The sequence below is a fragment of the Pinus tabuliformis genome, chromosome J (assembly GCF_031772625.1).
Source record: "Pinus tabuliformis cultivar Carrire ecotype Pingquan chromosome J, CPIR1, whole genome shotgun sequence".
Taxonomy (NCBI): domain Eukaryota; kingdom Viridiplantae; phylum Streptophyta; class Pinopsida; order Pinales; family Pinaceae; genus Pinus; species Pinus tabuliformis.
Window position 1 is genome coordinate 796978701 of NC_142295.1, and position 72089 is coordinate 797050789.

Below are 72089 nucleotides of genomic sequence, written 5' to 3' on the forward strand. Positions count from 1 at the left end.
TCACATAGTAGCTTCAATTTTCAACCAATTTGATCTCTCAGCCTCTGCGCAGCTCCAATTTCAAACTTGGCACTTAGGTTTGTACCAATTGGCACACAACATATCCATTACTCCTTCACATAATTGCTTTCTTCTTTTCTTGATTCAAATAGTTGTGCCTCGATATGTGCCTTAAGCTCCTACTCGTCAATTTGCATTTATAGTTTACTACATTAATTACCATGGCTATTAATCCATGGTTTTCACCCATGGTATCATGAGTTGATTTAAACATTACCTTAGTTGTTCTACTTGTCCACAATAGTTTCACCGTGAATTTGCATGTGAACAACTAAATATCATGTCGTTTTGTTTCCATTTATAGACATAACTCGACTTCTCCTTTAACAAAATTGGCGTCCGAGACCACGAAATATGGCCTTAGCACTTGAGCTCTATATCTCACCAACACACATGAACTAGGCACTAAAACCACAAGATTATCCTTTGTTGGCGTTGGCAGAATGGTAGATTGGCTAGGTTCGATGCTTGAGCACTAGGGTCTGAAGTTCAGGTTCCGATGGTCGATAGGCAACTATGAATTTATCTCCTAGCAACTACAACTGGGGGTTGTGACATTAGGCTGGTCTATTGTCGGATCACCACCCATTAGACAAGTTGTTGGTTGTCCATCGTTAACATCTTTAAGCTAGGCGGTCCCATTGACAATTGGGTCACTTGATGTTACCCTCTTTGTTTGTTGCAACTGATAGTGATTTCTCTATTTGTCGGCCACCACCCATCGACCAAGTTTGTCATTGTGTGCAATGCTCTCCAACTAGGTGGTCTGATAGACAGACGCATCATTTGATGATGATCTTCCCATTTGTTGTGTTGAAGAGTGTAACTAGTGTTGGTCTTCATAATTATATTTGATTTATGATGTAATGTATTTATCAAAATAAAGAAAAAGAAATTTTATTATTAAATAATTTGACTTATTAAAGCATGGGTTTCATGCTTGGGTCAATTGTTTTTAGGTCAAAGTCTCCATTAAAGACTTCTAGGGTTTATGTCAAGTGTCCTTGTCTATGTCATAATGTAAAAGACCCTTCTTGGGCTTTATTTGTCAAGAAAGAAATTTATTTTATTGTAAAATAAGTCAATTAGGCCTCCTCCACCAAGTCGGCCTCAAGAAAGGACAAGTCAGCCTCAATAGGGGACAAGTCGACCTCTCAAACTCACTATATATTGGAACTACTCAACTCATTTGGTAGCACATCTCACACAAGTTCGAATTGCAGTCGCTGGGAGCAGAAAAAGCACAAAGCTCAAGAAGGAAGCTGGAATCAAAGTTTTTGGGTCTCTCTCTCTCTCATGTGCAACGAAATTCTGACGCTGCATTGAAGCTGGGAAACTGCATCGGAGTTGTGACGTTGCATCAAAGTTATGAAGTTGCATCGAAGCTGTGAAGTTGCATCAAGGTCAAAGTTGTGAAGTTGCATCAAAGTCGAAGCTGTGAAGTTGCTAGGCTAAAGCTCCTGAAGTTGCTAGATCGAAACACAATCCTAAAGCTGGGTCAAAGTTCTGAAGCTGGGGGCTGAAATTCTGGGTTGAAGCTACATTTGAGAAGCTGACACTTGGTAACTTTGGAAGAGATCATCTATCAAAAGGAAGAGCTGACTTGGTGGAGGAGGAAGGTCTTTTGGTCTAAGGTCTTGGTATATGTCAATTTGAATCTACTGAAAGAAGAGTTCTGACTAGGTTTTCCCCTATAAAGGGATTTTAGCCCTGGTTGAGTGCCTAAATCTGGTGTCCATGATCTTCATGTTTCTGCTTTGATGATTGCTTGATGAAAAGAAGATAAAGGAAGAACATAAATAAGCTAATATCCAAACAAGATTTAATCACTAGTATTTGTGGATTTATGGCTGATATCCAAACCAAATTTAATCACTCTTATTTTCCCACTGTGTATTAACACTTCAAGTTGAGAAAAGTCTGTTGAAGTTGGCACTATCTTTGTATTGTCATTAGTAGTATATTAATTTCTAGGCTTGATATAAAGTTTGTTTTGAGCACACTACTTAGTCAATTATTATCACTGTCAGAGTCAGGCGTAAGTCAGCTTGATGTACTTTTCATTCTTCAGCGAAAACATGGATGAAACCTTCAAAAATACCCTTAATAAATTTGCATCAGAAATCCACAGATCCCTTTCCAAAGAGATACTCACTTTGCTACAACAAGAGCAGCCACAAAAAGAGCACGAGTTGGGACACAAAATCTTTAAACTTAGGACAGATTTGAAACAAATGAAGGTCACATGGGAAGTCCTTTTCAAACTGGATGAACAGGATGCACTCCTTTCTGAAGTGAACTAGTTAGAAGGGAAAAAACTAATCTGGAGCTAAAACCAACTATGCTTGCTCTCATACAACACAAGTTCTTGGAGAAACCTTGTGAAGGGGTTAGACTTCCACCCCTATTGCTCCTTACAATGATAATTTTATGAGGAGAGTTTTCAGACTAATAGTAGAGACTTTCTAAGACTTGGACAACAGTGCAAGCTCTACCTTTGGGAAGAAGTTTGAGATTTTAGAAATCACGGGCATAATCAGAACATACGAAATCATGTTTGATCTGGAGTGTGATGGCTTGATTCATCAGATGTTCCAATGTTTTTTTAGCATTAGGAAACATCATCCTGAGACGGTCATAACACATATGCCATAACACATATGCAGAGTCCATTTTGTCTTCATGTATGGGAGGTCGTGATGCCATTTGCAGGGAGTTATGGACTATATTGTTGACCAATTGGAGGAGAGAACAATTGGTCTCATCTACTGCTTATGAACTAGCCGAAAGGTTGGTTGAGCAGAACATTGAGTTGTTCAGAAGACAATTGACCAGGGAGCTTCTCAAGTTTGGTGGATCATGCAGCAAGAATGAACTGAGGAGGAAGGGACTTTGCTTCATCTGCAAGGGACCTTGGGGACCTGATCACTCATGCTTGAGTGACACTAAGGAGATGATAGAGGTAGAGCAAGAGGAGATTCCTTTTGACTTTCAAGGTGAGGATTCTTCTTTAGACGAGTCCATGGGTTCATACGAGGATGCCTCTGAGGAGCATGAGTCATGTGGAGTTGTTGACAACAGGCCAGATTTATATTCGAGTGTGTATGGTGAGCAGTTAGTGGACCCTATGGGAGACATTCAGGATGATGAGTCACTAGTGATGATTCAGCATGAGCAACATATGGTGGAGCATGAGTCAGCTAAGGAGGATGATGTGCACAGTATGCATGATGAGCCTTCTAGGGAGAGCTAGTTGGAGGTTCATATTGAGCCCGTGATGGAGGAGGATGAGCAACCACCCTTGGGGTCAGCCATTGATGAGGAGCAGACAGATGTACAGATAGCTAGCAGGGTGGCAGTATTTGCAGACACTTGTCCTCAGGAGGTGTTGGAGGCTGACAGGGTAGTTTTGCAGGAGGCTAGTAGACGACAAGAGCGCAAAGTTCTCGATCAGAAGAGGGAGGAGCTGTTGGAGATGGTGGTGCATCCATCTTTGGGCCTACCCATTGATGCGATGCAGATAGGTGCAGTGGAAACTGGTAGAGCTGTAGTATTTCTAGGTCGCAGCCCTCTCTAGGAGTACATAGACAGGGCTTGCAGCACATCTTGCCCACTTTTGCCTATTATAGAGAGAGGGGCAGGTTTCCTTAGACAGATCTTGTTGATTGACCAGATAGAGCATCCTGAGTTGAGCAAGGACCCATATCAACCCAGTAGACTTGTTTCTTACACAAGTGTCCATGAATTGGATTAGTGAGAGATCATGAGTTGGTACCCTATTGATGGAGTAAAATTTTTAGTCAAGAGCATTGAACTCCAGGAGCCCTTAGATGTGAGAGATACTACATGCTCTAATTGGAAGCAAGATGTAGGTTTCCCACTCATCAGTATTTCAACACAACATCAGCATGGTGAGATTGACCTTGGTCTATGCCAAGGGTTGGATTGGAGAGAAGTGATGAGTTGGTACGTGGTGGATGGAGCAACACTCATGGTTGGAGTTATAGCACAGTGGGAGCCATGGAGCATTGATACTTGTTCTTGGTGGCATTCGGGTCCAGGAGCATTGGTTGATGACAGGTTCATTCAGGGGATGATCTAGGATGACGGGTTCATGGTGGGTTGACACAGAGGCAGAGCATTACCCAATGGTTCGTATGGGATCTGGGCATTAGGTCTCAGTTGCGTTGGGCCACCAGATTGGTCCACAAGTTTGGATTGCTTGAGGGCAAGCAATCTTGGGGTGGGAGGATTTGTAATGTTCCTTTTTTCTGGTGTTCCTCATGGCATGGTTAGGATGGACTTTCAGGGTTGGAGGCAGACAGGTCACAGGTGCAGGTTTACTTCATCAGCGGGCCCAGGGGCTTTTGGAGATGTTTCATGGGGTTTTGAGGAGTTTCTATGGGATCCGATGGCATTCGCTTGGCATATTCCATCATCTGCACAACTTGTCTTTTGTTCCATCGCATTCTGACAACTTTTGAAAAATGGGGTTATTATTGGGCCTAACTCAGTTAATTACACTTAAGGTGGCATTTCGAGAGGAATACTTGACAGAACACCTTAATGTAATAGCTCGTTGGAACTAGAATGAGAAGATCTATAGGATGGAATGGTTAGAAATGATTTTCAGTGACCTGAAGAGGTGTGGTGGCCAATTTACTCTTTTCCCACATTAAAAAGAATATTTTAATTGAAATAAAAAAGAGAAAAGTGCTCAATGATTAAAATAATCATAAAATGGGAGGTTCTAGAGGGGTCCATCAAATCTATAAAAAGAGGAGGATGCCATTAGAGGACATCTTGGATTTGATATTTCTTCTTGTATGAGAAGTTGGGAACCCAGTTCTCTACTTCCTTGGTAGCCCCAAGACGGAAACCCTTAGGTGATTTAGTGATATTAAGCGAGTACCCATCTCCCCTTGGTGCATTCATCTAGAATTCACAGGAGAGCTTAGCAGTGGCAGTTCACTTCAATTTTGGTGAATTTTGGTGGAGGGCCTATGCAACATTGGGGCAGATCCTTGAGGCTAGTTCTATCTCAGCTATTTTGTTATTTCAACATGTAAAACACCAATTTATATATTATAATAAAAGTTGAGATTATTTATGTTCATTGTAAGATTGAATTGCATGCATTATCTTGTTCTATTTTACATAGCAATCTTCTGTAAATTGAATGGTAATTTTATGGAGAAATTTTGGTTGAATTAGTTTTCTGAAAATTTACAAAATATCCCATTTGGGATATTACAACAATCAAGAAAATCCTTAAAGTAAAATTCCCTTCCCTAATCTAAATCTAAGAACCTTAATGCTCTTCCCATATTGCTTTTATAATAAATCCTTGAACTTCTTGAACTTATTTAACACATATGGTTTCAACTTCAAATTGTACACCCACTTCCTAGAAAAGTCATCTACAAATAATAGAAAATACCTGGCCCTAGAGAATTATGTCATTCTTATTGGCCTACAAACGACTAATTAGTCTAAGGTCACTGTTAATTACTCCATTCAAACTAGTTTTCTTCTAGTTAAATGGGTGTCCCTCCTATTTACTCACCATCAACACTTAGAAAAGCTATGCCATTAGTACGAGTGATAGGCACACAAAATAGTTGTTAATGATATGCATGCAAGCAACCAAGAACACAAGAAAACTTTGAAATTAAATAATAAGAGAGATTTCACTTCACAACAATGAAACTAAGGAAGATGAAAGAAAATGGACATGCACTATGAAAAAATCAATGTAAAGCCACTTAGGCCACACACATAATTGCAACAAGACAATGTTAAAATTCCAAACTGGAACCCTATTGCAGCAACTGATATTATTTCTCCTAATTGTTAATTAATTAACAATTTATCTGTTACGACAAATATTGAAATAAATACACTGCAACCTTCACAAATAAAAATTATGCGGAAAAATAAAACACTAGACGCTGACAAATGCTAGCACACACACATAAAATTAACACAATTATTTTTGGACAAAAAATCCCCGGAAAAAGCCAATGCGGGAAAACCAGTGCAACAACTAAGGGTTTTTATTATTATGCGACAGCGAGAAATTCTGAATACAACTAGATGCCGAAATATGGCAATCCTATAGAGAAAAATACTGGCAAAAAAATCTAGTGAGGAATTTCCTCACCCCACATGCAAACCCCGACACAACTTGCCTTCAGAAACTCAGCCCTCTGACCCTCTGCGTCAGCGTCTACGCTGCTTTGTGCATTCTGCTTGACGTCAAGCCTTTGACTGGCTTCTAATGAAGTCGATTGGCCCTCTGCTAGCTGGAAACATGCTTCTTTGACACTCTGGGACTCCTCCCCGGCCTCTGGAATTGAAGACGTCTTTCCCTCTCAGCAAATCGAACTACCCTCTCTAAAGCTATTGTGCAGTGCTTTGCACTGCCCCACTAGGATAACTCGGCCCTCTTGTTGCTACCTCTCCAGATCTGGAAATCTTCCTCTGGATCACTGTCCCTGCCCCTCACTCACTGCTTCGATCACTGGCTCTCTCCAACAACTAACTGTTGCTACTCTAGAAATCGATCTGCCCAGAAATCGAATTGCTCAAGTGTATTATCCATCACCACATCGGCCTCCTCTTATAATCCTCTGTTGGAGCACCAACGGTCAAGATTTAAACATAATCGATGGCTAGGATCATATCTGAATTGATCCATGTGAGTTTCTCGATGATTCCCACCTTGACTTAATTAATATTGATTAATTAACCATATTCCCTAAGTTTAAACTTAGAAAATATTTAAAAATTGGTTAATAATCTAATTAAGTCATTTCTAGGCAGAATTTCCAAAAATGATTTATGGGTTTTGGAGATCTCATGTATTCTAGCTTCTCCACCAAATTTTGTGGCTAGAACACATCTGGTGCTAGAAAAACTAACACTCCCTCTTAGTGAGGAATGTGTTCTAGTGTTGCACATCCTGCCACAACACTCTGTCTTTGTATCATCATCTCCTATCACGTTGTTGATGTTTGGTTGCTGATGTATGGTTGTTGCTACCCACCAACTATTGCGGAACTTTGATGTTGCATCTGTGTTGCTGCTGACACTGCCATATTGTTGCCAACTATAGATCTGCATTGCAACTCACTCTCATCTACTGCTATTGCAATTGCAACATCTGCGACTGAAAAACATCCAAAATATTGAATCAACTGTGATTAGTATGATGCATCTATATCCCGAGTCTCTGGCTGCTACTAGCATCTACATTATCACTGAAGAATATGTGTTGTTGTTGACTTTGCACTGCGCTCCCCAACATCTAACTGCCACTAGTCTACCACTGTCACTCTGGTACTAACTGCATCAACTGCCACTGATGTATCTTGCTACTGAATATTGTGGGCCCCCGTAGCCAAGTAATGATCCATGAGGTGGACTCCTCAAGGATCCTACCCAACTGTAGCGCTCTGGGGCTACAACACCAAATCTCCCCACCTCACTCCTATAGGTATATCTATGAACATCACAAAGTCCTCCTCCAACCTGGTAGACAACCTATCGATCTCCGCAGAAGCTGCCTGTTGGTCCTGCTTCTCCTCCTCGTCCTTCTTCCTGAGACAACACTAGGTAATGTAGTGACCAAGCTCACCACACCTAAATAACTTGACCTTTGACGGGTCCTTCTTATTTCTTTGCTCCCCTTGTCCCTGACTGGGACCCTTTGATGTGAGGGCCACATTCTCCTCCTCCTTCACCGTCTTCGATCCGCTGTTGTTGCAATTAATGGAGCTCTTTAACAGAGCTCATCTCAACTCCTCCTGCTGCAAATCGGCCCACATTCTATCCCAGTCTGGTAGCCTATCTCTGCCCAATATGCTCTGGACAAAGACTTGCCAACCCTCTAAGACGCTATTGAGTTCCAATCACACTAGCTCCATGGATTGAGGCGCTACCCCAACAACTGACAGTTGGTCTCGAACCTCCTATATTCTGATAAGGTAGGGGTCAATGCCTTCCCCTTTCTGCATATGGATGAGTCTCAACTTCTCCTCTAAGTAAATCTTCCACTACTCAGAAGTACCCTGGTATAATGTGGAGAGAGAATCCCACATATGTTTGACAGTATCTTTACCAACTATATGTGAGACAATATGATCTCGAACTCCATCTAGGATCAACCGCTTCACCTGCGCCATTTCCTTCTTATATTCCTTCTATTGATTTGCATCTTGAGGAGCCGCCATTACAACATCAATATAGGCTCTCAGGTCGTATTCATATAGAAGGAAGGGCATCCTTGCCTTCCAGATGACGTAGTTGGAAGCTCCATCCAACCTATCCTGGTCACGAAGCCCAACAATGGCCATCTCAACGAACTGTCGAAAACTTCCTCTTTCCTTCTACTCGGTTGCTGCTCTGCCACTCACACTCCCTTCTAGAGTGACAAAATCTGCTCACAACTATTGTCGATCTACAAGGAAAATCGAACTTCTTGAGACTAGAAGTTCCTGAGGAAAATTTTCCCTCTGTGTGCTCTTCTCTCTTCCACCCTGATGCTTGTTCTGCTCCAGCATACTGCTACAAAACCTTCTGCGTCCAGCTAAAGATCTGCCCCACGAAAGCACTGAAATGCTCCCTCTGCCTCGAGAGTCACTAGATCTGGAAGGATTGAATTTTTCTGACCCTTAGAAAAAATGAACTTCCTCAAGCAATTCGGCCTTCTGGCAAAAACACTGCATTGCTCTTGGGAATTTCGGTCTATTGCCCTTGTTGAGCCGCGAAATTCCTTTCCTTCACTTCTGAGCTCTCCAGCTGATCAACTGCGCTCTAGAGTCACTCGATCTGGAAGGATTGAATTTTTTTGCCCCTTTCTGATAAAAAATGAACTTCCTCAAGTAATTCGGCCTCCAGGCAAAAATATTGTGCTGCCCTTGGGAATTTCGCCCTGCTGCACTTGCTGAACAGCGAAATTCCTTTCCTTCATTTCTAAGCTCTCCAGCTGATCAACTACGCTCTGATACCATGTGAAAATTCCTACACTAGAATCCTATTACAACAACTGGTATCATTTCTCCTAATTGTTAATTAATTTAACAATTTATCTGCTACGACAAATATCAAAATAAACACACTACAACCTTCACAAATAAAATATTGCGGAAAAATAATGCGTTTGAACTGAGAAATGCTAGCACACACACATATGCGACAATTATTTTTGGACAAATGTCCCTGGAAAAACCCAACTTGGGAAAACCGATGCAACAATGACGGTTTTTATTATTATACATGTTAAAATTGGCAACAAGGGCCAAACTCCATTTGGGTTTTCTTATTTATGGAAGCTGATATTTTTCTTGGATTCTTCTCATCGAGAGGTGTAGGATTGATCAAAAGATCATCCGATTCCGACATGTATTCATGGAGATATGAATTTATTTGTGTTACTTGACAATTTGTCAAGGTCAGCCAGGAACCAAATTACCCCCACTTGTCCTCAACGTTTTATTGTAAATAGAAGAGGTCTTCAAGTCATTTTTCACTCATTTCACTCATGATCTCTATCCACTCGCTTTGGGTTTTTGGTGGCAAGAGAGGTCAAGATGATGAATCCCTAGACGCAGATCAAAGGAGGCCCTAATTCTCTATCCTAGAGGGAGACCTAGCCGTAGTAGAGGCCTATACACAGCTGAAGAAAAAGCTCTTATACATTGCCCTTATGAAGATCAAGCTTAAGTCATGAAGGAGTCTCCCCATGCCCTAATCCGTTGTCAAAGTAGGAATAAGGCTGCCCTAACTGCAAGCCTAAAGGAGGTGATCTTAGCCGCAGTTGAAGAGGCCCTAATCAACAGCATGTGAAGGCCTAAATCCGCAGTCTATTGAGCCCTTATACACAGCTAGTGAGTGTCTCTAACTCCGCAACAATTAGACCCTTATACACAGCTCAAAAGAGACCTTGTTGCAGCCACCTAAGCCGTTGTCATAATGCCACATTGTTGTAGGTGACAGCATGTCCATTTCAGGATTGTTTGGATATGTTCAAGTTGTTCTTAAACTCGATTTGAAGGGCAGAAGAATCCGCAATAAGGAGGAGCTAGAGGATGTTGTGCAACGATTGTTTGGATCATTGTTTGAAGGGACTAAAGCTACAGTCCACTGCTGGGCTAGGCCGCAGGCCATAGCCAGCAGTCGAAGGTTTCTAAGTGTTGCGTTCAAAAAGACAACAGCGTTATCAGGCAGCGTGTGGTTGGATGGATTGTATGAAAGCTAGCCGCAGTCAATAGGTGGGTTGTGGGGTGTGTCTAGGATGTTGTAGCACACTATGTATGTGCCCTAACCAGAAACCAAGTCTGCCACGAAATGCATCAATCCTTGTTGCATATGAAAGGTGCCAGATTAGCAGCCTTGTCATGATCAGTGAAGCAACGAAGGAAAGAGAGTCTTATTGAAGGAAAGCCTCAGTGTTTTGGGTAATTGGTTGCGCTGTTGTAGGCCTAACATCTGTTGCATATCTTCAATCCTTGTTATCAGATCTGCAACCTCATTGTGTCATCTTCATGGTGAAGATGTCTGATGTCTGATCTCCTATTTGGCAATTCAAGTATTGAATTCAAATCACTGTACTCTATCTCTCTCTCTCTGCTGAACTATTGAAGAATATAAGAAGAATTGATCAAGGGTTTCCCCACATTGGGGTTCGTCCCTGACTGGTGCCACATCTTGTGTCCCCTTGTCTTGGCTTGTCTTTTGTTGTTTATGTTTATGTTCTATCTGCACTTTACTATCACGCTGATGTGATTGTTAATCTGAATATTGTCATTGGGCTAATATGAAAAATTGAAGTAAATTGCTCTAAGCATAGAACATACCTAAAATTAACATGGTATCAGAGCTGAGGTGAAGACAAAGCCCAAGCAAGAGTGAAAGAGCAATCACCGAAGACAGTTGGACAAGGTCAAAGGCTCAATGGGTTCCTCATCCCACTTCCCGGCTGAAGACAAGCTCTGTGAAAAGTCTGACTATCACGGATGGAAGATGTCTCTGGATCTGACATTGGAAGAGCAAGAAGTGTTGGATTATGTGAAGGGTAAAATCCCCGAGCCTCCATCAAATGCACCAGCTGCTACAAAGAATAAGTACTCTAAGGGTGGAGTCAAAGCGAAGAAGATTATCAGAGATTCCAATGACAAGTGTTTGGTGGCCTACATCTCCAATCTAAACACCTCCAAGGAGATCTACGACAGATTGGTAAGTATGTTCAAGGTTAGTGATGCAAATCAAATTTTGTTCCTCAAAAATAAGTTGAAGGATATTAAGAAGGGCAAGGACGAGGATATTCAATCCTACTTCATAAGGATCATAGAGATCAATAATGATCTTCTATCGGTTGGAGAAATCATATCTGACAAGGAAGTTACTATCACTACCCTTGGAGGACTCCCACTCGAGTGGTATATATTTAGAACCACTATTCTCAATAATGATCGAATTCCAGGGTTTGAAGAATTGATGTCGAGATGCATTCAAGAAGAAACAAGGATGCTGGAGCAAGAAATGCCTTCTAATAAAGGCAACCCTACTGCTTTCAAAGGAGAAATAATGCAGGGTCTAAAGGTCATTTCAATGGAAAGCCCAGATCTAAGGCTGGAAGGAGAGGTAGATGCTTTACTTGCAATAAGTTTGGCCACTATGCGAGGGAGTGTCCAAATAGAAGGGACATATCACATGATGATGATCACAATCATTCCAGAGGCAACAACAATGATCGAAGGAATGACAGATACAATGGCAAAGGAAAAAGGAATGTGGGACATCAAGGAAATGGTCGACCCTCCAAGAAAGCAAGGAACTCCAAGTATGAAGAATCAAATGTTGTTTCTGATAAGCAAAAGGAGTATTATCTCATATCGGCCCTCTCCACTACCTCTCCTCCGGAGAGTTTGGGAAATTGGCTTATTGATACTGGTGCTTCAAGGCACTTCACCGAATACAAGGAAACTCTCTCTAATTTGATAGAGGAGGAGACAAACTTGGAGATTATTCTTGGAGACGATGCCACCTATCCCATAAAGGGCGTAGGAAATGTTACTCTTCAATTGGATCAAGGTAACTCAATTCACTTACAAGAAGTTCTATATGTACCTGATCTCAAGAAGAACCTGGTGTCCATTTCGACAATGGAAGACACAGGTTACAAGGTGGCATTCATCGATGGAAAGGTACGTGTTTGGAAAAGGAATTTTAAAGATGCTTTTACTCTTGGGTTCAGGGTTGGCACTTTGTATCAAGTTGTAGGAAGTCCATTGGGGACCATGTCGTGTGGCACATCTCTTCAATGGCACCGGAGGTCTGCCCATCTTCATTGTAAGGCCCTACCCGATGTGAGACAGATGGTGACAGGGATGCCTGAATTCAAAGAAGAGCATGAAGGTACATGTCCGAGATGTACCAAAGGAAATCTTACAAGGGGACCATTCCCCTCATGTAATAGCAAGACCACAGATGTGGAACAACCCGAGGGGTTTGAGATTCATGATCAAGAATCTCATGTATACAAGTTGAAGAAAGCTCTCTATGGCTTGAAGCAAGCACCCTGGGCTGGAAATGAGAGGATTGATAGCTATCTGATGAAGCTAAGATTCACTAGGAGTGAAGCCGATCCAAACCCTTGCCTTAAGGTTGTGGATGATATACCTCCCATACTAGTGCCTTATATGGATGACCTCTTTCTGACAGGTATAGACCCTCTCATTTGCAAAAGTAAGAGGGAGTTGGATTTCGAATTTGAAATGTTGCACTGCAAGCCCGTGACTACCCTGATGGAGCTTAACTTTAAGAAGTTATGCAGTAGTGCTGCCAGACCTAATTTGGGAAATGCCTCTGAGTTTCGTCAACTCATAATAGCATTAATGTTCTTGGTGAACTCCCATCTGGATATTTGTTTTGCAGTTAGTATGTTGAGCCAACATATGGTTGAGCCTCATCACTCTCATTGGATTGGTGCCAAGAATCTTCTGAGATATCTTCGGGGCACAATCACTCATGAACAGAGATACACTCCCGAAGCTGTGAGGCTACATTGTTATTTTGATGTTGATTGGGCAAGCAGTGAGGAGGATCGTAAAAGCACTTTTGAGTGTTGTTTTTCTTTGGGTTTTGTTTTGATATCCTTGATGAGCAGGAAGTAGAAGTCGGTTGCTTTGAGCACCGCTGAGGCCGGATACATAGCTACGAGTATGGTCTCGTGTGAAGCTGTATGGTTGAGGAAGCTCTTCAGTGAGCTGTTTGGACACGTGTTGGATACCACCATGATCCTCTGTGACAACCAGAGTGGGATTCGATTGTTGAGGAATCTCGTGTTCCATGATCGCTCTATGCATATAGACATCAAGTACCACTTTATCTGGGATATGGTACATCAAGGAGCAAGAAGGCTCCAAAACAATGGGACTGATGTGCAGGTCGCAAATATTCAAACGAAGCCCCTAGGAAAGGTCAAATTCTTGACTTTCTAGGAACGACTAGGAGTCGTGGAGAGACCCTCTCCTGAGGGTCCCATATGATATGTATATTGAGCTCTAGGAGCTCTGGGGAGCAGGGGATACTTCTTGGAGCGATGAGCAACCATAGGGCCAGTGGTTCAACCTTCCCCTATCGGTTTGCCATGTAGGCAGGATGAGTGGTTCATCCTTCTCCTACTGAGACACAATCATAGGGTGAGTGGTTCAGCCTTGCCCTAGTGATTTGTTATGTACAGTGTGACTGGTTCAGCCTTCCCCTAGGATACCTCTGGCGACATGTAGGCAGGATGAGCGGTTCATCCTTCTCTTACTGAGACATCCTACCCATGCAGTCTGGGACTAATGGGAAGTACCTCTCATCTGGCCAATGAGCAGGGAAATGAGGATAGGGACCATAGTACTACTGATGGACGCATCGTGTACTACCGTACTCCCTATGCTAGGATGATATTGATCTGGGATCAATTGGAACTGACTTAGGATCAGTAACAGTGGTATGAGACACTCCCTTATTTGGAACTGATTTCGGATCGGTAAGAGTGGTATGAGACACTCTCTTTATTTGGAACTGATTTTGGATCAGTAAGAGTGATATGAGACACTCTCTTTATTTGTAATTGATTTCGGATCAGTAAGAGTGGTATGGGACACTCTCTTTATATGGGACTAACTTCGGGTCAGTAGAGAATGGTATGATACATTCTCGATCACTTCTTCTTCTTCATAGTTCAGCAAAGCAGTGCAGGGCATTGCATTGATGGCTGTGAGTACAAACAGGCAGATGGATTAACAGATGGAGTTCTCCCTAGTTGAGAGGGAGTGTTAAAATTGGCAACTAGGCCAAACTCCATGTGGGTCTTCTTATTTATGGCAGCTAATATCTTTCTTGGATTCCTCTCATCGAGAGCTATAGGATTGATCTAAAGATCATCCAATTCCAACATGTATTCATGGAGATATGAATTTATTTGTGTTACTTGACAATTTGTCAAGGTCGCCCAGCAACCAAATTACCCCCACTTGTCTTCAATGTTTAATTATAAATAGAAGAGGTCATCAAGTCATTTTTCACTCACTTCACTCATGATCTCTCTCCACTCGCTTTGGGTTTTTGGTGGCAAGAGAGTTCAAGATGATGAAGCCCTTGACGCAGATCAAGGGAGGCCCTAATTCTATATCCAAGAGGGAGACCTAGCCGCAGTAAAGGAGGCCTATACACAGCTGAAGAAAAAGCTCTTATATGTTGCCCTTATGAAGATCAAGCTTCACTCATGAAGGAGTCAAGCCATGCCCTAATCCGTTGTCAAAGTAGGACTAAGGCTGCCTTAACCGCAGGCCAAAAGGAGGTGATCTTAGCTGCGGTTGAAGAGGCCCTACTCAGCGGCATGTGAAGGCCTAAATCCACAGTCTATTGAGCCCTTATGCATAGCTGGTGAGTGCCTCTAACTTCGCAACAATTAGACCCTTATACGCAGCGCAAAAGACACCTTGTTGCAGCCACCTAAGTCGATGCCATAATGCCACATTGTTGTAGGTGACAGTGTGGCCATTTCAAGACTGTTTGGGCATGCTCAAGCTGTTCTTAAACTCGATTTGAAGGGCAGAAGAATCCGCAATAAGGAGGAGCTAGAGGTTGTTGTGCAAGGGCTGTTTGGATCATTGTTTGAAGGGACTAAAGCTACAATCCACTGCTAGGCTAGGCCGCAGGCCATAGCCAGCAGTTGAAGGTCTCTAAGTGTTGCGTTCAAAAAGACAGCAACCTTATAAGGCAGCATGTGGTTGGATGGATTGTATGAAAGCTAAGCGCAGTCAATAGGTGGACTGTGAGGTATGTCTAGGATGTTGTAGCACACTAAGTATGTGCCCTAACCAAAAAGCAGATCTGTCACGAAATGCATCAGTCGTTGTTGCATATGAAAGGTGCCAGATTAGCAGCCTTGTCATGATCAGTGAAGCAATGGAGGAAGGAGTCTTATTGAAGGAAAACCTCAGTATTTTGGGTAATTGGTTGAGCTGTTCAGGCTTAACATCTGTTGCATATCTTCAATCCTTGTTATTAGATCTGCAACCTCATTGTGTCATCTTCATGGTGAATATCTCTGATGTCTGATCTCCTATTTGGCAAGTCAGGTATTGACTTCAAATCATTGTACTCTATCTCTCTCTGTGTTGAACTATTGAAGAATATAAGAAGAATTGATCGAGGGTTTCCCCACATTGGGGTTTGTCCCTGACTGGTGCCACATCTTGTGTGCTTTTGTCTTGGCTTGTCTTCTGTTATTTATGTTTATGTTCTCTCTACACTTTACTACCATACTAATGTGATTGCTAATCTAAATATTGTCACTGGGCTAATGTGAAAAATTGAAGTAAATTGCTCTAAGCGTAGAACATACCTAAAATTAACAATACAGCAGTGAAAATATGAGTACCATCTGGATGCCTAAAACAAGCAATCCACAACAAGGAATTTTGGGCAAAATTATTGAATGGAATTTACCCTTCCTCCACCAGCAAATCTGGCACAACCTGCCTTCAGAAACTCGACCCTTTGACCCTCTGCGTCAACCTCTGTGTTGCTCTGTGAAATTTGCTTGACGTCAAGCCTCCAACCAGTCTCTGATGAAGTTGTTCTTCCTCTAGCTGTGGAGGAAATCGTCTCTCTGGCCTTCTGGAACCTCTGCCCTGCCTTTGGAACTAACAACAATTTTCTCTCCAACAAATCGAACTGCCCTCTTTGAAGCTACTACGTTGTCTCACTGGGATAACTCGACCCTCTTGCTGTTGCCTCCCATGGCTCTGATACCATATTACAAAAGAAACCTTACACAAAGAAACCAAGAACACAAAAGAACTTGGAAGAGAGAAATATTTCTTAGATTATGGAAAGAAGAGAGCATGTATCCTTCTAGAATGAAGGAATGTGTAATGTCCCCAAATTAGTTAATTTTGTTAAGAAGAATTTCCGTTTTTGTAATTTCAGCAATTGGGGGGATATTTTGGTCCACAACTTAGGAGAAGGGAGAAATCAAAGAAATATTTGACTTTTGGGTGAAAAGAAGGCCCCACTTTAGGAAAAAGGGAAAAATTTGTGGAGTTGGTGGAATGTGTGGGACCACCCCTCAAGGAAAATGCACCCTTGGAGGAAAAATCGATTTTGTGAAGGGAGACTGAAATATTTGGAGGGACCCACAAGGAAAGGTAACGCAGAAATTATGAATAGAAGGGTGAGGGCAACAATTGGCATCTTTTGCTAATTTGATATCTGAACCATTGTTTGCTCACGTTGTTTAGCTAGGCCAACAGAGTGTTGTTCAGCACATGAGATTTTTGAGGGGAAGTCTCAACTCCTACTTCGGTGGACTTCGAGTGCCACCCTAGGGGAGACATTTCCACACTTGTGAGCTGGTCCAGGAGTATTATACAGGTGGAATCAAATTGTTCTGGGGGCAGACTGGACGCAGAAGGGAAATACACACTTCCTGAGAGTGGGAGCTTCAGAACAGCATTGGTTTTGGGCTTTTGGGGACATAATTACCTTGCCTTTTGCTACCCTTTGGTGGAGTTTACCGGTCTAAATCAGTGGCTAGTCATCAGGCCGAAAATCTTTCTCCAGTGCACATGCAGAGGCAGTCTTACTGGGCCTGCACAGTTCCTTGGGGAGCCACTCAGTTGTTGGTGGGTTATCCGGTGGTTTGGGCTAAGATTTTCTTGGAAGTATAAGGGTGAATTTAGGGGATAATTCTCAGATTTTGGGGAGCTCATTTTGGCAGCAAGGATATAGGTGGCGCGAAACCTAGCTAGAGGAGGAGCTCTCATTATTTGGGGTCAATTTTGGAAGGTTGGAACTAGGCCCAACCCTTTCTAGGTTTTTCTGGGTTTATTGAGGAGAGGCCAAAATTAATTTGGCTGAATTTTCTGAGCACTCTAGCAGGCTCAAACAGGTGTGTCTTTCTAGCCAGCAGCTACTGATAATTTGCTCCATTTTGTGGGTTTTCCAGTGTCAAGAACTGGAACCAATTCCTTTATGGGTCCTATGCGAAAAATTAAGAGGAAGCTACAGCAGCAATTTCAGGCCAATCCAGGCATTCCAACAAGGGATTTGAACCATTCTCAAATAGCAACAGTGGCACAATTTCTGGGCAACGCAGAGGCAGTTTGGGGGTCGAAGTTTCTACTCATTGGGGCATCTTTCTCACCTTGGGTTTGCTTCAACTTGCTTATGCAAGCCCAAGTGCACTTGCTCCTTGTTATTGTACTCCCATTTATTCCAAATTTTTAATAAAATGGCTCATTTGTTCTCCTGAAATTGTGTTGGGTGTTTGTGCCTTGTGTTGTTTTATAGTTTCTCTGCTATTGTCTAGTGCATGCCTCTGTTACACTTAATATTTCCATTTAGGAATATTACAGTGGTATCAAAGCCTTGATCTTGGCCCAGCTCTAGGTAGCAACAAGAACATGGGAAATTTGGGTATGAGTGCACAACGATGGGTGAAACCATAGACAAACCCATGGCTCAAGGGAAATTCAGTATGCAGAAATTTTGGGGTGGAATCCATTGGGACGATGAGAGGTTGGCCCAGTTGAGGAGGGTGACAGACAAGACCTATCGTCACCCTTACAAAAGAGACACTAGAGGTGTGCAGGTCGTGGGGGTGCAGCCATCTACATCATGTTGGGAAAGTCAACAGAATCAGGGCACCAGATCTCCTGAAAAAGGAGCAGGCAGGACAAGGACAATTAGAGGGTGAGACCAGAGGACGCTTTTGCTGGTGGAGACCTGGCTTTAGATATCAGGAGCCTGGGGAGGAGGTTGAGCATGATGTTGAGCGCCCACAAGATGGTGAGGAGCACATAGATATACCCGGTAGGGCGCATGAGTCACTATTGTTAGGGACCTCTTTGATAGCCCCAGTTGACACCTTGGTGGAGAGGACAGAGCCTAAACCCATAGAGTCGTCTATTGAGGAGGTGCCACCCATGGATGAGACGCCGACAGTTGTTGAGGCATCCGAAGCTGTGACAGAGTTTACAAGTGATAGATGCCCAAGGCATTTTCATCAGTTTCGAGCCAACCATCTAGCATTGAGAGAGAAGGCCACGACAGTACGAGAGGCCATTCCTCCAGCAAAACGGGTAGCCGGAGGGCATGAGAGCGGTTTGTGTTGAGTCAGCGGCCAAACTGACTCGCATTGGCGAATGGTTGGATTCCCTAATGGTACAACTAGAGTGCACATTAGAGCATTAGAGCAGCCCTCTTCATACATACATAGATGGGGCTGATAGCACTAGTAGGTTGCCTCTGCACATTGGTGAGGGAGGGGCAGGGTCACCTCCACATATTTTATGTGTTGACCAAGACGATGAGATGAGGTGACATGAGTTGCACAGGGTGCAACACCCACAGGATGGGGAGCTTGTTCTGTGTACGGGAGTTCATACATTTGATCCCTCTTGGGGTTGGATGGCAAGAGATTCTGAGTTGGTACCTAGTGGAGTGGGCTAGGGAGATGGTAGTGGACTTGGGTGAAGCTCAGTGGGAGCTTCCAAGCACTGGGTATACCAAAAGCCTAGACTAGCATTGGGATCCAGGTGGGACTACCTATCATTTCCCAAATATGTCTGTTGACTACAACCTTGGCGGTATAGTCGATCTAGCAGTTGAGCGCACGCATTTGCTAGGATAGTTTCAGTCAGTACCAGTGGCCAACCAGTTTATGAACAGACTCCTTGGGTTGTCTTGGTACAATGGTTGTACATTGGATCATGGGGTGATTAGCATACTCTGGCAAGAGTTTGTCAGAGGAGGTGGCATTGGTAGGCCACCAGACAGTGCCTTGTATGGAGCTAAGGGTTCTCCCCAGTTATGTGGGGGATGGTGGTCACAAAGGAGCAGCACAACGGTGGCATCACCATTGGAACATATAGGGATTCACCCCTTGTGTCTCTCGGGGAGGATTCAGAGGTGAGGTCCCCGCATTAGAGGGAATGGTGATGCGACAATGGAGGTGGTGATACCGGTAGGTTGTGGGTTGGCGCATATGGCCTAAGCTTTAGATCATGGCATCCATTAGTGTGTAGGGGCATACAACATTGGGCGGTGGCTCGCAGGTGACCCCAGATGTGCGTGGTGGTGTGCAGCGGTGCATGGGTTCACACCATGGAGTAGGGAAAGTGGCTCACACCACACTGGATTTGTTAGCGAGGCAAAAAATGCGTTGGTGCATATGGGACACCCAATAGTACAAGGTGATACAACAGTAGGCAGGGTGATCCATGGCGTACAAGAACAGGTTGCGGCATACAATGGCATGTCAAGGAGTGCAGTGATACTTGGTGGTATGCACTGGCACATGATGCAGTACAACAGGCTCTTGGAGCGTTGCCTCCAAGGAGACTTATGGATGGGGGCATTAAGTGTACCATTGGACGAGCGCACCTAGGATTGGTGAGGACATTGTTGAGCATCTAGGGACACCATGTTTAGTTGAGACCGGTCTTTGAGGGGGTTATCAGCAGGTCTGAGGCAGAGAAAGGGTCGTCTGTAGGATTACTCTTCAGTACCCCTGCAGACTCTCGATCATACCCTTGGGGACCTACCCAACCATCATCCTCTAATGTTTCTTACAGTCGCAGAGCATTTGGTTGTTGCTCCTTGATGCTCTCCACACAAGCAGCAAGACATGGGAGGCTCACCCTAGGCAGTTGGATGAGACACCGCGTGTCATGGGCAGGGAGGAGACTCTCCAGTTGAGACATTTGGTGGGTGCACGAGTTGACGAACACAGGCTTAGGGATGGCATGGTTTATTGTCGAGGTAGCATATGTTCCACCCTTGGGCTCACACTTAGGGAGGTGACCGAGAGGGAGTTGCATGGTGCTCTTTCCGTTGGACAGCTCAAGGCATTATGTGAGCGTGAGGTACGGGGAATGGTAGTCCTTGTTGGTAGGATGATGCCTAGGCTTTCAGCAATACCCGGGAACATCATCAAGAGCTGGTGTAGCAGATCTTGTTGTGTGATTTGACAGGTGCAAAACAGTTGGTCATTCGTGGCACAGGTTCTTAACGCTCAGTGCCTATCTGTTGGATACATGCACGAGTTAGAGACGAGGCACAGAGGGGTCCCAACAGCTAACAACATATCACCGCGATAAGCAGTGAGGATTGGGAGTTGTGGAACTCTAGTATGGCTATGGGATCCAGCGATCCAGTGGGGTGGTGGGATACCCCACTTCTCAACGAGCAGGGTCAAGATAACAGGCAATCTGATTCGAGTGGTGGGATACCCCACTTCTCAGTGAGAAGGGTCAAGATAACAGGCAATCTGATTCATTCTCAGGCGAACACATGGGGAATCACCGAAGTCCTCACCATATGGCAAAGCAGATTGTTTCTCTGGAGTGTTAGGTGTTGGTATTATTGAGTTACTTTAGAAGGTTGAGCCTAGCCTTGATCATCACATATCTTATGGCCAAGAGTTATTGGGGAGGAGGCTCTAGTATGAGCATGCTAGACAGTAAGTGATGACCAAAGAGTCACGGGGTCAACAGGACAGTTTCTTGATGGCGTGGGGGACTTCCACAGTGTGGCAGGTCGATCAACCTAAGGACATCAGGGGAGGCTCATGCGAGTGAGGACTTAACCCCACAAAGGTTGGATTGCAACTTCAGGAGTCTAATCCTAGAGTGCATGAGAGAGACTATTCAGTAGAGCAGTGTCACGAGGAGATGACCAAGATTTTATACTACCGTGATACTCTACTTAGTGGCGGTCTGTAGAGAGCGTCTGGTGCTTGTTACAACTCAAACCAACAGGGGACCTAAAATGGGTTCCTAAGAGGGCAACTGCTAGGTTAAGGGCAATAGTGGAGGCTTAGCCCACTATCACCACAGCTAAGTCTCCCAGCTCTTTACGAACTTTCACCGATGGGAGGAGTCCCAATAGTATAGGGATCACTTGTAAAGTATATGTCAATGGATAGGTGGAAAGTGACCCTGAAAACCCTTCCCCAATGATGGATTGAAGAATGGAACTTGCTTGCTCTTTAAGAAAGGGACTTGGTCCTTGAGGGGTAAGGGGTGAGGATTGGAGGGTTGAGGGAGAAGGAATAGGCTTATAGACGAGGTTTTCAATCCCTATAATCCTTGGGAAACTTGGATTCCCAAATGGTCCTTGAAAAATAATCTTTATTGAGAAGTGGGACCACACGGGGCCAAGTGGACCCAACCCAGGTTCGGGGATGGAATGCAGCAACCAATGATGTTCCTATCCTAGACAAGGTGAAGGGAAAGGACCAAACAAGAATATTTACTTCAAAAGGTTGAATTGATCCTGTTGAGGTCTAGCCTTGGGGATGCCTAGGCAAAATTCAATCCTAGATCTAGGGCTTGGGATACCCAGAGATTCCAATGTTAGAATTGCTTCAAATTTGGAGGAGAGGGGGAGACCCACCAGCGCAGTAGCCTATAGGAGATCAAAGTTTTTACTCTGGTCAATTCCCGGGAAATTGATGCCCTCGGTGACCTTTGAGGGCTAGACCTAGGAAAAAGTGGTAAGAGGTGAAAAAGGTGAACGCGATGACCACCCTTTTTAGGGACCAGTGCCTAATTCACTTGGGGATATGGAGACAAGGATGATGATGAGTAAGAACTTGGTTTCTTAATCAAGGATGCCCGGAAAGTCAGCTTCATCCAATGTTGAGAGAAAGAAAAGAAAAGTGACCTTCAAGCATTTATACTTCAAAGTAAATGATGCAAGCTTATCGAGACAAATAATCTATAGGACATTTCATTCATATAACGTTGGCCCATGCATTAAATTATTAGCTAAAACATGCTTAATTCCACATTTCAATTACGCAGCAACTAGCCCTAATTTTAGCAGTATGCAGCAATAAGAATAACAACATTAAAATTTACTTACAATGTTATAAAGTATATCTAACCACCAATTCGTTTGCAAGACAAAGCTCCAAAACAAGAAAAATAGCCCAAATCCATAAATCAAAATTCATCCATCTCCAAAAATATCCTCCAAGAAAAAAAAATGTGAAGTTCTCTATGATTAGAGAGATCCCAAGTAAAGTGATGATACAAATGAATCCAACTAACTCCTATTTATACACCAATTAGGAGTTCGATTTAGCTAATGAACTGTATTGAGAGAAAGAAAAGAAAAGTGACCTTCAAGCATTTATACTTCAAAGTAAATGATGCAAGCTTATCGAGACAAATAATCTATAGGACATTTCATTCATATAACGTTGGCCCATGCATTAAAGTATTAGCTAAAACATGCTTAATTCCACATTTCAATTACGCAGCAACTAGCCCTAATTTTAGCAGTATGCAACAATAAGAATAACAACATTAAAATTTACTTACAATGTTATAAAGTATATCTAACCACCAATTCGTTTGCAAGACAAAGCTCCAAAACAAGAAAAATAGCCCAAATCCATAAATCAAAATTCATCCATCTCCAAAAATATCCTCCAAGAAAAAAAAATGTGAAGTTCTCTATGATTAGAGAGATCCCAAGTAAAGTGATGATACAAATGAATCCAACTAACTCCTATTTATACACCAATTAGGAGTTCGATTTAGCTAATGAACCTACATTAGGCCCTAAAAAAATGTACAAAATGACCTAACTTTGGTGACAAGCCTATTGATTTTTGGTAGCATCGGATGTGCTCTAGCCTTGAAAGTTGGAGGAGAGGCTAAGGCACATGAGATCTCCAAGACCCAAAAATCGTTTTGAGAAATTCCACCTGGATGAGGAGTTATTAAAATAATTAATATTTTTAATGGGTTCCTAAGTCTAAACTTCGGAAAATAAAAATATTAATGGGTATTAATAAAGATAAGGGTGAGAAACTTCTAAGAGACGAGGATCAAGTCTATCTTAATATTAGCCGTTGATTAGAGACTTAATCTCGGCAATTGATTCATCAATAGGAAAAGTATAAGAGAAGACTTGAGGATCATTTGGAGACACACTGGCAGATACTCAATATCTCAAGGAAAATCGATTCTCAAGAGAAGGAGATCGATTTCAGAGGGAGAGTTGCAGGGTGGAGGAAGAGGAGGGCATCAGCGACAGTCTGTGACTGAGAAGAAGGTGATGCAGGGACAGTGAGAGTCAGCACAGAGAGAGACACAATCCAAAGGAGAGACATAGCCCTCATAAAGGCTAACGCAGAGTCACTCAGAGCCACGTTGAGCCACACAGAGTGACGCAGGAGTGAGAGAAGGGTCTCCAAAGTGTCAGAAAGTCAGAAAGGGAAAGTCTCAGGTGTTTTCTTTCAATTTCTCTGTAAAATCATTCCTTGTAAAAGCGATTGTTGCTAAAGATTAATAAAACCCTCATCTGCTGCACCGGTTTTCCCACATTGGGTTTTTCGGGGGACAATTGTCCAAAAACAACTATGTTGATGTGATTGGTTCTTGTGCATGTATTTTCTCTGTGGAATTATGTGATAACTACAGTAGAATTTATTTTAATATTTGCTGAAGGGATTTTGTAAATAACTTATTGTGAAGAATAAATAGGTGAAATAAATCAGTTGCTGCAATAGAATTTTAGTTTAGAAATTTTCACATGGTATCGAAGCAAAGATCCGGCAACAGAAGAGAAAAATTGACTATGGGTCAAGAGCATGATGCAGAGGCATCAACTCAAAGGGACTCATACAGATTTCCAGAAGAATGCACAAGGGACATGGATCACGATTATTCTATGTTAGCTTCCAGATTGGAAGAAGAAGCCGCTTGCCTAGCAAGCTTTGCCTCCTCTGAGGTTTGGTATATAGACAGTGGAGCTTCCTAACATATGACAGGAATTCGAGAATGTTTTTCAGATTATCAGGAAGAGAGAATGAACTTTCAAATCACCATGAGAAATGAGGCAAAGTGTACCCCAGTAGGAAGAGGTATTGTAGTCTTTCAAACCGAAGCAGGAGAGCGACTTCGAGCAACCAATGTGATGCATGTGTCTGGATTGTTCATGAACTTACTCTCTGTATCTCAACTTCAAAACAAGGGCTATGACGTTTTCTTCATTAGGAGAAAGTATATGTCAAACGCCCGAGTTGGAAAAAGAAGGCCCAGATTGGAATCAGAAGTAACAGGCTGTACAAGTTACAGCTAGAATCACCAATGGCACTGATAGGCAGCAATGGAGACAAAGATTTGAATGAACTATGGCACAGAAGAATGGGACACTTACACCATGGGGCTCTGAGAATTCTCAGGAAAAGAGTATCAGAAGTTCCAGAACTAAGTACCGAATGAGATGATGTATGCAGAGGATGCGCTCTGGGCAAGTATGCCAAAGCAGCGTTTACCAGAACTAACAAGAGAGATAAGAGTGTGCTAGGGTTGATACACTCAAACATCTGCAAACCGATGTCCACAAAATCTCTTAGTGGTGTCGAATACTTCATCACCTTCATCAATGACCATTCCAAGAAGACTTGTATCTACTTTCTGAAAACGAAGGATGAGGTTTTTGGTCGATTCAAAGAATTCAAGACTCTAGTGGAGAATTTGACAGGAAAGAAGATAAAAGTGTTGCACTCAGACAATGGTGGAGAGTATGTTGACAAGGACTTCACCGATTTTTGCGCCAAGGAAGGCATCAGAAGGGAGTGGACAACTCCCTACAATACGGAGCAAAATGGGGTAACAGAAAGGAAAAACAGGACTATTGTGGAAGCCGTTGGGGCAATGCTGTATGATCAGGATATGCCCAAATTTTTGTGGGCAAAAGCATGCAGCGCGACAGTTTATGTCCAGAACAGGACTCCTCACAAGGCATTGGGCAAAATCACCCTGAAAAGGGTCTTCACCGAGAAGACACCTAAAGTCAATCATTTCAGGATATTTGGGAGTTCACCGTATTGTTGTATACCCGAAGAAAAGATAAAGAAATTAGATGAAACTGCTGAGAAAGGATATCTTGTGGGATATAGCGAGAATGCTAAGGCATATAGAGTCTATCTTCCAGGGAGTAGGAAGGTAGTGGTTTGGCGAGATGTAAAGTTCATGGAGGACAGAGCTTTCAGGAAATCCCGAGAAATGCCTTTCAAGGAGCAGTCAAAAGACGAACCGTTGGTCCAACCACTTCAACCAGCAGAAACTAGTACCAGAAATTCTCCTGAAGACAGCTTCAGAACAGGAGGAATCTCAAGAAGAGGAAGAGCTGATGAATGTGCCCACTACAAGTGGAAGAACAAGCCGGGAACTCTGACAGATTCTAGGGGATGCAAAAGACTTAATTGGTGCACCCATGAATAATAAAAGGGAGCGAAGACAGCCAGACAGATACCAAGCCCTAGTAGCTCAGGTTGGGGAACCTTCTAGTTTCCAGGAGGCTGTTTAACACCAAGTATGGGTAAGATGCTATGGTGGAGGAATACAGTTCTATTGTGAAAATTCTATCACTGCAACAACTGATTTATTTTTCCTACTTATTCCACAATAAGTTATTTATGAAATTACTTCAATAAACGTTAAAATAAATATTGCTGCAGATATCACACTGTAATACAGAAACAAACATATGCACAAGCATTAACACATTGACACAGATATTTTGGACAACAGTCCCTGGAAAAACCCAATGTGGGAAAATCGATGCAACAAGGGAGGATTTTATTATTCAGCAATTTTTCTGTACAATAGGGTGCCAAACTAGCTTACCCACAGAGAGAAATAATTCTCCAGCACTTCTCCCAATCCCAGCGTCAGCCCAACTGACCTCTGCGTGGCTCTCAAACCCTTTGCGTTAGCCCCTGCTTGATTGCGTCAGCACTGCGCCTCTCTGCGTCACTCACGTAGGCCTAGCAAGTGACTACGCAATCTTCTGTTGCCTCTGCGTCTGCCTGAAAAGCCCTGTGTCTGCCTCTCTTGCCTCAGCGCTGATCTCCAGTGGCTGATCCCACCTCTCTGCTCCGTACTTGCTGCCTCCTGACTACTCACTAGACCACTGGTTCAATTTCTCAGCTAACCCCACTCCAGAAATTGAACTGACTGGTCTCCCTCGGTGTGTTCTCCAAGTGACCCTCAAGCCTCCTCTTATACTTTTCTCGTTGACAAATCAATGACCGAGATTAAGTCCCTAATCAACAACTAGGATTAGATCTGGCTTGATCCATGACTTTTGGACCATTCTAACACAGTTTTATATTAATACACATTAATATGTTATTTTCTCCATTAAAAATATTAATTATTTAAGTATCTCTCAAACTGTTTAGAATCTGCCCAAATCCTTTCTGGGTATTGCAGATCTCATGTGCCTTAGCCTCTCCACCAATTTTCGTGGCTAAAGCACATCCGATGCTACCCCAAATCAACATCTATAATGGTCAATGATATCTAAGAAGCGGTGCCTAGGCCTCAGGACAAGTCAGTGGTAAGTTTGAGATGGATCTACAAGGTCAAATATGCTGCAGACGGAAGTGTGGAGAAATAAAAAGCCAGGTTTGTGGCTAAGGGGTATGCTCAAAAGGAAGGGATAGACTATGAAGAAACATTCGCCCCAATAGCCATGTATACTTCTATTAGAACCGTGATATCTCTTGCAGCACAGATGGGGTGGGAGATTCACCAGATGGATGTCAAGACAACATTCTTGAACGGGTTAATAGAAGAGGAAGTATACAATGAACAACTAGAGGGTTTTGAGACACATGAGAAGAAATCTCATGTATGTAGATTAAAGAAAGCCTTGTATGGGCTTAAACAGGGACCTAGAGCATGGTACAGTTGAATTGATGGCTACTTTGCAAAAGATGGGGTTCGTCAAGAGTGACGCAGACCCTAATCTCCACTATCTTGTCGTAGAGAATGAGCTTCTAATCCTAGTGTTATATGTGGATGATCTTTTCCTGACAGGATCATCCAGGCTCATCAAAAACTACAAGAAGAACCTAGCCAAAAAATTCGACATGAAGTATTTGGGACAAATGCATTATTTCTTGGGGTTGGAAGTTTGGCAGCAGAAGGATGAGATCTTCCTTGGACAAGGGAGATATGCTGCAGAGATCTTGAAGAAATCCAAGATGCAGGACTGTAGAACTATGGCTACTCCAATGATCACCAACTGGAAGAAGATTGATGCATCAAAAAATAAAGACATTGATCCCACCTTGAACAAGCAGCTTATAGGGTCCCTGATGTATCTGGTCAATACCAGGCCAGACATTTGTTACGCTGTCAACACCCTCAGTCAGTTCACGGTGGAGCCCAAGAGGGCGCAATGGGCAACAACCAAACATGTTCTCAAGTATATTCAAGGAACAGTCGAGCATGTACTATTGTACACCCAAGGCAATGATATCAGGCTGAGAGGGTTCACTGACGCAGATTGGGCAGGAAGTTTAGTAGATCAGAAAAGTACAACTGGGAACTGTTTCAACATTGGATCATGAATGACCTCCTGGTGTAGTAGGAAACAAAAATCTGTGGCACTGAGCTAAGCTCAAGAAAAATATATGGCAGCTAGCACAGCTTCGTGCGAAGCCATGTGGCTTAGGAAATTGCTTGTGAATCTAATCAGGAGAAGGATGGAAGTGACTAGGATTTTGTGTGATAATCAGAGTTGCAGCAAGCTCTTTGAGAATCTGGTGTTTCATGATCGATCGAAGCACATTGATATCAAGTGTCACTTTGTCAGAGACTGTGTCCAATGAGGAGCAGTACAGTTGAGGTACACTCCTATAGGAGAACAGGTGGCAGACATCCTCACCAAGGCTCTAGGAAGAACAAAGTTTGTTTATTTCAAGGAGAAGGTGGGGATGGTGAAGAATCCATTTCAGTAGCAGAAATGGATAAATGTCGGAGTTGCAGTGCAGCAATTAGCAGTGGCAGTGCTATGGGCAACATGATGTAGCATATTGAGAGGGAGTTGCAGTACAGATGTAGCAATGGCAGTGGCAGTGTCATGGGAAACAGTATAGGAAGCAACAGTGCAGGGGATGTGAGGCAGCAGGCCAAGCATCAACACAGGTACTGATGCGGAAGATCAGTGTGATGTTTTTATGGTGAAGCATTACTAGAGCACATTCCTCGCTAAGAGGGAGTGTTGATTTTTGGTAGCATCAGATGTGCTCTAGCCTTGAAATTTGGAGGAGAGGCTAAGGCACATGAGATCTCCAAGACCCAGAAATCGTTTTGAGAAATTCCACCCGGATGAGGAGTTATTAAAATAATTAATATTTTTAATGGGTTCCTAAGTCTAAACTTAGGAAAATAAAAATATTAATGGGTATTAATAAAGATAAGGGTGAGAAACTTCTAAGAGACGAGGATCAAGTCTATCTTAATCTTAGCCGTTGATTAGAGACTTAATCTCAGCCGTTGATTCATCAACAAGAAAAGTATAAGAGAAGACTTGAGGATCATTTGGAGACACACCAGCAAATACTCAGTATCTCAAGGAAAATTGATTCTCAGGAGGAGGAGATAGATTTTAGAGGGAGAGTTGCAGGGTGAAGGAAGGGGAGGGCATCAGCAGTAGTCCGTGACTTAGGAGGAGGTGACGCAGGGACAGTGAGGGACAGCGCAGAGATAGACGCAGTCTAGAGGAGAGACGTAGCCCTTATGCAGGTTGACGCAAAGGGGCACATAGTAACACTGACCCACGCAGAGTGACACAGAGGTGACGTGGGAGTGAGAGAAGGGTCTCCAAAGTGTCAGAAAGTCAGAAATGGAAAGTTTCAGGTGTTTTCTTTCAGTTTCTCTGTAAAATAATTCCTTGTAAAAGCAATTGTGGCTAAAGATTAATAAAACCCTCATCTACTACACCGGTTTTCCCGCATTGGGTTTTTCCAGGGACAATTGTCCAAAAACAACTGTGTTGATGTGATTGGTACTTGTGCATGTATTTTCTCTATGTAATTATGTGATAACTGCAATATAATTTATTTTAATATTTGCTTAAGGGATTTCGTAAATAACCTATTGTGAAGAATAAGTAGGTGAAATAAATCAGTTGCTGCATTAGAATTTCAATTTAGAAATTTTCACAAAACCCGCCAACTATCTCACAAATGAAAAGTAAGCCTCTCAAGAGGACAAATAATAATCTATGCATGTCGTAGGGCCCTCTAAGAGGCCTAATGAGGTCCATGGATGCCACAATGAAGAATAAGGCCCTCAAAAGCAGTGGACAAGGGGTTCGCCCCTTGTAATAACTTGTGGTGCTCCAAATGACTGTGGGGGTACACAATTGTCCTCATGGGTTTCCAAACAAATCGAAGATGCATGTAGGCTTCCTTCAAGGGCTAGGATGATAATGTAGGAGATGCCCCATCATCGTAGAAGTCTTGGTTCATCTGCCAAGTGTATGGTGTAGATCTAGGGCCAACTAGGAAAAATGGATCAGGTGCATCCTCCTCGTCTAATGAGTGAACTACGAACAATCTCTAAATGGTTGTGGGGATCCAGGAAGTGCAATCCGCTGCTGTCGAGGCCCATGGTTCTCAATGCTCACCATATATGCGCCAATGTAGCCCTATGGAGGATTAGGAACCCATATAGGGAGACCAACCCCAAAATGGAAATCATCTACAATCCCGCATAACATCCAATGCATCCCCTAGGCTTCCAGTACAACTGATCCAGGGGGATCCTCAAATTGCTCCAAGTTCAAAGGTCTCAGATGTTCCCGAAAACAGTGCCAAGTTGTAGAACTCGTCGCGTTGAATACGACAGTATCTTCGGTTTCGCATTTACCCTCTAGATGAAGAAGAAACTTCCCATTGAAATTTATGGCGGACAGGTGAAAATGGGGCCTTGCTAGCCATGTGGCATTCACACAGCTCAACACGTGGCAGTGATCAAATTAATGTAGTCAAAGTTCATTTTAGGTGCATATCTTCAGGTAACATGGTGGACATTTTGTCATTTACCTAGCGCAAGGGTTAATTTGTTATATGGTGTAACAAAAATAAAGATGCAAAGGTTTTGGTGCAAATATAGCACAAGTACAAATTGAAAACCATAAATTAAACTCTATGTATGGCACAATTCTACAAACTATATGTCAAAACCTATGTACAAGTTACAAGGAGGGCGCAGAAAGGTATGGTTTAAAAACATATGATATCGTATAAAACCTATAGTTTAAAAAACATATGATATGGTATAAAACCTATGTTTTAAAAACCATATATACATATATCACAAAGATTAAAAGGTGGAGCGTAGTTTTAACTATAAGGCAATGTAATAATATTACAAAGTCTGATGGTTGAGAGTTGGTAAACCACAGGCCGAGATCACCGATCACATGCCACGGGATGCCATAACACTCCACCGCCACGGGTAGCACGTCACCACCAACTTCATTGCCACGGGAGCAAGTTACCGCTAACCACCAGATATGTATGCAGTCACGTCGGAGTTTTATAATGGTCCAGTCGCCTAATAGCATAGGTTTGCCACGGAGAGATTGCCATGAAGTCCATACACGTCACCACGTCAACACAATAGCGCAGGGGTTAGGTGCCACGGGTCAGAATCTTTGTTGACCGTCAGGTTCACTCTATCCGCCAAAGGACTTAAATTAAACCATATGACATGTATTGAATTGCAATTGCACCAAGGGATTTGGCATTAAAAAAGACAATGGCATTGTTACAACAAACATTTATATGGGTGCGATATTAATATAGTTCTAAACTACATATATATGTTGTTAATATGATTTTTCGCCGAGTCATATAATAAAACCTTGGGTTATCAATGTTGACAAAGGTCGTCAGACCTATCATCGAATACCATGCGTATTATATGGTTAGACCCCATTAAAAACAAAAATGTGCCATACCATATGATGTGCTTGGTGTATGATTTTAATTGCACCGTGTAAACGTTGTTCATCTAACAAAAAACCACTTGCCATGTATAGCCCGGGAGGTCTAAGGGTTTGACCCTGGAACCTTCCTGAGGCTTTATAAAAGGTTTACCATTGCACCAGTTGGAACTTGGAAGGGAGTTGAACAATGAAATTCTAAACAGTGTTTTGTTTGTGCCTGCAAATACTCTTTTGAGGGTATCTTGGCCATCCTTGGGCCTTTTTAGGAATGGAGAGTGGCGTTGGAGAGCTGAGATAGAGGTCTTCTTTTTTACAGTAACCAACAGTGCCTGCATGCACAGTTCAGTTGGTGAAATTCTATGTAAATAACCTTTTTGGAGCATTCCTAATATAATGGACGCCCATTGGAAGAAGACAACAATGTTTGTTGTGTTTAAATCTTTTATTGATGTTGTTCATTCTTAAATTCAGTTCTCAAAGTTTATGTTTAAGGCATATTAACAGCTTAATTTCCCTCATTCTTTCACATAAATGCAACCTTAGTTAATGTTGGTGAAATTGCGCAAATAATCAATCCTGTAGATTTTAGATCATATTTTGGGATTGAAGCAGGTTGATCATGTTTAAGCAGGATATTTGCCAATGTGAAGATTGACTAGATCCAGGTCGTGATGTGGAGAAGGGAAACTTGAAGAGACAAATCTAAATATGGGAAAGAGGAAAGTCATTCGAAAGATGGCAGATGAAAACGAAGGAGAAGCTCCTGAGACAAAAAGCGAGGAGCAGTTTCAGTAGATGTTCCTTAATATGCAACGGATAATGGTAGAGCTTTATGAAGACAATAAGACTAGACATGCAGCTTTGTCTTCTAAAGGAAAGAAGGAGAAAAAGGGCAAGGAGAAAGTTGATAGTAACGAATCTCCTTCTTCTCCATCTTCGTCTTCTAAAGGCACGAAAGAGAAAAAGGACAAGAAGAAAACTGATGGTAATGAACCTCCTTCTCATCCATCTTCATCTTCTTCTTCTTCATCTTCTAATGATTCAAGTTCAGATTCAGACTCACAAAATAAACAAAAGAAATCTCCTTTTTTGAAGCTTGATGTTAAGTTTGAATTGTCGAAATATGATGGTGAATTAAATCCTGAAAAGTTAGATAATTGGATTAAACAACTTGAAGTATATTGTAGAATTCAGAATATTGTTGATGATTCTACAAAAATTCAGTTAGCTACACTTAGAATGGGGGGACAACTTTGATTTGGTGGGAAAGTAAAACTCAATCAGATTTGAAGCATAAAGGTAAAATTATCTCTTCATGGTCTAAGTTTGTTAAAGCTCTTAGAAAGCAGTTCTATCCTTTAGGATATATGCAACAGGCTGTAATAGATTGGCAGCATTTGAGGCAAGGTAAAGGACAGAGTGTGCAAGAGTTTACACAAGAATTCAGGAAAAAGGCATTAGCACTTGATGTTCCATTAAACACACGGGAAACTTTGTTAAAGTATATTGGAAGTTTGCATTCTTATTTGCAACATACATTGCTTATGTTTAATCCAACTGACTTTGATGAAGTATGTGTGCAAGCCATTCATATTGAATCAGGTGGCAGACCTTTTCAGTGGAAACCATTCAAGCAGTCAAAACACAAAGACTCCAAAGAAGGCAAAGGAAAGGGTAAGTTGAAAGGAAAGAAATCGGTGACAACTAAGAAAGAAGGAGAAAGGCCTACTTGTACTCATTGTCAGAGGGTTGGACATGATGAGTCCAAGTGTTGGAAGCTTCATCCAGAACTTAAGCCAAAGAAGTTCCTTAAAGAGAAGGGTGAAATGAAGGTTAATGCAACAGTCCAACAAGATTTGGGATCTGACTCTGGTGACGAACAGAAGATTACTGCAATGAGTCTAACAGGTATACTTTCTGAAGCTAGTTCTAGTTCTACTTACTCTGCATCATCTTCAAAGACTAATAATGTGATTGATGAAAAGAAGAGGGTTGAACTTTTTCACATAAGGATTATTTCCAAGCACACTAAGATAGACACATTATTTGACAGCAGATCACAAGCAAACTTAATATCAGAGGAACTAGTAAGGAAATTGGAATTAGAAACTAAAAATCATCCAAAACCTTATCCTTTAGGTCACGAAACAGTGTCGATTAAAGTTTGAATTACAGCTAATTTTGTTGATGAAGTTGAGCTAGATGTGATTCCTTTGGATATATGTGGAGTTGTGTTGGGTAGTCCGTATCTTTATGATAGACATGCCATTTTTCATAGAAGGGAGAATAAGTATCATCTCTTTAAAGATGGAATTGAATACATTGTCAGGGCACACAGAAGTAAGACAAACTTGGATTTAATCAATGCCAATCATTTGAAAAGGTTAATAAATTCAAGTAAAAGGTATATTCTCATGATTGTTAAAAAACAACCTAAAGACAAGTATGATGCTTTTCAAGGGTGTGATTCTCAGTTTAAGGACAAATTGGTTGAAATAGTAGATTCTTATGAAGAATTGTTTAAAGAACCAAAAAGTCTCCTTCCAAAACGAGAAATACAACATGAGATTCAATTACTATCTGATGCACCTCTCCCGAATATTGGCATGTATCGTATATCAGTCATTAAACTGGATTTAAGAAATGGTTATCATCAGATGTGTATTGCAGAGAATGATGTTTGGAAAACTGCATTTAAGACTAGGGGCTTTATGAATGGTTGGTTATGCCATTTGATTTATGCAATGCTCCAACAACTTTAATGAGAGTGATGAATGATGTGTTTCGTCCTTTTCTTGATAAGTTTGTCATAGTCTATCTAGATGATATTCTTATTTTCAGTTCAAGTTGGGAAGTTAGAAGTTTCGTGGGTGCAGTTTAGTATTGGAGGAAGTTTATTTTTCATTTCTCTTTTATTGCATCACCACTTCATGCTTTAACAAGTTTTAAAGTCTCCTTTCAGTGGGGAGGAAAACAACAAAAAACATTTGATACTTTGAAGCAGAAAATTGTAACAGCTCCACCATACCTTCAACAGTCGTTTGAAATAGAAACTGATGTTAGTAGGTATGCAATGGGTGCAGTTTTATTGCAGAAAGGAAAGCCTATTTGTTTTCATTCCGGAGCATTTTCTAAAGCAATTGCAAATTATCCAAATGTTGACACCTAATCCGAAACGGATGAGGTGAAGCCGGACAGTCATCTAGAAGATGAACTGATCCGTTTTTGTATTTGTATAAATAATAATAGTTGAATGAATAATACACACTCAGTTGTTTTGCGCTCATTAATTTCTGAGTTAGCCTGGCCTGACATGGTATCAGAGCCCAGGTTCCCAGGTTCCAGAAATAGCGTAACTCCTCTGTTGCCTCTGCTCCCTGGCGCACCAGCGCTGCATACGCTCTCTGACATCCCTTCTGACATCGCTGCATACGCTGCGTTGAGGTCCGTTCAAGGAAGAAAAGGTATCGAAGACTGCGTTTAATGAATTGATGAATGCGTTTAATGTTATGGTATATTGAAACCTGCGTATTGAAGACCTGTTATGTTATTGAAACCTGCGTTTATGAATCCCTAATTTTCATTTGAACTGCCATTCAATCACATTGAGTAAGCATCCATTCGACATCATGTTGGGCCGCTTCATAAACAGACAGGCCCTCTGTAGCTCCCCCTGGTGCATTATGTCAACAACGTGGTTGTTTTGGTCATATGTATGCTGGTATTGAAGTGTTAAAACAAAATTTTTGTGTTGAATTTTCTGAGGACTGAACGCTGCTGGTGTATGCTGGTCGAAACTCCATTGATCGGGTTGTGATATCCGTGGCCTGAAACGTTTTGAAGAAGCCTGCGTTTTGAAGCTTTGGTGAATGGTGATGGTATATAGAACTGTGACTGCGTTTTTCTTAAGAACTATGACTACGTTTTTTCTTAAGAGCTGTGGTTGATGTATGTAGAACTGTGATTGCGTTTTTCTTAAGAACTGTGGTTGATGTTAACGGTGCTGCTTTAACGTATTGAAGACCTGAGTTTAACGGTGGTGAGAATCCTTTAACGTATTGAAGACCTGGCCTGCCTTTTAATATTATGGTATATTTGACTGCCGTTTTTTGAAGCTGCATCAACTGGAAAGCTGGAACGCTGCATCGGTTGTTGCCTTGGTATGGTGACTGCGTTTTTTATTAACGCTGCATGACATGGTATATGGTGACCGCGTTGTTTTTTTGTAAACACTCTGGTATTGCAAGAAAATACGTGGTATAACTTTTATGCGATATAAGAAAAGGCAACATACGGTGGTATGGTATGGTTTGTTTGTAATGGCTGCGTTTGTTTGTAAAGGCTGCGTTTGTTTGTAATGGTATCGGAGCGCAGTGGATAGAGGCTGCATATTGTTTGTAAAAAGAATGATATTGGTATTGGCTGCATTTGTAAAGAGAATGGTATTGTTTTGTTTTGTTGCTGTGGTAACCATTGCGCCTCTATCTGGTGCTGCTGTGGAGGAATGGTATCTGCACTACACTTTATTTTGTTAGCTTTGTATGTGATGAATTGGATGGACGTTTTGCACGCATGCTGGATCAAGCATTTACTTTTGGAGCTGTACAATATTGTAGCAGAGATACCTTGAGCGCCCTCTTCTTTTTTTCTCAAAACATAATATTGTGGAAGTAATATTGATGATATGCTCATGCAAATGTTAGAAGAAAATAAAATTGCATAAGGCAATCATATAAGGATTTTTTTTCTCTCAACAGAAGTGTTTTTGGCAGAGATATTTTGTTACAGTATGCATTCAATAGAAAGAAGAAGATACTTCAGAGGCAGGGGGGGCAGACACCCTCAAGAAGAAAAGGCAGACTTACATTGCATTCGCTGCAAACAAAAAGGATCTCATGATGCTTCTACATGCAAGCTACCATGGGAAAAGATTGAGCAGAGAAGAAATCAGCAGAAAGGTAAAACTGATGACTCAGACAAAGGTAAAGCACCTGAATCCGCTCACTATATTGAGGCACAATGTAACATTGGAGTAAATGAAGATCTGTTTAATGCTTCACTTACTTCTTCGAAAAATGACTGGTTGCTTGATTCAGGAGCAACCTGTCATATGACTCATAGGAAAGATTTTTTTGAAGATTTCACTGATAATGTTGATGGAGCAGTATACTTTGCAGATCAGTCAAAAATCAAGCCATCAGGGCTTGGCACAGTCAGGCTTAAACTGCCTGGTCTTCCAGACTTTCTTCTGGATCATGTTCTATATCTCCCACAGCGCAAGAGAAACTTGTTGTCCCTGGTACACATCCGCCAGCAAGGTCACTCCATTCATATGTTTGATGGAAAGCTTGAGGTAAGAAAGGCATCTGACCATTCACTTGTCATGAGGGGTATAGAAGAAGAAAGACTTCTTAAACTGCAAGGAACCTCTGCTCATGCACAGCATTTTTCATATATTTCTCATCATGATGAAGGTACACTTCCATCAAGTTTATTATGGCATGCTAGATTTGGACATTTAAACTATGATAGTCTCCGCTTGTTGAAGAAAAATGGTGTTGCTGGTTTGCCTACAATTCCTAGAAAACATAAACAATGTGATGCTTGCATTCTAGGAAAGCATAGCAAACAGTCTTTTCATGATTCACATTCAAGAGCACATAGGAAGCTTGAACTTATTCATTCAGATTTATGTGGTCCAATCCCTGTTCCTTCTGCAAATGGAAATAAGTATATCATGACATTTATTGATGATTACACCAGAATGTGTTGGGTTTATTTATTGAAGAACAAATCTGATGCTTTTCAAACATTCAAGAATTTTCATAAGTGGATTGAAAATGATGCACAATCTCATATTGGGTCTATTCGCACTGATAATGGAAAAGAATATACATCAAATGAATTTGAACACTATCTTCGCCAACATGGGATTAAACATCAAACAACTGTGCCTTATAATCCTCAACAGAATGGTGTAGCTGAAAGAATGAACAGAACAATTTTGAATATGGTACGATCCATGCTTTTCTTCAAAAATGTAAAGACAATGTTTTGGGCTGATGCTGTTCTATGTGCTGCATATATAAAGAATAGATGTCCATCTAGTGCTATAAGAAACAAGACTCCTTATGAATTGTGGTATGGACATGTTCCTTCGGTAAAACATCTCAGGATATTTGGTTCCACCTGTTATGCTTTAATACCAAAGGTACAAAGAAACAAACTTGGTGCTAGAAGTCGTAAGTGTATCTTCCTGGGGTATTCAAACACATCTAAAGCATACCGCCTTTATGATGAAGTAAATAAAAAGTTTGTTTTATCTAGAGATGTGGAATCTTCTTCTGAAGAACAATCTCCCCTGCATGACACTTCAACAACGGATGATGCTTTAAGTGATGTAATTGATAGAATTGGGAGACTCAATCTTGATTCAGACCCAACTCAATCAACAGAACAGCCTGGACCATCTCAGAAAGGTCCCCCAAAGTGGCTGACAAAGACACTTGAAAGTGTTCATCCTGATGAAATTGGAAAAACAAGAACCAGAAATTCAAACCGACAAGATGGAGGTGATGTAGATAACTCTAATTCACCTGTTGATATGGATGTTACTTATGATTGTGAATTGAACTTGTCTACAGATTTTGAACCAACTTCCTTCAAAGAAGCTGCTTCTCATGATGAATGGAAAGAAGCGATGCAGAAGGAGTATGATGCCCTCATAAAGAATGGCACTTGGAAGCTGGTTGATCCTCCATTTGGAACCAAACCAATTGGCTGCAAGTGGGTGTACAAGAACAAGTACAAAGCTGATGGCTCACTTGACAAGCACAAAGCTAGGCTTGTGGCAAAAGGATTTGCACAGAAGGAAGGGGTCGATTATGAGGAAACTTTTGCTCCCACAGCAAAATGGGCCACCATCCGGACACTCTTTGCACTAGCTGCTCAGAACGGTTGGAAAGTCCATCAAATGGATGTAAAAACTGCATTCTTGAATGGAGATCTAAAAGAGAATGTTTTTATGTCCCAGCCTGAAGGATTTGCTATGAAAGGACATGAACACAAAGTATGCAAACTTGTGAAGTCCTTGTATGGCCTCAAACAAGCACCACGAGCCTGGTATGAAAAACTAACTGAGCATCTTCTGAAACTCAACTTCAAACATTTTGATCTTGATGATGCAACTTTATTTGTCAAGAAAGTTGGCAAAACAGTTGTATATCTTGTGGTATATGTAGATGATCTTTTAATGACAGGGAACAATGAAAGTTATATTGCATCCATAAAGAAAGAATTAGGAAAAAATTTTGAAATGACTGATTTGGGCTATGTTCATTACTATCTTGGCATTGAAGTAACCCAACATCCAAAGTCCATATTTCTTTCTCAAAAGAAATACATTGGAGATTTGTTAAATAGATTTGGCATGACAGAGTGCAATCCCCTTTCTACTCCAATGGAACAAAACTTGAAGCTCACATCTATTGAAGGAAAAGAATTTGAGGATGCAACAAAGTATAGACAGCTTGTAGGAAGTCTCATCTACCTCACTACTACCAGACCAGACATTTCATTTGCTGTTGGAATCCTCTCAAGGTTTATGCAAAAGCCTTGTGAAGGGCATTGGTCTACTGCAAAAAGAGTTCTAAGGTACTTGAAGGGAACTCAAGACCTTGGAATCAAGTATACACAGGTGGACGACTTCAACTTGATTGGATACTCTGATTCAGACTTCGATGGAGACAAAGAAACTGGGGTATCTACTTCAGGATATGCTATGAGTCTTGGATCAGGAGCTGTCTCCTGGAGATCACGCAAACAATCAGTACCAGCAGATTCCACAACAGAAGCAGAATATGTGGCAGCAGCTGAAGCAACAAAAGAAATTGTGTGGCTCAGGAAAATTCTTGAAGATTTGCAAGTAAAACAAATACAATCTACTCCACTCATGATTGATAACACATCTGCAATAAAGTTGGCCAAGAATCCAAAGTTCCATGATCGTACTAAGCACATCAATACTAAATATCATCTGATCCGACATCATGTTGAGGCCAAAACAATCCATCTCCGTCATTGTTCCACAAACGAGCAAATTGCAGACATCTTCACCAAAGCGCTTGGAAGAGAAAAGCTTGAAAAATTCAGAACGATGCTTGGACTCACCAACATCCCTTCAGATTAAGGGGGGGAATGTTGACACCTAATCCGAAACGGATGAGGTGAAGCCGGACAGTCATCTAGAAGATGAACTGATCCGTTTTTGTATTTGTATAAATAATAATAGTTGAATGAATAATACACACTCAGTTGTTTTGCGCTCATTAATTTCTGAGTTAGCCTGGCCTGACACATCTTATGATAAAGCATTATATGCAATAATGGAAAGTGCTAAAAATGGAAACATTATTTAGTGGGCAAAGAAACAGTGATTCATACAGCGCATCAGCCACTTCAATACCTTCAATCTCTAAGGAGATGTTGTTGATTTGTTTGTTGTCCTGTGTAAAAACATTTCTAAAACAGTGCAGATTTTTAACTACAAATGTTAGTAGCCAAAATAACTCAAAAATATGGCATGTGACCTATGGATTTTGGTCTACTAAAATTATCCCAACCAAATATATAATTATTTATCAATTTGTATGTATGTTTAAGAATTTATGGGTGAAAATAACTTGCTCTCCTATATGACAGACTGTAAAATCTATGTAAAAACACAGGGACAACAACTTATTTTGTTTTATCAGCTAATCCAATGTGCAAAAAGCACATCTAAGGAACTACCCTAAACCGTACGATAGCTGGAGAGTGTGTATAGAGGCTATGGGACCTCCCCTCTTCTAAATTTTGACTATAAATGCAATTTCCAGCTAATTGTAAATTAATTTTCAGATTTTGGTTATGTTTATTTTCCCAGAAATTTTCCAGAAATTCATTTGATGATTTTAACAATTGAAAAATGAAAGAAGATCAACTCTAATATAAGAAAAATGACTTAAATTAATATGGAGTTCATAATATCAAATTCTAGTAGAAGAACTCACCTGTGGCCCTGTAGAACTTGTTTCTGGTGGTTGGAAAACACATGTACAGCAAGGAAAAAGCCCTCTTAACCTGCAAATTTGCAACCAAAAGACCAGATACAAGTGTACACTAGAGGAAACAGGAACCTGTAAAAATGGGGGTTAGGTCTAACAATTTTGCTAATGTTTCCCAAAAATAACTCGTCGAAAATTGATATGAAAATAAAAAACAGCAAGTAAATCCTACCCTAACTGAAGAAAATACAAAAGAGATTTTGAGAATTTTTGGGTTTTGGTTGTTGAAACTATACCTATGCCTTGGAATCTCACCTTCCGTCGAAGAGTGAAGTATATGTCCTTCTAAGTTGCTATGCCCGGTTCTTTTGAAGGAAGTGGGCCTTGTCTTTTGGGAAATTGCCTCCATTATTACTTAATTCGCCTTGCAAACTTTCAACTCTCCTTAGGAGAGGCCTTCTCTCGTGGCGTCTCCAACCTCTATCGTCTATGTGCGGAAAAATACAAAACCCTCGAAGTAGTAAAGCCCCTTTTCGAAGAATTTAAAACCCTTGTATAATTCACTTGCAAAACAAAACAAACAACTGGGAGGGCCCTAATTGCTTTCTTCCACATAGTGTGTTAGCTCAATGGCAGAGATCATTAGTCTTAGGCTGAATTTACTTATTAGCAAGATGGAATTAGAATTAAAAAATATGTCCAATAACAATAGAAAGAAAAGAAACATTAATAAAAACTACACCACAATTATACAAGAGAGTACAAGAGCTTGCAAATAGATGAGTTCTTTATTAACGGTAGCACTTGTCTCAAGTGAACAACAACGATTTAGAAATATGCAGAAGCTAGGCTTTTATAGAAAAAAATTATAACCACTAGTTAACGGCTAGTTTGACTCTTCCTCGATAAAATATTTACTACTCATTCACATGTTGGAAATTTAGTAAATTAATTCATAAAATATTATGATAATATTTTTTATTCCACCATTAAAGGGTCCACTTAGACAAATTTTCACAAATGAGCTCAAAATTCCCTTTGTTGATGGTCCATTGCTCAACTAATTGATCCTCTAGGTCTCCAACGGCTAGTTTCTTTAATGGCTAGTTGACTTCAACAGCAGTCATTTTTTACTTGATTTTTCCCTTTAGTAATTCGACTTAGCCATATGAAAGTTGGATCTCCAATGCCTTTGACTTTCTAACAATTCTAGCACCTGGATATGTTGAAACAAGCCTAGATTTGAACCAGGTCTCTCTTGGAATCTTCATATCTTGCCCAACATGGCCACATCATCACCTGTCTACAATGTCATCATGCCTTGTTGGAGCTCTAATGCGCTTAGGAATTTGGAGAAACCAAGACATGGGCTTTGTTCCTCTCGTTCCATAGACCAATTTTGACATATCATACATCAAATTCTGTTAAGTTTTTCCCTTGTTAAGCCACCTAAAAACCTATCCTACCACATCATCATGCTCAAGTGGTTGATCTCTAACGCCCATGAGGATTTGCAAAATCTAAAACATGAGTTTTCTTCCTCTCATTGAGTAGACCACTTTTGACATCATGCATGTCACAAACAACCCAATGCTCTCCCTGAAAATCCCCCTCGAAGTTTTTCTTGTACTGTTGCCAGAGTTTGACAAAGCTATAACAAGCCACCAAATGCTCATTTTAGGAAAATTCCACGTGGCATGGAATCCTTGCATCATGTTCTATAATATGAGACTGGGTTGACTTTTTAACCACTTGGACCATTTTGCATTGGGAACAATCAATTGCCTCGAAAATTGTGAAAATTGTCCAAAAAGATTGTTATGATGTTCAATTTGTCATAAGTAATACTGCACCAAAGCCAAGGTCACCCATAGACTCTATAGAAACTAACCATGTGGAATGACATAGGTGCACCCTGACATGAACTGGACTGACCCATACACTGGTGATCACCCTTACAAATGCAAGCTCCCATAAAACCATGAGTCCTCATGAGAAGTCCGTCGAGGTTTGTAATATTCCTAACAGAAATATACAATGATAAACAAACAAACATAGCAAAAACACACATGAAATTTACACATAGATCAGATAACATGAACTGAGCCAAAAATTGCACTACTCTGAGCCATTTTATTATAAAATCATAGGGATACAAATTGGTGTTTGGAAAGTGTGCACATGGGCTTGTGCAATGCAAGCTAACAAAGCCCAAGTGATGAAAGCAAGTCCCCAAGTGTTGTTGGCTGATCTCTCTATGGCTCTGCGCTGATCTCCCCAGGAAACTAAACTGTTGGCTATAAGAAATGGCTACTAGGGCCTCCTCCTCAGAAAATTCCGGGAAATTAACCACGTCCTCTCCTCCAATAACCCATGAAAGAATTGCCCAAATGTTGACCTCGGAATTTCGGCCTTGTTTCCCCTAGCTCCTCCAGTGCTGGGTATTTCAACCCTCTTGTAAGTGTTGTTGTTGAATGCCCCCAAAATGGTTGAAATCTTCAGCAAAACTCCTCCCGGAACTCCTCCACAAATCTTAGTCCCAAATTCCTCCTTTCCTTGTGTCCCATGTGTAGCACGAAAAAGAGTTGTGCAATCACTGTTGAATCCTCTCCACACACACGCTGTATTGCTCCTGGATCGATCTGAAAATGATGGAAATTCCCTCCTAGGGCTGGCACTCGAAGTCCACCAAAGCAAGGGTGAGATTCTCGCCTGAAAATCTCTTGTGCTCAACAGCACATGCAAACTTGGCCTCCAGCTCAAGCGTGCTAGTCAAGGTGAATGCTCAAAGGATCAAAGATGCCCAAAATGAGTGCCTCCTCCAATTTTTAACATGGTGCCTCCCAATTGCCCATGTGGCGCCCAGCGATTGAACCTCTCTTTTTTTCCCTCCAAGGAATGTGTATTTCTAGGGGGGGTCGTATTTCCTCCTTGGAGTGGTCCCCACCACCCACTAGCATTTCGATTTTCCATTTTCTCCTAAGTTGGGCCTTTCCTTAGCTCCAAAAACTCAAGTGGGGTCCCACAACCCACTTTTCCTAAGTGTAAGTGCAAAATATGATAAAATTGGCAAAATTGATATTTCCCCTTAGCAATATTGCTAAGTGGGAATATCACAGTCCTCCCCGCCAAAATGTTGTTTGTCCTCAAGCAATTGCAATGATGGATGTTGAAGTATCTACTCTCCCTCCCAAGTGGCATCCTCATCGGGCAGATTCCTCCATCTGATCAAAAACTCCCTAATAACCATGTTTTGCAAGTCTCTCTCACAGGTGTCCAAAAAGGCCTCTGACGACAAAACCAAATGCCCCTCATCGTCCATGGGCAGTAAGTCTGTAGCCGTTGTCACCTACTGCCCGAGTGCCTTTTTCAGGCAAGACACATGGAAAATGTTGTGAACTCGGCTCCTCGAGGGTGGCTCCAGCTCATATGCCACCTCCCCACTCTCCTAGTGATTTTGTATGGCCCATAAAAGTGGGGCTTGAGCTTCTCGGCCCCCTTTTGTTTGAGCGTTGACTGTTTGTATTGCTGAAGTCTTAGGAAGACCAAATCCCCAACCTCAAACTGCCTTTCTACTCGGCCTCTGTCAACGTAGAGCTTTTGCAGGTTCTAAGCAGTCTGTAGATTATCTTTGAGAGCTCGCAAAATATCTTGGCTCTCTTGAATCCAATCCTTGGCCCTTGGGGCCTTGCTGTTTCCAAATATCACATTAGCGAAAGATAATGCATCAAAACCGTACAAAGCTCTAAATGGGGACATACCTATGGACATGTGGTACGTAGTGTTGTAGCAGTACACGCCCAAATGCAACCACCATATCCATGCACGTTGATGGCCCATCACATATTTGTGTAGGTATCCCTCCAGCGACTTGTTTACAATCTCCGTGTGCTCATCAGTCTGGGGGTGGCGACTAGTACTTGGGGTGAGCTCTGTGCCCACCAATCAAAACAACTCTTGCCAAAATCCCCCCATGAACCTATTGTCCTGGTCACTGAAAATGGTCTTCGAGAGACCATGAAGCCGAAACACCTCCCTGAAAAACAGTTCAACCACCTGTGAGGCCGAGGACCGGGCTGAAATAATGAAGTGGACAAATTTCGTCAACCTATCTACCACCACGTATATGCAATCCTTGCCTTGGATTGTAGGCGACCTGGTAATGAAATCCATCAAGATGCTCTCCCATTTCCCCTCAGGGATAGGAAGAGGTTATAGCAACCCAGCAGGGTGTGTCTGCTCACCCTTGTCAATTTGGCACGTATCACACTCTCCAACATGCCTCAGAACATCATCCTTAAGGCCCCTCCATGCAAAGTGCCCCCTGATAGCCATGTATGTTGTAATATTCCTAATTATCCATGGCTAATTTGAATATTCGATTTTGCTCAATTTTGCCTTCTATAGTTATTTATATCTAAAAAGGGGAGGAAAGGGGGACATAACTCACTTTTTGAATAAAGTCACTCCCTAGTAGCACAACGTTGTAACTTAAAAGGGGAGCCAAGGGGGCCAAAGGACCACGTAGAGAAGGGGGCCCACGTAGACACTTGGAGGGACTGCGCAGATGGAGAAGGAGCACGTGGCAAGAGAGAGGCTACGTTGGAGGAGGTGGGTCTAGGGTTTTGGGAGAGGCCAACGCTACAAAGGAGAGAGGAGCCTCCTCATTTTGGTCATTCGATTATGTTGCATTTGAGCTAGTCACTTCGACTTAGAGCACGTTGGTTGTTTAGCTTGTCTGCAGCACTGTTTAGTGCATCGAGTGTCTCCGTTCAGAGATCTCACCCTTAGCCCTGGGGGACTTCGAGTGCCTGCTCGGGAAAGGTAGTTCCATCAGTATTTTGCAGGAGGAGCGATTTCTGGAGTTGAGGAGGAGCTGAGTATTTTGATGACTGCGCAGTCTTGAGAGGGGAGGACGCAGTTCTTTTGGGTAGGAGCTCCGAATTAGGGTTTTGTGGAGGATTTGAGCTGGGAGATTGAGCAAGGGATCAACCCTTGCATATTGGAGGATCTTGGCAGAGATTTGGGCAGAGTTTTGGAGGTTTCACTTCAGGAGCAGCGCAGAGCCTTGAGGGATTGCGTAGATCCCCAAGAGGGTGATTTTCGGGGGTCAACAATTTTAGAAAAGCTTTCTGGGCATTTCTGGGTTTATTGAGTAGAGGCTGATTCCAGAGTTTCAGCATTTTCTGAGGAGGGGAACAGCCCCAAATCCTCATTTGATTTCAGCAATAACAGCAGCACAGCAGTTCTCTGGCAGTTTGGACACAGTTCAGAGAGAAGCCATTTCCTTACCATTCTGAGTGTATTTCTTCACTTGCCTTGTGCAAGTCGAGGTGCTATCCTTCTAATCACCTCTTGTACTCTTTCCATTACTCGGTATAATAAAATGGCTTAGCATTTCTCTCTACATTTCTCAAGTATCTGCTTATATTCCATGTATACATTATTGTATGTTGCACTACTGTTATTTTTATCTCTTTGAGCTTCCCGACTACTATACCACTTGTGTGTTTTTCTCCTATACTCTTAGACAGAGTCTGGAAAGGGCCAAGTAGCCTCCAGATATCGTCCTCTTTTCAAAGGCGACACATCTGGTAAACGCCCTCCCAGTCCATCTCTGGTTGGAGTTTGCTTGTGTTTGAGGGATATCCCTAATAAGGGATATTACATATGTCTTGATGAACCCCTAATGCCTTGCTAACGTTGAGCCATGGGCAGCCTGCATGATCTTCTCCCTCTACCGGGAGTTGGGCACTAAATAAATCCGGTCCCGATAGTAAATCACCTCGTTCATCACCCTGTACCGGTCATCTGTCACTACACCATCAAGGACCTCACAAGCAAATCAGTCCTTGGAATACTCCACTAGCAATTGCACCCTCCAATCTGGCGCAATGCTCATCAATGAAATGGTGGTCGACCTCCTGGACAACGCATCAGCTACCACATTGTGTTTACCCTTGACATACTCAATGTCAAAGTCGTATGCCTAAAGCTTGCTCACCCACTTCTGTTGCCTCTCCTGCAGTTGTTTCTGCTCCAAAAAGAATCTAAGGCTATTGTGGTTTATCTTCACCCGGAACCTATTACCCACCAAGTACTGTCTGAACTTGGCTAGCGCATGCATGATGGCTAGCATCTCTTTGTCATATATGGAGTATAACCTCTCGTGGGGGAGTAGCTTCTGACTCTCAAAAGCTATCGGGTGCCCTCCCTGCATCAAGACCGCTCCTACGCCCTCCCCTAATGCATCGCACTCAAGTACAAAGGGCTGTGTGAAAGTGCCAACACTGGGCAGCTACTCATAACCTATTTGAGGCGCTCAAAGGCCTCCTGCGCTCCATCTGTCCACTCAAATGCCCCCTTCTTTGTCAAATCGGTAAGGGAGCTACCAACTGAGAGAAGCCCTTGACAAACTTCCTATAGTAGGTGCAGTTACCCACAAAACCCCTTAACTCTGTCACATTCTGGAGTACTGGCCAATTTCGGATGGCCCTGATCTTCTCCTCGTGCACTCTCACGCCATCCTCCCTAATGATATGCCCCAAATAGAGCATCTCCATCAATACGAACTCACACTTGGACAGCTTGGCTTAAAACTGTTGCTCCTCCAAAATATGCAACACCGTCTCCAAGTGCCGCAAGTGCTCCTCCCAAGTCCTACTATAGATCAAAATCTCATTGAAAAACACCCACACGAATTTTCGCAATTGCCCACGGAATATGTGGTTGATGCAGGACTGGAAGGCAACAAGTGCGTTGGTTAGCCCAAAGGGCATAACCAGGAACTCGAAGTGCCCATGGTGGCACCTGAAAGTTGTCTTACAGCTCATCCACAAGCTAATCTATGCGTGGGATGGGGTAGTAGTTCTTCAGGGTCTTCTTGTTAAGGGTGTTGGAAATACTGAGAGGGGGGGTGAATCAGTATTCCTTTTCAATTGTTACTTTTACCAGTTAGATCACTTATAATTAGAACAAAAAATGAACAATAAAAATAGACTTTTATTAATCTCAATAAATCAAGTACAATATTTGTGTAGGGCGCCAACCCTAGATGAAGACACCAATCTTCAATCTCCCAAGCTCCAACCTGTATTTTTCCAAGCACCGACTTGGACTTCCCAAGGTTCCAAACTTGTCACTTTGAGGCAACAACCTCTAGGGCTCCAACCCTATCTCTGGTACAAGAACCAACCTGGTCTCTTGAGGATTCCTATCCTCTAGGGCTCCAACCCTATCTTCCAAGGAACCAACCTTGTCTCTTTGAGGCTCCAACCCTATCTTCCAAGGCACCAACCTTGTCTCTTTGAGACTCCAACCTCTTGGGTTCCAACCTCTAGGGCTCCAACCCTTAGCTTTACTTCGTCAAGATGTGTTTGGTTATACTTCACGTCCCCCAATGTCTTCATCAACGAGCCCTGTCAATCTTCAACTATGCCTTCACTTAGTCTCCACGTCACATTATCAATGACTACCTTATTCTTCACATGAAGGTGTCACCACTGCTCTTCATGTCACCCAAACAAAATTCTCCAAGGTCACCTCATGATGGCTTCAACACATCATGGTATTCAATGATCTCCACAAATCTTCAATATGCCGCTTCACCAAGTTCTCCAACTTTGCCCTATTCTATTCTCAAGAGAAGACTTCAACAAGCTCTATTTTTCCAATCCCAATAAATCAACACTTCGACCACAACAACTATGACAACTTCGACCACGACAGCTTCAACCACAGCAACTACGACAGCTTCAACCACGGCAAATACGACAGCTTCGACCACGGCAACTACGGCAAATACGACAGCTTCGACCATGGCAACTACGGCAAATTCGACCATGGCAACTACAACAACTTCAACCACAACAACTATGACAGCTTCCACCACGACAACTATGACAACTTCGACCACGACAGCTTCAACCATGGCAACTACGACAGCTTCAACCACGGCAACTACGACAGCTTCAACCACGGCAACTACGACAGCTTCAACCACGGCAACTACGACAGCTTCAACCACGGCAACTACGACAGCTTCAACCACGGCAACTACGACAGCTTCGACCATGGCAACTACAACAACTATGACAGCTTCAACCACGGCAATTCTGAAAGCTTCGACCACGACAATTATGGTAGCTTCGACCATGGCAACTACGACAACTTCAACTACGACAACTTCGACCACGACAACTATGGCAGTTTCGACCAAGATTTTATGCCCAAACAAAATTATCCTTTTTTTCGTCCTAAACAATAGTCTCCTTGTTCTCCTCGGCCTTTTGTCTTCTTCTGTACTTTGTATCTATGAATTATTTCCCGAACTTCTGATCAAAATGAAGTGTTTAGACGTCTATTTATAGAGATTTCATTTATAACTAAAGGGACACGTCTATTTGAAGTGAGGCCGACTTGTATGACTGAGTGTAGGTCGGCTCACTGCTAGGAATAACTTCCTTAACTTAAAAATTCAATATCTCACAAACTATTGGAAGTTTCGAGGCAAATAAAGGCTCGTTAGAAAGAGGAAAAAATCCTCATTAAGATGGTCTAGGATCCATTTTGAAAAGATGCCTCCAAGGTGTCCAAAATAAATTTTCTTTGTGATTGTCCTTAAATTTTATGCATAAAAAGTTTGGGACAACTTGAGGAATGTTTGGGACAGCGTGGCTTCTTCATTATTTGGCTTCTTCATCGTTATCAATGTCATCATAGGATCATAGAGTCATTATGTAGGAGTGCAACATCCATGTAGCGTGACACATGAACGAAGTCATCATATACTACTGCAGTCATAGTGCATCATCATTAGGAGAACTCCAAAATAATCTTCCAACCATCAAATGATCTCCAACCATGTTATCAAAGACCTCATCAAGTGCCATCATCAATTGTGGCCATTCATCAAGAATATGACATCATCAAATGTAGTCCTCCATATGTCATCAAGGGCTTCTAAATACTTGGCACTTGGCACTTCTTAAGACTTCTTCATTAGTGACTTGACATATTAATTGATGGCATTCTTATCAAACAAGAGTTACGACATCATCATATGGAACCAAGCATCTATTGTCTTCAACCTTATCATCTCATTCTAGGGTTTCATGATATTCATTAGGCATATCAAGAATATTTTCCATCTCGGCCAATGCCATATTGACATCAATGACAACATTGATTAACAAAGGGCCTGGTAATTTATGCACATGCGTAATGTCCTGTCCTTCTTCTTCCCTGAGACAACTGATGAAGTAAAAGGGTTAAAACTAGACCTAATATGCCCAAGTGCCAGCAACTCATGAATAGCCCACTCAATCTCATCCTTGTAAGCCTTGGGATGTTTGTACAGGGTGGTAATCATAGCCTAAACCCCCGGCCCTAACTCAATCATGTGCTCAAATACCTGGTCAGGTGGTTGCCCTGGTGGTATGTCTCCAAACACTACCAGGTACCAGTTTAGGATGGCCTGTACGTCAAGGTGTGGTGGCCTGGGCTAACCCCCAGCCTCAGAAATCCTCAACTCCACCGCCCACTCAATGTCACCATGCCTCAGGTCAACCTCCATCCTATGTGCTGAAACAGTTTGTGGAGGGTAAGAGTGCATGCCCCTAAGGACAACCAAGTTGCCATCTGGCCCTATAAACTCCATCTCCAATTTCCTCCAATCAGTAGTGACTCGACCAAGAGAATAGAGCCACTAAACACCCATCACCACATTGGTGTCTGGTACATCCACCACGAAGAAATGATATGTGATTGAATAGTTCCCCATAGTCATTGTCAAAGCAAAAACATACTATGTACACTGCATGGTCTTGTCCCCCGACACAAGGACTAAGAACCCCTCAAACTCCTCGATCACAATCCCTCTCCTCTGCACCATCTGTGCATCGATGAAGTTGTGGGTGGCCCCACTGTCCGCTAAAACTGATACACGTTGCCCCTAAACAATGCCTCTGATCCTCAATGTCAAAAACTTAGGTACCCGACATATGGACACAAGGACCCCTCCTGCTAGTGCGAAAGGGGCTCCCTCAGGTGGTGGTGGTAATCCCCTCTCCACGTGTGCCACGCTGTCATCTCCACCTGCCTCCAACTCTACATCGTCCTCCTGGTCACTGTCAGAGTAGACCTCAATGTAGTGGGCCTTGCCCGTTGTGCATCTATGGCCTAATGCCCACGGTTCCTGACAAGGGAAGCATTGTTTCCTCCTCTGGAGGTCTCTCTGGGTCTTCTCATCCAAATGTCCACGCCCCTGGTTGGCTCTCGGTGATGGAGACCTAGTGTCTCTCCCCCTCTGTTGGAAACCCTATCTGGGTGGTACCAGTGCTCTGGCCCTAGGTAGAGCATCCTGCAAGTCTCGTGCTCTCCCAACTGCATCCTGCAAGGTGGTGGGCCAGTTGGACTTCACCAATCCCCTAAGTGGCTCTGTTGGCCCCTATACGAACATGAAAACCCTCTTGGCCTCTGATAGATCAGGCACCATCACTGACAATCTCAGAAACTCGGAGATGTAGACCTCAGCACTCCCTGTCTGCTTGAGCCTTGTCAACTCCCCAAAGTGCTCCTTCGGGTCTCTCCTCTCAAAACGCTCCAACACCCTCCTAGTGAAATCGTTTAAGGTTGTAACTCTTGCATACCCCATTGTAGTTAGCCCATGGAACCACCAATCATGGGCTTCTCCCTCTAAATGCAATGTGGCAATTTTAATTGCCTCCCCCTCTATCATCTAATTGAGTTGGAAGTAGACATCTAACTTCTCAACCCATGCTTTCGTTGAGCTCTTGGATGAACCATCAAAAGTCGGGAGGAACAATCTCCCCATGGTGCGCTGCAAATTGGTACCATGTGTGTAGCTTCCTCTACCTTGCCCTTTCCCCCTGTTGTTACCCTTCAACTGGCAAAAGCCCCTGAAGGTAATAGACTCTCTAAAGTCGGGACCATAGGATTGATACTCCAAAAAATACTAAATAGTCCTCGATGGGCATCTCCTCTTGCCCTTGCGGTCCTCTAGCACCAGAGGCTAGAAACATGGGGATAGTGGACCTGGGTGGTGTACTGGGAATGAGTGGTGAGTTAGTCCATGGGCCCCGTGGTGATGCGAAGTGTCGGAGCCCTCACCAAATTGGAATTCCCCTTGAATCCCTTTGCCCTTGTTGTTGCTGCAAGTTTGTTGCCTCGACTCCTCAATACCCTTAAACAAATCTTGAACGTCCTTGAGAAGGTGTTGGGCAAACTCCTCCTCTTTACTCCTTTTATCTCCCTCATTATCTCCCATATTTGACCCTTCAACCTCAAATTCAACTATCACTGGATCTTAGGAAATTTGCAATTGCCCCTCTGCTCCCATACCTCTGCTTTTGGTAAGTCACGTTTTGTTGGTCTTCTGGTGTCATAGACCAATACAGCTCCCACAAGATGAGCCAAGACTATGTGCTTTTATACCATTTTAATATTCCTAACAGAAATATACAATGATAAACAAAGCAAACATAGCAAAAACACACATGAAATTTACACACAAATCAGACACCATGAATTGAGCCAAAAATTGCACTGCTCTAAGCCATTTTATTATAAAATCATGGGGTTACAATTTGGTGTTTGGAAAGTGTGCACTTGGGCTTGCTCAAGGCAAGCTAGCAAAGCCCAAGTGATGAAAGCAAGTCCCTAAGTGTTGTTGGTTGATCTCTCTATGGCTCTGCGCTGATCTCCCCAGGAAACTGAACTACTGGCTGCAAGAAATGGCTGCTAGGGCCTCCTCCAGTGCTTAGAAAAAACCAAGAAATTAACCCTGGCCTCTCCTCTAATAACCCACAAAAACCCATGAAAGAATTGGCCAAATCTTGACCTCGGAATTTCGGCCCAATTTCCCCTAGCTCCTCCAGCTGCTGGGTATTTCAACCCACCTGTAAGTGTTGCTACTAAATGCCCCCAAAATGGCTGAAATCTTCAGCAAAACTCCTCCCGAAACTCCTCCACAAATCTCAACCCCAAATTCTTCCTCTCCTTGTCCCACGTGTGGCACGAAAAAGAGTTGCGCAGTCACCACTGAACCCTCTCCACACACACACCGCAATGCTCCTAGATTGATCTGAAAATGATGGAAATTCCCTCCTAGGGCTGACACTCGAAGTCCATCAAAGCAAGGGTGAGATTCTCACCTAAAAATCTCTTGTGCTCAACAACAAACGCAGACTTAGCCTCCAGCTCAAGCGTGCTAGTCAAGATGAATGCTCAAATGGTCAAAGATGCCCAAAATGAGTGCCTCCTATTTTGTCATGGTGCCTCCCAATTCCCATGTGGGGCCCAGCCATCGAACCTCTCTTCTTTTCCCTCTAAGGAATGTGTATTTCCAAGGGCAGTCGTATTTCCTCCTTAGAGTGGTCCCCACCACCCACTAGCATTTCGATTTTCCCTTTTCTCCTAAGTTGGGCCTTTCCTTAGCTCCAAAAACTCAAGTGGGGTCCCGCAACCCACTTTTCCTAAGTGTAAGCGCAAAATATGACAAAATTGGCAAAATTGATATTTCCCCTTTAGCAATATTGCTAAGTGGGAATATCACAAGGTTCTCCAATCCAATTAGGGAAGAGATCGCCTAGGTGAAGCTTTCAACGGACAAGACATGGTTCAACCAAAACAAAATGGATAAAAATTCAAACTGGCAAGACATACATCTAGGATACCAAATACAAGGCCTCACATGGTATTTCCATGTATTTAACTTGTGACCTTGGACTTACAATGGTTGTGAATGCTACGTTAAAAAACTCTATGTGCCCCCACTTATAGAGGAACACATGCTCTATTTGGGAGGATGTGATAACCTTAGAATCTCCCACCTGTCACCTAAGAGTTCAACAATAAAACATCAGCACCTAAGAGAGAATCAAACCGAAGTCATATCCCTTCCTAACATAACAATAAAATCAAAATGAAAAAACAATTAATCCAGGAAATGAAATAGCATCCAATTGACAAAATAGAAGTATATAAAGGCAAAATATCCAAAGCACGAAAGTAACATCACAACCATAAAATAAAATCACACAAGAAAAAATTGAAATTACAAAAATTTTAATCTAATCTAATGCTCATGCTTAAGAGCTTATTCATCCTATCCTAACCTACTTAGGAGAAGCAAACATGTTAAGTGAAATAATAATGCAACCAACAAATTAATTCATCATTACCTTTGGTTTTACCTTTATGCTTGGTTGCTAAGTGAAATAGTGAAATGTCAAACTTGCAATAAATATATGTTTGAAATGTTGAGGTATTGTCATTGATGCCAAAGCAAGAGAAACCCTTAGTCCAGCTAAAAGGTGGTGCAAAACACTCGAAGCCCTTAATGTTCAAATGAAAGCCAGAAGCATCCCCTGAAGTAAACCAAGATTTTGGTGGATAAAATCAAGTCAAACACAGGAATGGATTACACCATCTTGTAGTGCTTCTTGAGACCTTTCCAACGGTAAGTGGCATGCCCCCTAACTCCTTTTGGCTCAGCCAAAACTCAGGTCGGCTCAGCCAGTGTCAAGTTGGCCTTGATTTGAGCGGTCAAGATCACTATAAATAGGTCGTCTCCTCCCTCAATCTGGCCAAGTAACTCAGCTGAGCCCAGGGAAGAATTCGAACATGTGGGAGAATCATTTGAAGAGGTTCATACCTCATGAACCAGGACAGCAAGAAGCAAGGAGTTTGAGAACTAAGTTTGAAGGACTTTTCTGATTTTGGTTAGGGCATCTTTGAAGCTATTTTGAATAGTCTGTGGAGAACATTTTGGAGCAGCTGTGGGACAAATATTCGACCCTGATTTGACCTAATTCGACCCTGTTATAGCCACATTTTTAGCTTGCTTCAAGCCTTAGTCTGCAGCCTCAAACCTCGGCCCTGAGGAAGCCTTAGTCTCAGCCTGTTTGCAGCCTCATACCTTGGCCTTGTGGAAACCTAATTTCGGCCTGTTTGAGTCTCAGTCCTCATCCCCTATGGCTGGCAATTCTATTTTTGGCCTTTGCAGCCCTAGTCTCATCTTGTTTTGGAGTCTATTTGGAGCAGTTTTTCAGCAATTTTGGAGGCTGCTTTGGAGCCTATTTTGGAGTTGTTTTAGAGCCTGTTTTGGAGTTGCTTTAGCTCCTATTTTGGAGCAGCTTTGAAGCCTGTCATGGAGCAGTTTTTTAGCAGAACTCAGCATTGTCTTAGGCCTATCTTGAAGGTTCATTTTGGAATGTTTAAGGACAAAACTCTATATTGTGCAGGCATTTCTTTTTGTGGAGGTCAAGTACAGGCCAGGTGGCTGTAATTAGAGCTAAGAGTGCCAATCTAAAGATTGACCGATGAAGTGACTGTTGAAAACCAAAAGATTAAAGACAAATCCACAATATAACTTGGAGATAGGTTGGTGTCCATGAATTTTGCAAAGTTGGTGCTCAGCTAGGGGATTGGTGTCTACTGTGGGTTGGTGCCCACGAATTCACTTAGTTGGTACTCAACTAAGGGATTGGTGTCTCCTGTGGGTTGGTGCCCACAAATTCATTTTGTTGGTGCTCAATGGGGAATTGGTGTCTCCCATAGGTTGGTGCTTATGAAAGTTTCAATTGGAACTGATAAAGTTGATTGTACTCTATATATTAAGAAAAGTTAAAAGTGATTTTCTCCCAGTTATAAATCTTTTGTATTCATGTGTTCAATGTCATATGGTTAACTATGTGAATTGTTGATGGCTTTAAATTGTTTATTGTTAAAAACCCTGATTCACCACCCTTCTAGGTATTTTCAGCAATTGATATCAGAGCAGGTTCCTTTAGTCATAGTCTAACAGCTGGAACGAAGATCCCTGAAGAACAGATGGCAAAGTCAAGAAAACAGTCCTCCAAGCATTCAAAGGAAGTCCCCTCCAATGCTGGTTTCTCAGAACCTTCTAAGGATGTTAAAGAAAGTTTGTTTTTCCTAGCTCCTTCATTTGATAGAACAAAATATGATCTCTGGAAAGTCAAAATGAGACACTATTTGATGAGTTTTGGTTGTGGGGTATGGGAATCAATTGTTACCAGAAGCACAGCTATAGAGTTACAAGAATACAATACAAAAGTGATCTTGAGTAGTTTATCAGATTTTGTAAAAATCAAGGTGGGTCAATGTTCTCCAGCAAAAGCCTTTGGGAAAAGATACAAAAGCTTTCTGTAAAGGAATCTGTCCTTGTGACCGTTAAGCCAGAACCTGAATATGTGGAACAAGAAAATGATCAAGAATCAAAGAAGATAGATAAAGGTAAAATCAAAAACACCAAAAGCATGGGAGACTATGAAGATGAAGAATGCTCTGAAGTAGACCTTGAAGCAAAGCTTGTGGTTGTTCTAAAAGAAATAAGAAGATTGAGAAAAGAACATAAAAAACTTGAAGAGCAGAATCAAGACCTTGGTTGTACAAAGGAAGAAGTTGTCCTCCTCAGACTCCAAGTAGAGGAAAGATCTAAGGATTTTAACAAGCTTGAAGCAGAATTTGGTCGACAAGAAAGGAGATGTGAAGAAGAAGTCGCATCCCTGAAAATTCACCTAGAAGAAGCTGTAATGCTCCAAACTAGGAAAAATAGTGCTCAATGGCAAGCGTGATCAAGCCCGGGTGGTAATATGTCAAGCCCAGATGGCACAAATAACTGCTGCAATGATGCCTTGTGCTACCCTTGTGAAATTGTGCTGTCTATTGCAAAGATGCTGCTGAAAACCCCACCTCCGGTGCTCAAAAAATTACAGGAAATTAACCCCAACCTCTCCACCAAATACCCAAAATAACCCATGAAGGAATTGGCTAGATGTTGACCTCGGAATTTTGGCCCAAATTCCCCTTAAAAAAAATAGTGCTCAATGGCAAGCGTGATCAAGCCCGGGTGGTAATATGTCAAGCCCAGATGGCACAAATAATTGCTGCAATGATGCCCTATGCTACCCTTGTGAAATTGTGTTGTATATTGCAAAGATGCTGCTGAAAACCCCACCTCCGGTGCTCAAAAAATTACGGGAAATTAACCCCGACCTATCCACCAAATACCCAGAATAACCCACGAAGGAATTGGCTAGATGTTGACCTCGGAATTTTGGCCCAAATTCCCCTTAGCTCCTCTAGCTGCTGGCTGCATTGGGAACCCTGTTCAACCCTTTAGATCTGCCAAAAAAATTCTATAAAATTAGAAGTGTGATCCTTGCCCAAAACCCAGAAAAACCCAGAAAGGGTTTCCCTTGGTTCCAACCTTCAAAAATTGACCCTTCATAGCTTGGCCCTCCTCCAATTTCGAATTTGTTGATGTGACTTATCCAGTCAATCTCTCCTCTCCCAACTCCAGCAATCCTCCTCAAATGGCCCTCCAAATGATCTCCTACTTCTCCCAACCAACTCCAGCTCTACAATTCCTTCCTCTAACTCCCACGTGAGCCCAATGATGGCTCTTTGCAAAGGCCTCGGTGACTGTAAATCAAACTGCTCCAATGCAACAACCTCCTACTCCAAAACTCTCTCAAAAGGTTGATCCTCCACTGTAGCTCCAATGCCCCCGACAATTGTTGCCCGAATGAACCCACAAGCAACACCTGCGTGTTCCCCTTCTGCGTCCTCCAGAAACACGTACTAGCTAAGACAAATGCTGAATGATATAATTGTGAAACTCCACCGCTCTCCTCCAAGGTAGTACAAATTGCCTTCCTAGGGTGGCACTCGAAGTCCACCGAAGCAAGGGTTGAGCTCTCCGCTCGGAGACACTCATTTGCTAAACAGCATAGTAACCCGACTAAGCAACCTGAGAAACTAAGGTTGAGTTCAATATGTCAAAAAGATACCAAATGAGGTTGAGCCTCCTCTATTTATAATTCGTGGGCCTCTTTTCCCATGTGGGCCCCCTCCAACTAGCAATTCGACTTTCCCTCCTTAGTCATTCAAACTTCCCTCTAAGGTGGTGCATATTTCCTCATGTGGGTGGCCCCCACGCTATGCCAACAAAACATTTTGGCCCCTTTTTCCTTCCTAAGTCTTTTCCAAAAATCACATGGGTCCCATGGCCTCCAAAATTGTCAAAATTGTAGAATAAATAAACCTGTAACAATTTAATTTCGGAAGGGACATTACAGTCCTCCCCTCCCAAATGTTGCTTGTCCCCAAGCAACTTCAACACTAGATGCTCACGTATGTGTTCACCCTCCCAGGTGGCATCCTCATCTAGCAAATTCCTCCAATGCACCAAAAATCGCTTGTCCTCCAGCAATGCCTAAACAAGCGCCTCCTCTGTCTGTTGATCACCCCTATCACCATCAGTAATATTGAGGTCCCAAACGTGCCACTGAGTCATCCTAGGTCCCTGCATTGTCCTGACATGAAGGAATCCCTCAATACCAAGATCCCAATCCATCCTGTCCCACCTGAAGCTCCCCTCGCTCCACTCACTATCATGTTTGGTATAAATACCAGAAGTCCCCCACACCATTGGTGACTCGCTAAGGCCTAAAGGAAGACCTGAGTGACCTCCCCCTGTTGCAGCCAGTTGACCCCTAATGGTCGCTGAGTTGTCTAGTACTGTGATGTTTGGGTCCCTTGCTAGCCATAGAAGGGTGCCACCATGTTGTCGCTGCACCACTCTGGCTCTGGCTGACTGCCCATCGTGCGTACATTGTATCCTCCTCTCCTGGAACTCGATGGTGGAATATTGATAGAGGCGAGACACATCCTGCCTCGACATCTCCATGACGCCAAAGTCTACCCATCTAGATCTAACTCTGAACTGGTGCAGCCACAAAGAAAGCCTGCCTCGCCCTCCGATGAAGGTCACTGTGTACCCCCATGTGCCAATCCCAGAGTGAACTAGACCACTCTCTGCCATGACTCCGACCATCACAAGATAGAGTGATCTATCAATCCATTGAATCCCTGTAGCCCCTAGCTGGATCTGCTGCAACATAGCTTTGACAACTACAGGGATCCATCCATACCTCATCTTTAGTCCCTACATGTGATCAATATATAGGCTCCATATATCGTGGGCTAATTTGACGTATGTTAATCTGCCCTGTGCCTGCCACTGTGTCGTACTGTTGATTGCTAGAAGCCATGTGTGCCAAAGAGCTACCCCCTGAATGCAACCAAAAGATGGGTATGAGATACTCGTAATTGACTCAGGGTATGTGGATCCCTCCTGTCCCTGCCAACCATCTCCCCTGGGTCTACCATCCGCCCTCCTGATAATGTGCCAATATAAGGTCTGGAGCCCGAACACATACTGGGAAACTACCTTAGACGTACCTGATATCCTCTGCTCATGCTTGGTCCCGACATGCCCTGAGAAAAGAGTGACACATGTCTCCCTTGGGACTAGCTCCCTAGACGTAGGCTCGGTGATGAATGATATGCCATACCTGCAAATGATCACCTCATCCCCCAACTTGTGGTTGTCAACTGATGCACCAACCCAATGCCATTGCCGAAAAGTCTCTCCCCTAGTACACCGAGTGTCACCCAAATATCTCGAGCTCTTCATCCCCCGCTGCTCATGCCCAGAGTGCAGAAAGTCGACGGGGAAATCGACTGCGCCCGTGAGGGGATGTAGAAGAGGGTCAAGCATGCGAGTCCCCGCGAATATCATCAAGTATGGCTCATTTGTGTCCTTTGTCCCGCATCCAATCTGTATCATCACCTCCACTGTCACATCACCATGCTCTCTGATGAGGGGACCTCCCCTCCAAGTCCTCCCTAAGGGACCCAAGAAGTGAATCTCCCCAGGTGTCAGTAGCGATGCCACCATTGCTCTACTCCTCTGTGTCCCACACAAATGCGAAAAATCCCCAGCTCCATACAAGGCACCGTCTGGTGGCCTGCCAATGCCACCTCCTCCGACAAACTCCTGCCAGAGTATGCTGATCACCTAGTGATCCCGTGTACAAATGCCATACCAAGACAACCAAAAGAGTTTGTCCATAAACTGGTTGGCCACTAGTGCTAACCGAGACTCCCCTAGCGAATGTGCACGCTCAACTACTAGGTCAACTACACCATCCAGGTTGTAATCAACCGGCATACCTGGGAAATGATAGGTAGTCCCACCCGAAACCCAATGCCAGTCTGTGCTATCAGTATCCCCAGTGCCTGGTAGCTCCTGCTGAACTAGACCTAGGTCCACCACCATCTCCATAACCCACTCCACAAGGTACCAACTCAGAATCTCTCGCCATCCAACCCCGTGAGAGGGATCGAATGCACGAACTCCCGCACATAGAACAACCCCAGCATGCAGGTGTTGCACCTTATGCAACTCAGGTTGTCTCATCTCGCTACCCTCGTCAACACATGAAATCTGACTAGGTCACTATGTCTCTCTCTATCCAATGGGTAAAGGTAACCTCACAATGCTGCCAGCCCCATCTATGTATTCTCGAAGAGGGTTGCTCCCATGCCCCAACGTGCACTCTAGCTGCACCAATAGGGAATCCAACCGCTCCCCAACATCAGTCAATTTGGTCATGGACTCGACACAAACCGCTCCCATGCCTTCCAGCTCCTCGTTCTACTGCAGAATAGCCTCTCGCACTAACACAGCCTTCCTTTTTAATGCTAGAACGTCGACCTGAAACTGATGGAACTATCGTGGGCATCTATCACCTGAAAACTTAGTCACGACTCCAAATACCTCAGCAACTGTTGGCATCTCGTCCATGGATGGCACCCCCTCAACAAATGGCTCTATGTGTGTAGGCTCTATCCTCTCCACCAAGGTGTCAACTGGGGCTATCAAAGAGGTCTCTAATAAAGGTGACTCCTATGCCACACCGGGTATATTGATGTGCTCCTCACCATCCTGTGGGCTCTTAGCATCATGCCCAACCTCCTCCTCGGGCTCCTGATATCTAAATCTAGGTCTCCACCAGCAAAAGCACCCCCTAGTCTCACCCTTTAACTGTATTTGTCCTGCCTACTCCCTTTCAAGAGAACTGGTGCCCTGATCTGGTCGACTTTCCCCACATGATGTAGATGGTTGCACCCCCACGACCTGCTCACCTCTAACGTCTTTGTTGTAAGGGTGAGGATGGGTTTGGCCTATCACCCTCCTCAACTAGGCCAACCACTCATCATCCCAATGAATTCTACCCCATAATTTCTGCATACTGGATTTCCCTTGAGCCATGGGTTTGTCTCTGGTTTCACCCGTCGCTATGCAGTCATACCCAAAGCTTCCATGATCTTTTGCCTAGTTTCCCACAGTTGGGCCAAGATCATGCTCTGATACCACTGTAATGTTCCAAACGAGGAAAAATAGTGCTCAAAGGTAAGCGTGATCAAGCCTGGGTGGTAATATGTCAAGCCCAGATGGCACAAATAATTGTTGCAATGATGCCATGTGCTACCCTTGTGAAACTGTGTTGTCTGCTGCAAAGATGTTGTTGGAAACCCCACCTCCAGAGCTCAAAAAAATTACGGGAAATTAACCCCCGCCTCTCCACCAAATACCCAGAATAACCCACAAAGGAATTAGCCAAATGTTGACCTTGGAATTTTGGCCCAAATTCCGCTTAGCTCCTCTAGTTGTTGGCTACGTTGGGGCCCCTGTTCGACCCTTTCGATCTGCCCATAAAATTCTATAAAATTAGGAGTGTGATCCTTGCCCAAAACCCAAAAAAACCCATAAAGGGTTTCCCTTGGTTCAACTTTCAAAATTGACCCTTCACTGCTTAGCCCTCCTCTAATTTCGAATTTTGTTGTTGTGACTGATCCGGTCAATCTCTCCTCTCCCAACTCCAACGATCCTCCTCAAATGGCCCTCCAAATGATCTCCTACTTCTCCCAACCAGCTCCATCTCTACAATTCCTTCCTCCAACTCCCACGTGAGCCCAATGATGGCTCTCTGCATAGGCCCCGATGACTATAAATCGAATTGCTCCAATGCAACAACCTCCTGCTCCAAAACTCTCTCCAAAGGTTGATCCTCCATTGTAGCTCCAATGCCCAAACTCCCCCGACAGTTACTGCCCAGATAAACCCACAAGCAACACCTGCGTGTTCCCCTTTTGTGTCGTCCAGAAACACGTATTGGCTGAGACAAATGTTGAATGATATGACTGTGAAACTCCACCGACTCTCCTCCAAGGTAGTACAAATTGCCTTCCTAGGGTGGCACTCGAAGTCCACCGAAGCAAGGGTTGAGATCTCCGCTCGGAGACACTCATGTGCTAAACAGCACAGTAACCCAGCTAAGCAGCTCGAGCAACTAAAGTTGAGTTCAATATGTCAAAATGATACCAAATGAGGTTGATCCTCCTCTATTTATAATTCGTGGCCTCTTTTCCCACGTGGGTCCCCTCCAATTAGCAATTCAACTTTCCCTCCTTAGTCATTCAAACTTCCCTCTAAGGTGGTGTGTATTTCCTCATGTGGGTGGCCCCCACGATATGCCAACAAAACATTTCGTCCCCTTTTTCCTTCCTAAGTCTTTTCCAAAAATCACATGGGTCCCATGGCCTCCAAAATTGTCAGAATTGTGGAATAAATAAACCTGTAACAATTTAATTTCAGAAGGGGCATTACAGAAGCAAAGAGAACGGAAGAAGGGAGATCTAGATGATAACGAAAAAAGAAGATTGTGAGAAGTTTGAAGAAGAGATTGTCTCATTGAGAAATGAAGTTGACAAGCTATGCAAGAATCTAAAGAGTTCTCAATCATTGGATGACATTCTCAGCCATCAAAGATCACCATTTGACAAAAGGGGACTTGGTTATATAGGTGAATCTCCATGCAAAGAAGATACCAGCCCCAAATCCCCAAAGGTTAAATTTGAAGAAAAGCCTGAAAGCAAAGTCATTGTCCTTCAAAGGCCAAATCACAATGAAAGCCAGAAGAATGTTGCAAGTGCTACCTTTTCAAGAAGTTATATTGATGTTCTCAAGGAATCTTCTCTCAATGCAAGTAACAATTTGAACCAACCAAGGATTGAACCTCCTCCAAGGCAAAGCAATTTCAAGGAACCATCAAAGGAGTCTTCTCATGCAAGTATCACACCATAATCTTTGGACATTGTTTTTCATGTACTAATTTAAGACATAAGGCGAGATATTGTAGGGCCTTTACCAAGAGTAATTATAGCAAAAAAAGTCCTTATCAGTCTTCCAGAGATCAGTTTGCAAGCTATAAAATCAAAGGACCTATTGGTTACAACAAAAGTTATGATACATTTGCTCCATTGTTCATGTACAATATAGAATGCTATAAATGTCACAATCTTGGACACATAGCACGTGACTACAGAAGTAGCACGATATGGTCTCCTAAGAAAGTCAAAGAAGAAAATCTTCCTACTAGACATTGTTACCGCAAAATCTAGTAGGTCTTCGAGAGGGAAACCCTTAAAGGTATAAACTAGACCAAGAAGCAACAATGGGGTAGTGGCCCACTGTCAACACAGCCAAAACCCCTTGCTCTTTATGGATTTTCACTGGTGGGAGGAGTACTGGTAAAAAATAGATCACTTATAATAGGTATTCTAGGTTAATGTGTGAAGTGATCTCACTAGGAAGTCTTCAAGAGAGGCATAATTCGGGTTCAAGGCTTCACAAGGAAGCAATTTGCTTTCTATGAAGATACTTAGAAATAGGGGCACAAGACCTAGGGTTTGATTGATTTGATGAGTGTTGGAGTAACTCAAGGTCAAGGCAAGGAGAAAAGGTTTCTTACAATGTATATTAGCTAAGCCAAGGCTCATGAAACCTTCAAGAAAGTCCTTAAGTTGAGGGAAGAAAAACTAGGGTTTCCCTCTTAGGGAAAACACCTAGGGAAAGAGAATTTATGGATGAAATTGAAGTGGATGCCCACCAAATTGATAGGTTTTGTGGCAAACCCTACCTACTTGATGTTTAGGCTCTCCAACCACCAAAATCCTCCTTCCCTAGAAATTCGCACCAAGCCCTATATTTCTTCTCTAGCCTTGAAAGGACCGTAATTTAGGAGAGAAAAAAGAATGGAGAAAATGTGAGAGCGATCACCAACAATTTGGACTATTGCCTTGTCCCTCAGGCATATGGAGTCAAGGATGTGTTAGATTAGCTAATCTTGTTTCCAAGGAGGCCGAAATTTGATGCCCTAGCAACAAATTTCAAGCATTTACCCACTCAACGAAATAATGGAGTTTTATGGGAGAGCTAATGTGAGGCCCTAATTAATTTACTCAGATGGAATGTAAGGCCCTAAATAATTTACTCAGACATTTACTTTAACCAGAATATGAAACCTACTTTAACAATTTAACCAAAATTCATAATATTGCCCTAAATTTATCATTAACCCGACAGTGAATTTGAAAATAAAAATTCAGAAGAATACCTGGAAGTTAATTTGAAGAAGTTTCTGGTTTTATGTTTCCCAATTTGCTCCTGCTACCAAAAGACCAAAACCTCCCATCCAAATTAGGTACAATCTCGGTACCCAGCTCCAAAATACTTCAGATTTGATTTATTTGGCCCCCGTGCCCAAAAACTTCAAGAATCGTTGCTCAACTCTTTTGTGTCTAAGACTTTCTTCGAATTTCATTCCTTGTCCACTATGTAAGAGTCCCGAAAAAGAATTACCTCTCCTATCCTCATCAATTCTTTTATAACCTTCCCCTTTCACCGCCCTCTTCCACCGTCTTCATAACTAGATTTAATGAGGGTTTGAGTCGGTCACAGGTGGAGCGGGCTTTTGCCTCCAGCGTGCTCCCTTCGAAAATCAAGCAGTGGTCATATATATTATGGTAGGGGATATATTGTTTTTATTAAATATTAATTCAATACTTTTATACTTTATTCATTCAATAGATTTATATTAACTCATGCTTTGAATTTATTTGGGTTTTATTATTAATGATTTATATTATTTTCTCTTTTGAACCTATATATATATTGCATAATTCATTGTATATATATTAATTATATATTACTATGGTGGTATAAGTACTTCACAATAATTATTCATTAGATTTTGATACATTAATTACACTTGGACATTCTCCATAATTAGTTAGTATGTTTACTAGTGTCGTGCATGTGATACATGCATATGTAGCTATCATATGCATGTCTCGTATGTATGCTAATATTTCCATGTTCTTGATAACTCGAGGTGGGTCGTTACAGCAAAAAGGAGTTCTCCACTAGGAAAATACTTAACATGTCATGTATGAGTAATGCATGCAACATTCATCTAGCTAGCATTCAATTAATCTTCAATAAAATGAGGGCACAATTTCGCATGAACTAGAATCAATCATTCCATGCATTAGATATAGAAAATAGATCTTCAACAATTACAAATACTTACAAGACAATGTGCAAGAAATTCATCCATTAATCCAAATAATCTCAAAGAAATTAGCTCCAAACATCAAAATGCATCCAAGATCCAATATAGTCCACAAAAAAACAAGTGAGTCCCCTCTATGAGACTGAAATTCCAAGTGTGATGATGATGAGAGATCTCTAATATATATGTGCTCTATCATGTCCTATTTTAGCCTACAAGCCCCTCTAATCATAAAATAATGTGCAAGTAAAGGCCTAAGTCACAAGTTGACCTAGTAATTTTTGCAAATTTTATTTGATCTCCACAAATGACAGTTGAAGTGTTGACGTCATGCTTGTGTGGGCTTCTTGACGAATAACATTGAGGCCTTTTGGTGCCATGACAAGTATATAAGGCCTCTAAAATCAAGATTTAGGGGTTGGTCCCCGTATCTCGGTGCAAATAATCTTGTGGGCCCCAAATTTGTGTTTGGGACACAAAGCTCATCTCACAGGTATCCAAGTGATGTAATCTTCATCTCTGCTCCAATGTTGAAGGCACTGAAGATGGTGCTAGCCCTCCCATGTATCTAAAGATGAGACAAACCTCATTTGGGCTCTCGATCAACCACCTAACCCTATAGTAACGCTAAGTCGGCGAGAGGCTTATTGGTCCAGGTGCATCATCCCATGAATAATATAGGGCAAAGTGCAGAAGCTCAGTGGGTGTTGAAGGTGCCCATGGATATAAGTGATGCTTTATAACTGTCCAGAGTACCATGGCTCTCAACACATCACCTGTGGGTGTCAATATGTCCCTCTAGAGGACCTTGACCCCAATTAACATACCCAAGCCTATAGATGGAACCACCTGCCAATTACACACAATATCCAGTGTCGCAACTTCATCATCGGGTACATTAATCATTATTGCCTCTGAGTGAACCAAGCTTGAAAGAAATGGCCATAATAACACTTCATATGTGGCTTCTCTTCCAAAATTGGGGTCTTGATCACGTAATGGCGTTACCTCCCTAGGTAGGAGTGGTTAATATACGACCCTATTAGGTATTCTCTACCCCCAAAGGGGAGTGACATGTCCTTGGTCCACCTTTCAATCGATATGTGTTAGGTGAACAATGACGGAACGGAGGGGAAAGAACTCCATGGCCAAGTGCCATGGTCAAAGGGACTAGCTGTGACGGAATACCTCATCCTGGGTGTATAGATGTGAGGAGGGAGCAATCGTGGATGCATGAGTTACCTTAGCCTTTGTTTTTCCACCCCTCTAAATTGCCTTTTTCTTTTTCTTGAATATTCCTTGTATTACTGCTCATAGCTCGAGGAATGAGAATTTGTTTTGTATGATGTATAGCAGTTACTACCCCCTTTAGGATGTGGCAATTTATCACCCATTAAGGGTTGGGACATGCAAGGGTTCCTTGTCTTCTATGAGATAGGGCAAGAATGGCCCAAGAACCAAGTGATGGCCATATGATGGAGGTAGAGCTCACGCTTGGCTTTTGCCCACGTGCTAACTTGTAAGTCCGACCATCTTTTGAATTTTGATTTTTCTTTTATTTTCCTATGGCCATCATATGCTCTGCTCTTTTCTTTTAGTTGCATCAACCTCCCAGGGTGCATTTTTAGGCCCTACCTAAGGTATGAGGATGTGTGTGTGCCCAATCCCAATGAACCGATGGTCAGTTGACCCGAAGAAGGGAGGTGGAATAGGGGCTCATAATGTAAGACAGAAAGTGGCAAGTATGGAATAGGGGTAGATGGGGCTACGCTATCTCAATCATGGCTTCCCAAGTAGTGCCCCTTCCTAAAGCCATGGGCCATTAGGGGAGGTCCCATTGGACTAGGATTGAAAATTAACCCCCCATTTAAGGTGAGGGAACAAGACTACAACCAAGACCCTTCTTTCTTCCAAGTTACCCCATAATCCATGTCAAAATGCCCAAATACAAGTAAGCATAAGCAGCCAATTGCAAAATGAATAAAGTACATTTATGATCAAAAGCCCACCTTCCAACATGTGTTTTTAACAAATGGTTGTGGAACATATGAATAATGCAGATGGTAGAGATATGAATGGCACATCACATTGGCTACAAAGTGGCTTTCAGGGGTTGTTGGTTGTCGGCTGGAAGAGATGAATAGGAGAAAAGCTTCTATAAGAATAAGATTTAGCAACATCAATAGCATTAGCATCATCCAGGTCAACGCTCCTGACTCATAACAATCATATCATCCACTCAATACCACTATCCAAGTTAGATGTGCTTACCTATGGTACATCATCAACATCCACTGGGTACCATCATCCAGGCTAGCACACCTAGCATCTGTCGCCAAGAAAAGCATCCAATCTAGTGCATCATGTAGTCGAAGCATTTGCCCCAAAGGCAAGCATCTTGTCTAGTACATCACATACCACTGGCATTTTCCCCCCAGGCAAGCATCTTCTCTGGTACATCACATACCTTAGGTAGCTCATGTAAAATGGAAAGTGGCAAGTATGGAATAAGGGTGGATGGGGCCACGCTATCTTAATCGTGGCTTCCCGGGTAATGCCCCTTCCTAAAGCCATGGCCCATTAGGGGAGGTCCCATTGGACCAGGATGGAAAATTAACCCCCCATTTAAGGTGAGGGAACAAGACTACAAACAAGACCTTTCTTTCTTCCAAGTTACCCCATAATCCATGTCAAAATGCCCAAATAGAAGCAAGCATAAGCAGCCAATTGCAAAATCAATAAAGTACCTTTTGATCAGAAGCCCACCTTCCAACATGTGCTTTTAACAAATGGGTGAGGAACATATGACTAATGTAGATGGCGGAGATATGAATGGCATGTCACATTGGCTATAAAGTGGCTTTCAGGGGTTGTTGGTTGTCCGCTGGAAGAGATGAATAGGAGAAAAGCTTCTCTAAGAATAAGGTTTCACAACATCATCAGCATTAGCATCATCCAAGTCAACACTCATGACCTATAACAATCATAGCATCCACTCAATACCACTATCCAAGTTAGAAGTGCTAACCTATGGTACATCATCAACATCCACTAGGTACCATCATCCAGGCTAGCACACCTAGCATCTATCGCCAAGGAAAGCATCCAATCTAGTCCATCATGTACCTGAAGCATTTGCCACAAAGGCAGGCATCTTGTCTAGTACATCACATACCCTTAACATTTGCCCCCAAGGTAAGCCTCTTCTCTAGTACATCACATACCTTAGGCATCTCATCTACCCAAAGGCAGGCATCTAGTCTAGTGCATCACATACCCCAAGGCAAGCATCTAGTCTGATACCTCATGTACCCCAAGCATCTCATCTACCCCCAAGGTAGGCATTTGGTTTGGTACATTACATACCCCAGTCATCTGTCGACAAGGCATGCATCTAGTCTAATACATCACGTGTCCAAAGCATCTGAGTTTCACACACAACTCCATCCTTCCTTCTAGACTTTGGCATCATAACAAGCATAAGAAATATTGACATCATAGTAAATAGAGTTGTTCTCGGTCCATAATATGCTACTTGTAGGTATTCTCCCTTGTGGCTACGGGGTCCCATGAGACCATCAAATAAATCGACCCTCTCGACCATTAGTGGATTACCTATAAATCACCACCTCAACATGCAACCAAGGCAATAGTCAAAATTATAACATCATCATCTCATAGAAAATAATCCACATGATAATTCTGACATGTCATCATGAGAACACAACACCATTGTTATCAAAATATCCTAAATAGTAAGCCATCACATTCTCACACATGCCATCATTAACATTTCATCATAAAAATTACATGTAATTACCACATGCCATCCCATCATGAAATACCATCATAATATTATAACAACAGCATATCTATAGCAAAGGCATATCATTACATCCACATAATAAATGGAACCACATGTTAACATAACATTATAAATAAGATAAGCATCTCAACACATATCGCATGTAGAGCAACAAAACATCATGGGTGTCCTTATCATGATTTGTCAACAAAATCGAATTCATTAGCCTATATAATCAATGAACACCAACTATCTCACTTAATGAAATAATATCATTTAACATCCATCTAGGATCTAAGCCAAAGTTGCACAAAACATGGAAACATCTAGAAGTTTCCTAAATGGGGATGGTTGAAAATGTGAACCCACCCCCCCCACCCAAATCGAGTAAACATCTGTGTGTGTATACACACACAATTTTATTACAAATAAATTAATAACACGTTATGTAGTAAGAATAAAAGAATGAGACACATAAATGATGTTTTAGAAGAAAAACCTAGTCTATATTAACTCTTATAGATGATTACATGATGCAAAATCCAAAATTGTCCTTTATAGATGAGATTGTGCATCCAATATTCCAAAATTAGCATTTATACATGAGATTATACATCCAAAATCAACCTTTATACGTGACTCTATGTGTTGAAAATGAAATAAAATATGATCTAATGACAGGTACAATGGCATATTATAATAATCTTCAGCCTCATCCTCATTAACAAAAATAGAAGGTGTTTTTTAGCGGATTGATTAAAGATAAATTAGTTTGAGTGATTAGAGATAAAATATAGGGTTAGATTAAATCTCTTTTGGCCATAGCAAGGCCCCACATCCTTCTTGGGTGCTTGAGTGAGCCTGCAAAAGTAAATAGTTGCAAAAATGAGGTAGATTTGGGCTGAAACATCGCCAAAACATTTCAATGGTCTTTCTGAATCAATAAACGCCATACATGCATTTCGTCTATGTTTAGGTCACGTTTCAGTGTTGTGTTGGCATTTCAGGGCATTTCAAGTATGGGTATGCCAGCTTGGGGGACGTTTCCTACAACATAGATCTAAGTTAGATTTATACTATGAGTGTCATGTGATTAACCAAATAACGATAATTTTCTTATTATCATTTCCTCTTATCTCAATAACAAGTTGATAATTAATAGATTAGGGTATAGGTACCTTAACCACATGCTCAATTTTTCACATATTTTCTTGCGAAGTACATTGTTAAACTTCAAGTAAGCCTCATTATCTAGAGGCTTAATCTCTTGCCATGTATCCTTTTCCGCCTAGGAAAATTTGGTAGAATTCAACATTATGTTATCACTAGCCTTACTGGCATACCTTAAATTATCAATATCTTTCATATCCCTTCTCAAACACATTTGTAACAGGGTGTTGCTACACAAATTTGCACAATTTTGGCCAAGGAAGAGAACCCATCATTTTCGACTTAGGGACTTAGCAAGGAATTCGACTTAATTTGGTTGCTAGTGGAATGTGGGGGCCACCCACATGGGAATTCGAATTGGCCCATTCGAATAGCTTGGAGGGAAAGTCGAATAGGTGGATGGAGGGGCCCACACGAGGCAAGGGCGGCCCAAGGAGTTATAAGGAGAGAGGAGCTCTCATTTTGGGATTCATTCATACATCTTGCAAACAAATCACTTGACTGTTCACTCTGTTGTTTAGCTGAGTCAACCGGTTGTTTAGCCACGAATCTCTCAAGTGGGAGATTCAACCTCTACTTCGAGGGACCATCCGTGCCCGCCCTAGAGAGGCAGTTCTACAAGGATTTCAGGAGTTTCGGGGCAGCGACAACACCACCAACCAGCGCAGAGCAAAGAGTGTGTATTTCTGGGCAACCAAGAAACACGCAAAGCGAGATTGAGGCAAGCAGAGATCTGATTGCTTGTTCGAGAGTTGGGGAGCTGAGGTAGCAGCATTACACCAACGATCTTGATGGATTTTACAGCCAGCATTCCAACAATTCGAACTGCGAGGCTGGGGGGCAGCGCAGAGGCCACACAGCAAACTTTTTTGGTACTTGGGAGCAGCTAAGTTGGGCCAAGAGATCATCCCGAGAGTCAGGGATTGGATAGCACGGGTGAACTCAGCATTTTGGAGAAGTTTTCAAGTGGATTTACAAGCAGTTTCCAACAAGTCGAAATTGGCAGCTAGAGCTGAGGTGAGGCTCCAAGGGGGTCAAAAAACAAAAGCCTAAACCAGCAAAAATCCTTTCTGGGTTTTTCTGGGTTTCTGACAAGAATCTCAAATATTAAGTTTCATAATTTTCAGAGCACCATAGGTGGGTTTTTAAGCCATATATTTGCAGCAGACAATGTAGAATTGTTGGGGATTGAATAGTGCCTTTGGGGGTCGATTTTGGGAAGTCCAAATCGGGCAAACCATTTCTGGGTTTTTGTGGGTTTTGGCCAAGGAGTCCGGGGTTAAAAGCATATAAATTTCTGGGTAGTTTCAGTGCACCTTCCAACCATTCGAACTTCAATCGAGCAGCAGTTTCTGAGCAGCGCAGTGCAGATTGGTGCAGCAGTTGGGCAGCCTTCAGCTCAACCATTTTCCTACTTGGGTTTGGTCCTGCTTATCCTTTCAGACAAGCCCAGGTGCACCATTCCATCATCTATTGTATTTGACTTGCAGAAATATAATAAAATGGCTCAGAAGTTCTCCATTTGCAGCTTTTAAATGGGTGTTTGCTGAATATTTCGCTTTTCTAATTTGTTGCATGTATTATTTGCTTGTTATCACTTGTATTCCTATTAAGGATCATTACAATATCAAAATTAACTTCTCGACCTTGTTTATCCTTTGATCATTACCCATGGTTCTTACATCACTTACCACTTTTTCTTACCCATTCCAAGATTGTTGTACCCAGTGACATAAACATTAGGTCATCATTGTTTAAGTTTTTCTGTCATGCTTAATCCTCTTGCACAAAGGGGTGGTTAAGCCCCAGTGATTTATCCATCACCTCATAATTATCATTGTTCACCCTTTGAAAGATTGGCTTGCCCACTTAATAACACTTGATCTCTTTTATCATAGATGCAACATTCTTCAAATTAGATCAAGGTTTCTTCCAATTTTCAAGAAGAGACATCTTTGGAGCAAAGTCACTATGAATTAAGGTACTCCTAACTCAAAAATTAGCACAAATCCATTTCAAAACTAATTTGTCATTCCCAATTATGTCAGTATCACTAGGCTGTCATTTTATTAACTTTCTTTTGTCATGGATGCATTTTCGCATATACATTTGGTTTTGTTCTTCCAAATTTGTCCATTAACCTTTATATATTAACCAATAAAACCTTCCACACCTGTTAATTCTTAGTAAATAAGTTGATATACTACTCCATACTTACCCATACTCGATTTGGTTCCCATACTTCACTTATGCTATATTTTTGGGCCATCCAATTGGGATCTAGATCAACAACCTTAAACATATACATATAAAATCATAATAATGATTGAGAAAATGAACATCTATTTACTCCAAAAACCCACG